The sequence below is a fragment of the Gossypium hirsutum genome, chromosome D10, assembly GCF_007990345.1.
Source record: "Gossypium hirsutum isolate 1008001.06 chromosome D10, Gossypium_hirsutum_v2.1, whole genome shotgun sequence".
In the NCBI taxonomy this organism is placed as follows: Eukaryota; Viridiplantae; Streptophyta; class Magnoliopsida; order Malvales; family Malvaceae; genus Gossypium; species Gossypium hirsutum.
Window position 1 is genome coordinate 16,735,946 of NC_053446.1, and position 72,089 is coordinate 16,808,034.

The 72,089-nt window shown below is 31.8% G+C and overlaps 3 protein-coding genes, 2 long non-coding RNA genes and 2 other non-coding genes across 7 annotated transcripts in view; 5 read left to right on the top strand and 2 right to left on the bottom strand.

The window, feature by feature from the left end:
* The window catches only part of LOC107914443 (3-oxoacyl-[acyl-carrier-protein] synthase II, chloroplastic-like), a 617-nt gene extending 601 nt beyond the window's left edge, over positions 1-16 (top strand). The window contains exon 2 of the mRNA XM_016843358.2: positions 1-16. This exon is cut by the window's left edge and continues 334 nt beyond it. The gene's annotated coding sequence lies outside the window, so the exon portion shown is untranslated.
* A 564-nt stretch (positions 17-580) lies between these two features.
* On the top strand, positions 581-1,300 carry LOC107914444 (uncharacterized). The gene is made up of 2 exons (XR_001688855.2): positions 581-806; positions 957-1,300. It is a non-coding gene; the product is annotated as an uncharacterized lncRNA (long non-coding RNA).
* Positions 1,301-14,235: 12,935 nt separating this feature from the next.
* LOC121222839 (small nucleolar RNA R71) lies at positions 14,236-14,342 on the bottom strand. Its single transcript, XR_005920209.1, has one exon. It is a non-coding gene; the product is annotated as a small nucleolar RNA R71 (small nucleolar RNA).
* A 2,993-nt stretch (positions 14,343-17,335) lies between these two features.
* Positions 17,336-20,241, top strand: LOC107915357 (uncharacterized). The gene is made up of 5 exons (XM_016844519.1): positions 17,336-17,733; positions 17,793-18,467; positions 18,592-18,797; positions 18,947-19,571; positions 19,713-20,241. The coding sequence occupies exons 1-5, from the start codon at positions 17,336-17,338 to the stop codon at positions 20,239-20,241; spliced, it is 2,433 nt and encodes an 810-aa protein (XP_016700008.1).
* Positions 20,242-21,021: 780 nt separating this feature from the next.
* On the top strand, positions 21,022-21,128 carry LOC121222725 (small nucleolar RNA R71). Its single transcript, XR_005920093.1, has one exon. It is a non-coding gene; the product is annotated as a small nucleolar RNA R71 (small nucleolar RNA).
* A 12,779-nt stretch (positions 21,129-33,907) lies between these two features.
* On the top strand, positions 33,908-34,919 carry LOC121222158 (uncharacterized). Its single transcript, XR_005919188.1, has 2 exons — positions 33,908-34,274; positions 34,590-34,919. It is a non-coding gene; the product is annotated as an uncharacterized lncRNA (long non-coding RNA).
* A 7,681-nt stretch (positions 34,920-42,600) lies between these two features.
* On the bottom strand, positions 42,601-43,798 carry LOC121222036 (uncharacterized). The gene is made up of 3 exons (XM_041101920.1): positions 43,648-43,798; positions 43,432-43,502; positions 42,601-43,356 (listed from the first exon to the last, which is right to left on the bottom strand). The coding sequence occupies exons 1-3, from the start codon at positions 43,796-43,798 to the stop codon at positions 42,760-42,762; spliced, it is 819 nt and encodes a 272-aa protein (XP_040957854.1). The 3' UTR covers positions 42,601-42,759.
* Between the last annotated feature and the right edge of the window lie 28,291 nt (positions 43,799-72,089).

The window sequence follows — 72,089 nt, forward strand, 5'->3', positions numbered from 1 at the left end:
GTCCTAATTGCAATGACCTCTATATGCCTTAAGAGTATGATTTTTCATTTGAGAAAATGGTTATGCTGTGTTTATTTTACTTCATTCTATCTTTTAATGAGAAAGAAGGGGCCCTTGTTTTCAATGTTGAGTGTTGAAATATAAGTCCAATTAGCATGGTTTTAAGTCCTAAGGTAGTCAGCATTGAGTTATTCTTAATGTTTAGCATGATCTTCATGTTTTGGCATCTGTTGGGGTATGCTTGATTGATTTCCCTTGATATATGATATTGATTGACTTTACATTGGGTTTTATTATGAATTAGGGATACACTAGTTTACATGTAGAGAATGCTGTCTTTGCTTTGTGTGACTGTTTTATCTGTCACGTTTTTACTGTTAGTGCATCTAGTTTCCAAGCATATAATAACTTAAAGCATTATTTAGTATTTAGTTATTTATAAGCTGTCTTTAATTATCTGTTAGTGAAGTAAGTACTCACTTTTTGCTTCATTGACCAAGCTTTAACTGACCTATATCAAGTTGCGTTATGTTTCTTGAGGATTACTTCTTAGCTGTCTTTCCCGGTAGAACTTGCTAAATGATTGGCAATAGAGATTTCCTTTAACCGTCCAACCATTTTTTGATCGGCCAGTTGTTGTAATTACAACTTTCTTTTGGATTTTACAAGTTCCCTACTATCTTGATGAAGCTACAGGATGGGGTTTGGAAGTATCTGAGCTTAAGAAACAACTGCAGGAAGCCAAGTCTAATGGCATCAATGTTAGGGCCTTGGTTGTAATAAATCCAGGCAACCCAACAGGACAGGTATCAATGAAATGCTTTCAGAAAAGTATATTATAAATGAAAAAGGTTCATGCAATTTCAATTTTCTATTATTTCATTTACGGAATGTGAATGAGCTTATACAAAGTTTGGAATTTTGACACAGAATATAAACTCTTTTACTGTCTCCAGGGTATTATGGAGAGTGTGGAAAAAGGGGAGGTTACATGGAGGTTACTGGGTTTGGTGCTGATGTGAGGGAGCATATATACAAATTAGCATCTGTGAATGTGTGTTCTAACATCACTGGTCAAATTCTTGCTAGTCTTGTAATGAGTCCACCTAAGGTTATATCTTTTGCCATTTAAAGCCAGTTATCTGTTTGTATTCAAATGACATTGGATGTATGACATAGGACTAAATAGATTTTGAGCTTTGACAAGCTGCTTATAAGCATTGTTTCTTATAGAAGAAACACATTATTGGAGAAAGCTTTTGAATCTCCCAACTATTGGATTTGTGTTTCTTTTTGACAATTTGTTTATTGTGCTTTTGTTTAGATGATGAGAAAGAAAAGTCAAGAATTATATTTACTCGTTAAGTTAAATGAAGATATTTGTAATTTAAAAAAATAAAAATTCAATATAAATTTAAAATAAGAGTTTAACTAAAAAATAAGAGTTAGTGGCAAAAATTAATAAAATTTAAATTTTAGTGGTAAAATTCAATAACATAAAAATTAAGTTACAAATTTACTCATATTTTTTTAAAAAATAACGGTAAATATAAATAAAAATAAAGTACAGTGACAAATTTCAATATTTATCTATAGTATGATGATAATTTCGCACTTTAATATTTTTTAAGAAAACAATATTTGAATTTTTTAGAATGGTACGGTAAAAAAAAATTTAAAACATAATTATTGTGCCAGCTATTTTAAAATTTTTACCAAACACAATTTTTAAAATTTTTAGATAATTTGGTAAGAAATTAACTGTATTCCAATTATTAAATAATATGGTAATTTAAAATAATTTTAGTACAAGATCATATATATCTAATATAATTAATCGTCATTAATTTGAATTTATATTAAATAAGTAATTGAAAATATATATTTTATTAAATTATATTTAATAATAATTATGTTAAATTATATTTCATAGTATTATATATTATGATTTTAGAAAATTCATATAAGAATATTTAATATTAAGAATTTTATTAAATTATATATTTTAATTAAAATATATTTAATAGTAATTATGTTAATTTATATTTTACAGTATCATATATTATGATTTCAGTAAATTAATATAAGAATATTAATTATTAAGAATTTTATTAAATTATATATTTTAATTAAAATATATTTAATAAAAATTATGTTTAAATATGATTAAATTATTTATTATTGATAATAATAATCTTATTATAATTTAAATAACAATAACAATAATCATTTACCAAAACAAATTTATGCTAAGGGTATTCTAGTCATTTTAGTTTTTTCCATTATGCTATTACACCTCTATTACATTCAACCAAACACAAGATTACTATTACGCCTCTATTCCATTACATTCAACCAAACAGTTAATTTGCTATTACACCTCTAATCCAATACACCTTTAATCCAATACACCTCTAATCCAATACACCTCTAATCCAATACAGCGAACCAAACGCACCCTAAATGTTTTTTTATAAAAACGCCACTATTGCTTTTTATTATACAGTTTTGTGATTAAATTTTTTTAATTTAAACATCTAATTTTGCGGTTAAAATTTTGAGATATTAAAATTTTTATTTTTTAATTTAAACATTTAATTTTGCGGTTAAAATTATCAATGTAGCAATTAAAAAATGATAAAATAATTTCGTAGTCTTTAGTGTTTGTAATTTTTATTAATTTGGTCTTTTCTTTAAAAGTATATAAATATTATAAAAATAAAAGTTTAAAATCTTTTTAAAATCTTAAAAAAAATTAAAATCTTTTAAAATTCATTTTAAAATTTTAAATCACGAAAAATATAAAACCTTTCAAAATTTAGAAAAATATATGTTATTTACTCTTTAAATGATAATTAGAAATGTTCACTACCCATACAACACACCTAGTCCAAAATATGGTTAGGCTTAGATTTATATTTTTTATTGTTTTTAAACAATGAAATGGGTGGTTAGGGTAAAATGAGCTTGAAGTTGAAAAAGTTTTTAAAATTGGACATTGGTAACACCTAATCCATAAACCTTAAAATGGTAACACCTAAACCTTAAACTCTAAACCATGCATTGTAACAATCAAATCATTAACGCTAAACCGTAAACCATAAACATCAAGCCCTAAAATAGTAAATTTGATCATTATCTTATAAGCTGTAAACACTAACCTCATATTAACACTAAAATATAAACTCTAAACCTTAAACCCCAATCCCTAAGCCTTAAACGTAAACCCTAAACCCTGAACTCAAAATTGTATTCCTAAAATAATAAACATTATGATGATATTTATTCATCATTATCCACTAACCCGACCCAAATCCAAATGCAAACCCTGCTCTGCTTTGCTCATTTTGTTTTCCAACCCTGGACCTCAACACTCGCCATTCACCCACCCTAACGAAGTACCCAACGTAATTCGATTATTGATTGCAAATATAAGATATTTGCTTTCTTTTGCAATTGGGCTATTCAGATAAATTAGACCTACCTGTCCACTACTACCACTATACTGCCTGAAGTAACATTCGGCTCTAGACTCGAGACTCAGCTAACACTTTTTGTCATCAAGAAAAAACAAACAGCTTTTTCTTTTCGGGAGCAAATCGTCCAACTAACCCCACCGACTCTACTAGCTAAATTGAATCCCAACTTCACTTAATTATTTTCTAAAATTCAATATTTAATAATTTTTATTCGAATTTCAAATTTATAATATTTTCCTATGACCCTTTCTCAGCCTAAAAAACCTAGTATTAATTTCTAGTGGGTATTAGACCAAGTAATAACCTCATTAATTTGTCCCTTTTCATTCATTTTCAGTTCTTACTCTTGAGTACGTACTATTAGGTCATTGTTGTGTTCATGTATCACCTTACTCTTTCATTAATTCATTATTTATCACGATATTTGGTGTTTTATATTACTTTCTTTGATTTATTTAGTCGAACTATCAAAATATATTATTCTTATAAAATTTATTCTATTTTTTATTCTTTACAACACAACAATTTAAGTTTTATGATATTTTATTTTACTCATAATTTAATATATTTTTCTAGTAAAGTAGTTTAAATAAATTGTGATTGAAAAACAATAATAAATAGTTAGGAGTTAGGACTTCTCTTTAGTAAAAACATTTTGGATTAAACAATATTATTTGTTATCATTTTAATGTAAATTTGACCAATATATAATAAATACAACGAAATATTAATTTTTTTCAACTTATAATAAAAAAATATAATTGAAACATTACTTGAGAATATATTAAAGAATGAGAAAATTGAAATGGTATTAGATTTTATTATTAGCGACGTTTTTTCAAAAACGCCGCTAAAGGCACGAGCATAAGCGGCGCTTTCTCAAAAACGCCGCTAAAGCCCCGAGCATTAGCGGCGCTTTCTCAAAAATGCCGCTAAAGCCCCGAGCATTAGTGGCATTTTTGGCGTTTTCTCAAAAACGCCGCTAAAGGCCCGAGCATTAGCGGCGCTTTCTCAAAAAACGCCGCTAAAGCCCCGAGCATTAGCGGCACTTTCTCAAAAACGCTGCTAAATGCATCAAAAACTCTGAAAACGGCGTCGTTCGGCTTTCTTTTTTTTGCGGCGCTTCTTGGAAAACGCCGCTAATACTTATTTTTAGCGGCGTTTTTCAGAATGCGCCGCTAATGCTCGATCTTTAGCGGCGTTTTACGTAAAGGGCTGCTAATGCTCAATTTCTAGTGGCGTTTTTTGTCCAAACGCCGCTAAAAACGCCGCTAAAATCCTATTTTGGTGTAGTGTCATATCTATTCTAAGAAGCAGATTAATTTGTGGATCACTCAAAATATCTTGTACAAATTTGAATTATAGTTTCAATCAAGGTGTTGTCGCTCTGCAATGTGGAAACAAATTATGGGAATCTACGCCTTGAATAACGTATACTTCTTATAAATTGTCCTAGGTATAATGGCAAACAATGTGTTGTTTAAGTATGACATCCACATAAATTGTAAATATATACAACAAATATAGTTATATTCATTAACATAATAACAAATTACATTGGATGCAAACACAACTTCAGCATACCTTATCGACTCGTTGATTGATTTCTCATCACATCTAATGTCCCTTGTATAAGATGTAGCGACCCTTAATTTCATTCAAATATTCAATGCAATAGGAAATTATAAGTATTGGAAATTAAATATATTTAAGATATATATGGTTAAATTTTTTTCTTTTATTAAAAGTGAACTCCTATTACTAGGAAGGGGTGAGTGTGACCGCTATGTTGTGTGCGTAGAAAATAATTAAAATATTTAATAATTTGAAAAGCGATTTTAACTGTAAGCATACAGTGCTAAGTTGTAATATAGAAATTTTTACAAGGAAATAAAAAAAATATTTAGAGAATCAATCCCAAGGGATTGTCAATTGGTAAATGAGTCTATCAAATTAATTACAAGCAATTATTAATCTAATCGAGTTGAAAATTATTAGTGCAAACTAAATAAGAAGATATATTAAAGCTAAATTCTAAATTAACAAATAAAAATACAAAACTTTCTTCCTTTTTACTAAAAAGAATGTAAATGGATTGAAACAATGGTCGAATGATTCATTAATCACTAATTAAGCTAATAAACCTATTATATTGTTTGCCACACTTAGCTAGGAATCTCCTCTCCATCTCATCCTAAACTAAAAGATATTACCTAAGCTCTCCTCTCGGTTTCATTTAGGCATATAGATCTCCTCTCGGTTTCACTATTCGACACAAATGTATCAAAGTCCTACACTGTAGAGTTGATGCAGTCGTAAACCATCTAAAAATTTGACAAAGGCAACTGCACCTATCAATTAATAATATAGCTACGGTGAGCACAGATATCGTTCCCACCAAGACTAAAAGTACTAATAATTACTGTCTTTCTATTATTTAACCAACCAATTGGAGTGATTTATTTAAAACTAAAATTAACTAATTAAATTAATTAAAAACACAATAAAGAACAAATCAAGAAAATAATCGAGTCAACAACCAAGAAGCGAAACAATACCCAGGAAAGAATTCACTTAGATTTCATCTGTCACTATTAATCTAAATTACACAATTTCTTCACTTAGTATCTTGATCCATAGAAATCCCTAAATTATGCTAATATCTCTCTTTAAGATAAAGAGCAATTGACTCTAGGTTGATTAATTGAAACTTCTTTCTAATTAAAACCCTTATTGTCGCATTAACTCGATCTATGGATCCTCTATTTGATTTGACTCTAATCCGGTAGATTTAAGTCGTCCTATTTCTAGGATTGCATGCAACTCCACTCACTTATGCACATCAAACAAGGATTAATAGTCTAGAAATATTAAACCAAGAATTAAGTACACATAATTGAGAACAAGATCCAAGTATATATTGCGTAAAAACATAAATCAAATAATAGAATCCATGTTAGGGTTCATCTCCCTGGGTATTTAGAAAATTAGTTCATAATCGCAAATAAAAACATCTTAAAGACAGTATAACCACAAGAAACAAGAAAAGCCATAATAAATTTCAAAGAAATCAAAAGGAGATCTTTAATCTTGACAGAAATCTACTCTAGAGTTGGTTTTAGTGGTGTTTTTCGAGTTGTTTTCTTCAATAATCTCATACGGCTTACTCCCCTATACTTATATTTGGTATATATAGGTCTTAGAATGCTCGAAAAACCTAAAAATTACGTTTTTTCGTGTTTTCGGAGTGCAATTCACAAAATTCACACGATCTGGCACATGACTGTGTGGTAGCCCGTGTGGCTCACACGGTCGTGTGTCCAACCCGTCTGGAATATCTGAGCCCATGTGGCTCCTAAAACTTGCTCCGATTTTTTTATTTTTACTTATTTTTCACTTTTTTTGTTCCCAAATGCTCTCCTAAGTATAGAAACATGAATTTAAAGGATTAGGAGTATAAAATTCACCATTTTAAATCAAATAATAATCAAAAAACGCATTACGAATGAAGATAAAACATGTTACTTTTGGCATATATCAAATATCCCCACACTTAAGCGTTTACTTGTCCTCAAGTAAAATCCTCAATTGAAATTCAAGTTAATTTTCTCAAATTTTCATTTTCATCAATAATGCTTAAGATAATTCACAAATAATCATGCATTGGAAATTCAACCAAAAGGGCACTAAAGATTCAAGTAGTCTAAGCCGAAAAGTTTTTTTAAAGCACAAAAATGTAGATGTCTCCCCTTATCTAAATAATTACCTTAAATTCAAAACAAACAAAAGTTGACATCCTCACTAAATATTCACTCAAAGCACTCACAGTGTTTAAGGTTAATGTAATATAGACGCAATAGTTGAATAAGAAATGCCATTACCATAGGCTTGCTTGAAAATAAAATCTACACCACTATAAAATGAGATGACACACTAATCAAGAGGTCTTTAAAATGTTGTAATAGGGCTTAGGTGAAGGGTATGAAAAAGGCCAGAAAAGTTGGTTATAATTGAGATCGAATTAATAAGTTACCAAACTAGAAAAACAATTAGTTGCTGAATCAAGGGAAACTATAAACTAACTATTCAAGCTCAATCAATTTTTTTATTTTCATTTTGTTTTTCTTTCTTTTTTTTAGAACAAAAATAAAATTCAGCAATTCAAAAAAAAGGAAACATAGTTAGGCAACTAACCAAATCAAATCTCGACAAAAAGGGAGTCAATAACAAGGATAATTTTACAACATATATATGGGTTACGGGTTAATAAAAACGGGTTACACAAAGAATGTATCAGAATCAAAAGGTTTACTAGGGGTGAATTTAAAAGGTAAGCTTTTTACAAGTTAAATGGGTTAAATCTTAAGTGTCTCTATCATCTTAATATATCAAACCAATAATGTGGTCTCGACATGCATAATCGAAGCAAGTTCTAGAATAACACATCAAGTCGACATACTCTCAACCAAAAATAAAATGAGCACGGAATAAAATATATGCTTTATGGGCTCAAAAGTTCACAAAAAATTATGGTATTGATGTCAAACTTGCAATTTTAGAATTTCAAGGTAACTATTCAATTTAGGGAGACAACCTAAAATGATAAATTCTGAAAAACAACTTATCATGCTTGACTCTTTCGTGACTTAAAGCATAAATCAACCAAGGCACAAACATCCACAAATAAATTCAAAACATCAATAAGAATTCCAAATAAAAAAATTTACTTTAATGGAGGGTATGAGAAAATTACTTAAACACAACAAATAATTCAAGGATTTTATCACGACTATACAAACAACCTCCCCACACTTAAGATGTACATTGTCTCCAATGTACAAACATATATAAGCACAAAATAAACATAATATCAAAAGAGAGGGAGAGAACTAAAACTACCCTGAATTTGGATGAAATCGCCAGAATAATGAAAATCGGCGTTGTGGGAAAATCTAAATGAAGTGCATGTTTTCGAGCAAACTAATAAGAAGATAAACACAAATAAATAAGAAGATAAAAAGATTACACACACGAATAAAAACAACAATCAAAATAATAAAAATAACATCATAGTTTAAAAGAAAAACAAAAACAAAGAAGTCTTACAAATAAAAAAAACTAAACATAAAAACAAAAGTACAACAAAAAAATATAAATAAAGCAAATAAAATGAAACATATTAGTGATCGTCGTCGTGAGAGGCGTCGATATCGTGCGATGCATAATCAAAATAGGAGATATGAAGATGCTGGCAAATCTGATGCAAAGTCGCGTCAATGCTATCAAACTACTCAAAGCATCACTACTTAAATAGATCGAACCGTTCAGAGAGGTCCTCAAATGTAACAGTAAGACCAGCAGTAGGGTGGCTCAGTGGTAGAGAATGAAGTGGGTTCGCATGGTGAGGATGATCATTATCGGGAAACTCCTCATGATCGTCGGGAAACTCCTTATACTCATAGTGAGGGTCAAAATGAGATAATATGTATCGACGTAGACCCACTCCATGCTGTCGCTCAATCATCCTCATGTGACTCATAATTGATAATCCCTACAAGATTATCTGTCCAACTAGTGTAAAGAAGGAAGTCTGCCTTAGAGTATCAAGGAGACCAAAATACCTTGCTACACGAGTCACATAAGGACCCAAAAAGATAGGACCCTTCCTACTGTAGTCGGATTGGTGGCGAAAAGATAAGGCAATGAAGTATGCAAGATCAAAGGGGCGTCGCATCGCCATACTCCAAAGAAAATAAGCATCTTATGTACCAACGATCTCAGTGCTCTCTTTCTGATCGGTCAGGGTGTATGCCAAAATGGCATGGATGTAGTGTAATACCGGAGGTAGAGAAGTCGCCTTTGACAGACTTAGGTTATATAGTGTTGCGGTAGCAGTAATGTCAGTCCAACATAGAGAAGGTGACTGATGGATGTGTCAATATAAAGCAGGGAATCTCTCGATATTCATGAACTCATCAGAATAGAGTCCAAGTGTGGCTCAGAAAATTAGGACACTCATATAACGCATCACACCATCAGTCTGAAGGAAACAATGCGTGGCTCATCCTACTGCGACATAACTTGCTGTAGAGAGAATGTCGGACAGAACTCTTATGTGAGCTCTGAATAAGTAGGCTCGATGATGGTAAAAAATCGGTCCCATGGAGCTATATTAATTAATGCCCGCACTCTATCAGTTAAGTGGACCGTCTGCAACGCCTCTCAGTCTATGAATCGACCTAAACCCTAGGGTCACTATCATAAATGCTAATAGCGGTCCTTGTGTTGACCTAAAAATGATTAGAGACATGGATGACTCACAACTGGAGGAGCCAAGGATGAAGTCGTCCCAGGTGTCTTTTGCTTTTTAGAAGCGAGGATCGAGACCTTAGATCTTCCTCTAGTGTTTGTCATAGTGTACCTGAAAGAATAGATATAAAACAACTATTTCAATATCCAAACAGAGTAAGAAAGCATATGTAGGAAGAAAATTATCAACACAAGAAACCAATTACAATACATCTCACAACAAACTGATTCACTAACATAATTTTAACTAACAGGAAAGCATTAATAAATAAATAGATAAAAGATAATAGTCTAAACTATAATAATCCAAGCATGCAGAACAATGAAAAGTAAAACATTATACTTACTACTATCTTTAAAGCTAATAACAATAAATTAATAACTAAATCTAATAGAAATACTAAGAAAATAAAATAATATCAATAAGAAAACAATTAAAATAATAATAAAATAATAACAAAAGAAAAGAAAGGAAAAAATAGAATAGAATAAAAATAAAAACTAAAAAAATAGAAAAGACCGAATGATGGATGGGGTAGGTGTAGTCGAAGGATTTAGATATGGGCTACGACTGTGGTGACCGGAGTTGGGTTTTGACAACGATGAAATGGTCAGTGACGGTGATGTGCAGGGTAAGGGGAATAAGGGAGTAGACCGAGGTTAGTTCGGGAGAAAGGAAAAAAAAAGGAAGGGGAAGGGGAAATTGGGACTTGTCATTGACAGAGGTCACTCGAAGGTGGAGGCTTGGAGAAGAGGGACGACGATGGTTGGAGATGGATGAAAGGGGTCGACGCGAGTGGTGGTAGTCGACGGAGGGGAAAAATCGAAAGGGGTGGCATGGTTGGTGCGACGAGGGGGGACTGTTTGGGGGACAAAATGGCGAGGGGAAGGAAGAAAAATTTTTAGGGCTTGTTGTAAAAAAAGGGGAACGGTCGTTGAAAAGCTCGTGTTGAGCTACACGATCGTGACCCTTTCCCGTGTAATTCCTTTCAACATGTGTGCCCTGAAATATTTTAAAACAATTAAGCTCGAGGACTCACACGATCATGTCGCCAGGTCGTGCGGCTTATTTTAGCCCGTATTGGGCTTCGAAAAGATAATAAGCATATGCCTAGTATCCATACGGCCTAGGACAGGATCATATGTCCAAGCAGTGTGTGATGATCATTTGCTTCTCCCATGCTCGTGTAAGAGGCCGTGTGAGTCACACGGTCTACCATACGCCTGTGTGCCAGGCTGTTTGTCTCACACGACCATGTTTCCAAACCGTGTAACTCTTTGTTGCCATGTGTGTTAAAAGAAAATTGGAAAAATTAGCCCTAGTATCCACACAGATTAGGACACACCCGTGTGCTAAGGTTGTGTGTCCCACACAGTCGTGTTTCTAGGCCATGTGTCCCTTTTTTTAACATACTAAACATGCAACAAAATTAAGGAAAATAAAAATTTTAAAATTCGGGTTACCTCCCGAGAAGTGCTCATTTAAAGTCTAAGCTCGACTTTCCTTTTTAAGCTCATGATTAAGACGATCTTGGAGCCAAAGCTCCTTTCTCTCGTTATCAGTTTTACCACCAAAATAAGGTTTGAGATGTGTACTATTTACCTTAAATGTGCCAAATTCAGAATGTGTTACCTCAACTGTACTGTATGGAAAAATATTTTTTACCATTAATAGGTTTGATCCTCTTGACTTAAACTCTGAAGGAAAATTTCGTGGATTCGATTTATCTAACATTAGTTTGTCCCCAAATTTGAATTGGTTTATCATTTCACATGTACATCATGGTGATGCTTTGTTTCTTCCGTTTTCTTTCTCGGTTTCTCATCAGCCTTCGTTCGCCATTCATCTAGTTAGTTGAGTTGTAACATTTGCTCTTCACTTGTCCCTCGAGTTTTATCACTTTGAGTAAAATATGGCTCCAACATGTTGTCGGGTTTCCTACAAAGAACGTTGAGCCACATAATTACTAACATTAACAGAACAATTAGTATCATTTTGCTCATTAGGGGCTCTCACAAAATCACTTGCTTGCAGAGTAATTTTTTAATTACCTACACGAAGTAGAAATTCACTAGCACCTATATCAATAACAGTTCTAGTAGTGGCTAAAAAGGGTGGACTTAAGATCATAAGTACCTCAATTTCTTCATCCATGTCCAATACAACAAAATCAATAGGGAATATAAATTTATCGACTTTCACAAGTACATTCTCAATAATACCCCTAGGATATCTAATTGATCTATCCGCTAATTGAATACTCATCCTAATGGGTTTGGGTTCCCCAAGACCAAGTTGTTTAAACATCTTATAAGGCATAACATTTATACTAGCTCCCAAATCAGCCAAAGTGCTTTCAACATTTAAACTACTAATGAGATAAGGAATAGTAAAACTTCCTGGATCTTTAAGTTTGTTGGGTACTTTGTTTTGGAGAATGGCTAAGCAAACTGCATTCAGCTCCACAATTGACAAGTCGTCTAACTTCCTTTTCTTTGTTAGTAGCTCTTTTAAAAATTTTACATACTTTAGCATCCACGAAAGGACTTCAACAAAAGGTAAGTTAATATGTAGTTTTTTTTAAATTTCAAGCAATTTACCATATTGTTCGTTTGTGCGGTCTCTCTTCAATGGTTTTTGAAATTGAATTCGTGAGTTGTATTATCTAACCACCGGCTTCTGCTCTTTCTTGCTTTCTTCAACTTCATCACTTTTTACAACAGCTTCTAGCTTCGACTTCTTTTCCAGCTTGACTAACCCTTTCGAACAGTGATTGTGTGCATTTGCTCACTTGGGTTAGTGATAAGTGATAAAAGTAACATATTCTAACATTGTTCTTAATGTGTTTATGGATGATTGTTTATGCAAATTGGTGAATTTTATGATCTTAATCCTTTAAATTCATGTTTCTATACTTAGGAGAGAATTTGGGAGCGAAAGAAGCGAACAACGATTGAAAATCAGACAAATAGAGTTGTTTTCATGAGCCATACAGCCTGGGCCATCCCACACGGGCGGGACATACGACCATCTGTAGACCGTGTTGATTTTGTAACTTGCATCCCAAATACACAGAAAAAACACAATTTTTAGGCTTTCTGAGTATTCTAAAGTCTATAAATACCAAATAGAAGAAGAGAATAGGGAGCTAGCAGAGAATATCAAAGAAAACAACTCGAAGAGCATCATTGGAGCCAACTCTAAAGTGGATTTCCATCAAGATTGAAGACCTCCTTTTTATTTCTTTTGAAGTTATTATGAGTTTCTTTATTTCTTATGGTTATTCTGACTTTGAGATGTTTTTATTCACGATTATGAACTAATTCCTAGATACATAGAGAAGATGAACCCTATGATGAATTCTATTATTTAATTTCTATTTTATGCATTAAATACTTGATTCTTGTTCTTAGTTATGTATGCTTATCTCTTGTTTTAATATTTTCAGGATATTAATTCATATTTAATGTGCTTAATCAGAGAAGCAAAAGTCCATATTTAAAAGTAGGTTTAGTATAATTGAGTGGAGTTGCATGCAATCCTAGAAATAGGACAACATAAATCTACCGAATTAGAGTTAAATCTAATAAGGGAACCCATAGATCGATTTAATACGACAATAGGGGTTTTACTTAGAAAGAAATTTAAATTAATCAACCTAAAGTTAGTTGTTCTTACTCTCGAAAAAGATATTAGCATAATTTAGAAATTTCTACGGATCAAGATACCAAGTGAATAAATCGTTTAGTTTAGATTCATAATAATATATGAAGTCTAGGCAAATTCTTTCTTGGGTATTGTCTCTCTCATTGGTTATCTTTCGGTTATTTTCCTTATTTATTTTCTGTTGAGTTCTTAGTTAAATTAATTTAGTAAATCTTAGTTTAAAACAATCACTCCAAATTGTCTGCTAAATAATAGGAAAACGATAATTACTAATACTTTTAATCCTCGTGGATACGGTATCTTTATTCGGCATAGCTATACTATTTATTGATAGATGCACTTGCCTTTTTCGTATTTTTAGTTAGTTCTGTGACACACATCAGTTAGTTTCAGTGTTGCTAGGTAAGCTCTCTTGTGGTCTTTCTGAGATAGGTTTGGCAAGATGTCCAATTTGATTTTCAAGCCCATGAATTGATGCTTGCTGATTTTTTAGTGTTGTTTCAGTGTTTTGGAATCGAGTTTCTGACACTAAAATAAATTTAGCCAACATCTCCTCAAGGTTCAGTTTCTTTTCTTGCTAATAAGGTTGTTGAAAACCCGAAAGAGGTTGTGACATTTGATTTCCTTGACCATCCTGGAAAAATCTGGATGAGTCCTCTATCCTACATTATAAGTATTGGAAAACAATGGTTGAATTTACTTCCACGAGGTTCTATCACGACTTGGGATCAAATGATTGAAAACTTTCTGTTGAAGTACTTCCTATCGACAAAAATAGCTAAGTTGAAAAACGACATCTTTTCTTTTGTTCAATTTAATATGGAGACATTATATGGTGCATGAGAGAGATTTAAAGATCTTTTGAGAAGGTGCCCTCATCGTGGGTTACCTTTGTGGTTACAAGTTCAAACCTTCTACAACGGTTTAAATCTATCAACTAGGCAATTAATTGATGCAATAGCTGGTGGAACACTGAATAAGAAAACACTTGAGGAAGCTCAAGATTTTATTGAAGAAATAGCACATTTAAGCGATTTTTTTTGTGGTCACCGTAGTGGAAATCTTGGATGCCTTCTGTTCTTAATTTTAAGTTTGTGTGTCTACCTTATTCTTTTGAATATTATGGCAGATTAAAGGGTGGTGCGTAGTGTGTATGCTTTGGTATCAAAGTTTTTTTTTCTCTTTCGGTGTTGTACGAGGCGATTAGACTGACGTGACTGTCTCTGACGTTGTTCTCATCAAAGTTGTTGACATCGCTGCAGGGATTTTTTCGCTGTTTCTTGTGGTGATTTTTGTCTAATCTACCTTTTGCTCTTATGATTCTTTTGGTCTTTTTTATCGTTTTTTTCTTTTAAAATTTTGTATGATCTTGGATTATGTGCATGGAATTTTGACATGCTTGCTGGAGTTGTGGAACCCACGGGGGTTGCGATTCTTATTGGTCTTTTTTTTTATTTCTTTAAGTACTCTTGGCGTCAGTTTATGGATGAAAAAGGTGTTATTAAACTCTTCACGTCCTTTTGTTTGGTCGCATGCATGTAGGGGTTTTGGGATCGTTTCTTGAACTCTGGTAAGGCAGGGCATTTGATTTGCGTTCTTTTGGTTGTTTTTTAGTTTTTTTTTATCTTTTTTATCTTCTTCTTTCTTCCTTTTTCCTTGTTTTATGTTCTCTTCCTTGTGATTAATCTCCTAGACTTCCAGTTTGGGTTTTTTCCTGGTCTCATCTACTTTTTTTAGGTTTTGCTGTTCTTGTTTCTAGTTCGCGTTGTCTTTGTTTGCACTGAGTGCTTGGCGGCCTCTGACTCTGGTCTTCTTGGCGTTTGCGTTTTCTTTGGGTTGAGGGTTTCTGGGGGTACAGGTTTCTTTTGGCTTCTATTAGTGCTTTCATATTTTTGTAGGCTTTTTTCGTGGCAGTTTTCCTTTTCGGTGGTGCCTATAGAGGAAAGGCCGAAAAGTGATATGCCACCATCGACGGATGAGTTAAATGAACTCCTGGAAAGGCTAAAATTCTCAGAAGAAGAGTCTGTTTAGGTTATCAATAAAAATGAAGACAATAGTACCCAAGGAATTGAAAATTGGGCGATCAGCAAAATTATGGCATCAGATAGCCCAAACAAAGAGGTGATGTATAGGGTATTCAAGTTGATGTGATATACAAAAGAAGAGCTGGATTTTGTGGCATTAAAAGAGGGGGTGGTGATAGTTAAATTTGGTTGTTTAGAGGACCGGAGCAGAATCCTTAACCTTACACCCTGGTTGTTTGATAGTTGCTTATTTTCGATGCTGCCGTTTGAGAAAGGAAATGACATAAATTCTTATGAATTCTGGTGGTCACCCTTTTGGCTTAGAGTCTATAATTTCCCAATAGAGCTCATGGCGCGTCAAACGGCTGTGGATGTAGGGAATTTTTTAGGAGAGCTGATTGCTATTGATTGGAAGGATCGATTTGGTGGATGGATAGAGTTCATGAGGCTTCAAGTAAAAATTGACGTGTCGAAACCCTTGAGGAGGGTGGTGAAACTTGTCGATAAAGACGGGGTCGAAACAATAGGGGTGATAAAGTATGAATGGCTGTCGGATTTTTATTATGTGTGTGGTCTTATAGGACATTCTTTTAAAAAATTGTAAAAAGAAAATAGAGGGAGTAGGGTCAAACGAACAAAATCTCCAGTACAGAAGCTAGTTGAAAGCACCGACTGTCAACTTGAACCAAGAAAGGGGATTGAGAAGGAATGGAGTGGAATTAATTCAAAAAAATGATGATAAGGAGGAGAGTAAAACTAATTCAAGGGATGAAAATGGGCAGAATGAATATAAAGGGAAGGAAAGTAGCTGCGAAGAAGAGTCATTGTCCATATCTCCCATGTATAGAATGAATCAAAATAATATGGGGGATGGAATGGGAAAGTTCAAGAGTAAGAGGAAGAGACAATGGGTCAAAATGGTAAAAATATGGAGGAGAGCCTAGCTAGAATCGTTAAGAGAAGAGAATTGTTTAGAATGTTTCACCTGGTAAGGCGGTGGCTGGCGATCAGCCCTTCCAAGAGCCATGAAAATCTTTTGCTGGAACTGTCGTGGGGTTGGTAATCTTGCAACAGTTCGTGAGTTGAAGCAACTCCTCGTTGCTAATGGTCCTAATGTTGCTTTTCTGTGTGAAACAAAAATCCATTCTAATAGTTTTTCTCGTATTCATTCTATATACAGGATGAAAGGTTGTTTGCCGGTCAGTTCGGAGGGTAAGAGAGGTGGTCTAGCTTTATTGTAGAGGGAGGGGGTGAAGGTTGAAGTGTAAAATTATTCTAATTACCATATTGACTCCCTGATTACTTTGGAGGAGAGTGTTGCGATTCAGTTTACTAGCTTTTATGGTCAAACTAACCCAACCCTAAGGAACCTCTCGTGGAATATGTTAAGGAGGGTAAAGAGGACGGTTAAAGAAGGCTAGATTGTGGGGGGCGATTTTAATACTATCCTAAACAATGCGGAGAAAGAGGGGGGCCGAAGAAAGTCGAGAGCCTCCATGGATGGTTTTCGTGATATTCTGGAGGAATTGTCTCTGGTTGATGTCAAAACTGGAAATGGTTGGTTCACGTGGTCTAATAACAGGGAGGGTGCCAACCACGTTAAAGAAAGGCTGGATAGGTTCCTGGTTTCGGAGGACTTGATCGAAAATTTACCTTTCATTTCTACTAATGTGGTTCGCCAGTCCAAGTCTGACCACGAGGAGATCTTGTTAAACACTCACAGAAATAAACCGATTGATAAGGGGAGCGACTACAGAACTTGTTTTAAGTACGATGTTTGCTGGGCTAAGGATCAGGAGGCTAGGGATCTCATTAGTCGGGTTTAGAATGACAACAAAAGTGATACTCTGACTAAGATGAATAATATTCGGGAGAAGCTGGGTCCGTGGCAATACCAAAAGTATAGAAGAATGAAGTATAAGATAAATGAACTGGAAAAGAAGATTGATAAAATATTTGATGGCACTAGTAGTGATGGTTTGTTGAATCTCCTGAATCCAGCTCGAGGTCAGCTGGGGCAATTGTATGACGAGGAAGAAAGATACTGGGCTCAGAGGGCTCGTAACCAGTGGCTTAGAAAAGGTGATAGGAACACTCGCTACTTTCATGTACGGGCTACGGGCCGAAAGAAGAAAAATAGAATCGATAAGCTTAAAGACAAGCAAGGTCTGTGGCACAGTTACAAGAATGAGATTTGCCAGGTCGTATGGAATTATTTCAATGATCTTTTCAAAACCTCATGCCGGGGAAGGAGGTCGATCTACACTTCATTCTGGAATGTATCTTCGACAACACGAATTGTTTCTTAAATAGTGAATTTAAGGATGAGGAAATTATGGTTGCTTTCAAGCAAATGGATCCCCAGAAAGCCCCTGGTATTGATGGCCTGCCTGGGAGCTTCTTCAAAGAGCATTGGACGATTGTTGGAAATAATGTCTTAAAGCTATGCCAGGACATCCTTCACGGTCATAAAAGCGTGGATTGCATTAACGATACCTTAATGGTTATGATCCTTAAGATTAATAATCCTTGCGAGATGACTAACTTTCGTGCAATTAGTTTATGCAGGTTCATTTATAAGATCATCTCTAAATTTCTGGCTAACCGGCTCAAAGTGGTGCTTCCCTTCTGTATCACCCAAAATCAAAGTACGTTCATTCCTGGTCGGATGATCCACAATAATGTTCTAGTTGCTCATGAGCTCATGAACTATCTTCGTAGCCCAAAGAACAGTCCTAACAAGGGCTGTGTGATTAAGCTTGACATGAGTAAAGCTTATGATCGGGTGGAGTGGAGTTTTATTAAAAAAGTGATGCTTAAAATGGGTTTCTCCAGAGATTGGATCAAGAAAATTATGAATTGTGTTAGCACGGTTCGATATAGAGCCAAATGTAATATGAATCTTACTGATATCATTGTTCCGGAAAATGGTTTTTGCCAAGGAGATCCCCTTTCCCCTTATTTCTTTTTTGTATGGATGTTTTTCCCGTATGTTGCTTTAAGCCCAAGAGAATAATAATATCAAGAGGATTCATGCGAGTAAAGACGGCCATAGAATTAACCATCTCTTTTTTGCTAATGATGCACTTTTGTTTGTTAGGAACTAACGCAGTGAAGTGGAAGCTTTCATGGAAATTTTGGACAGATTTATGAGGATGTCGGGACAAAGCATAAATCTAGAGAAATCAATGGTGTACTTTAGCCCCAAGACTCCTGTGCCTCATCGTGCAACTTTGAGAGATTTACTGAAAATGAAAGTGGTGGACAAGATCGATGGCTACCTTGTTCTGCCCATCCTTGTTACTAAGAGGAGATCGAGTCTTTTTTAGAACACCCTGGATCGTATTGCTAACAGAATCAATAGCTGGTCAAAACGCCTTTTACCAAATGGTGGCAAGGAGATTTTCGTTAAGTTCATTATTCAATCTATCCCTACTTATGCCTTCTCTGTTATTTTGGCCCCCAAGGGTGTGCTCAAAGAGATTCAATCGATGACGAGTTGGGTTTGGTGGGGTTGTGGGGAGAGAAAAAGGGCTGGAACATGTTGTCCTGGAATCGACTGTGTTACCCGAAAGGCATGGGGGGTCTTGGTTTGAGGGAGGTGGGGTTGTTTAACATTGATCTCTTTGGTAGACAGGTGTGGCGCCTCATAAACTGCAGGGACACCTTGTGTTATAAAGTTTTAAGCGCTAAGTACTTCCTTGGCGGTGATGTTTTTCACCCCAAGAATGTGGAAAAACCTTCTTTTACGTGGTTCAGCATTGCTAAGGCAGCTAATGCCCTTTATGAGGGTTTTGGTTGGACTGTTGGGAACGGCAGAAGTATTAAAATTTGGCATGATAATTGGGGCTTTGAAGGCATATCGGGTAAATCTATTTGTGTGGATAAAAGGCTGGTCAAGGAGGAAAATATGTGTGAGTTGTTTAACGACAGGAAGGATGGTTGGGATACTAAAAGGATTCTGGAGATCTATGGTGAAAACATGAAGGATCATATATGTAATATCCCTATTATTCATGATGGCCCGGACGATCAACGTATTTGGTTCCATAACCCTCATGGTGTGTTCTCCTCCAAATCTGCTTATTCGTGGTTGATCCTCAAACAGATTGGATTTGGCCCTCATAGGATTTTCTAGAGAATCATTTGGAATCTTAAAACCCTCTCCAAAATCTGCATTTTCTGCTGGAGACTTGGCCACAATATCTTGCCTACGTATGATAAAATTTCCAGCATCCGTAATTGTGTCAACGATATCTGCAAGCGTTGTGGTAAAGGGAGGGAAACTCTTATTCTTGCTATGAAGGACTGTCCGAAGGCTCGTGCTGTGCTGGAATTCAGTGGCCTTAACAATAAGTTCTTGGGCGGGGGTTGCTCTAGGTGCATTGACTGGATTGAAGACATTGCGCGTGAGCTGGATAATAAGGCGATCTCTGACTTTATCACTGTTCTCTGGAATATCTGGAATAGCAGAAACAATTGTATTTTCAGGAGGGTTGAGGATGATGCTAGAGTGACCTGGAAGAGAGCTGTGGCTTTGAGTAGGGACTTTCAGATTTTTAACCTGGTGGAAGACCCGTTGTTGCCGAGAAAGACTGTGACTAAAACTTGGCAGAAACCACACCAAGGGGTGTTGAAGATTAATTTTGACGCCTCTGTTCAGGGAGAGAAAGTGTTCTACGGTTTGGTTGTTAGGGACACTGATGGGTTTGTTCATGGGGGTCGGATGGGTTTTATGGATAAAGTGTTGCCAATAGAGTAGGCTAAGCTGCTGGCTATGGAAGAAAGCTTAAAAATCGCCCGGTTAAATAATTGGAAAAACCTGGAGCTTGGGTCAGATTGCGCCAGTCTTGTCAACTGCTTCAATAACAGGAACAATGACTTGACTTTGTTGGGCTATCGCTTGCGGGAAATCCATAGGTAGTCCCTTTATTTTAGCTTTTTTAATTTCAGATGGGTCCCTCGGTGTTGTAATAAAGTTGCCAATTTTATTTGTAATTGGGCCAAAGTTAACAATTGTAATATGGATTTCAACATGGACTATCCTTCGGAGATCCATGATATTGTTTTAAATGATGTTATTAATTGAGTTTTGACCATCGGGTCTTTTTATCAAAAAAAAAGTATTGCTATAAGGGTTATTTTGATGTCTAGAATTATTACCTAAAAAAGCTGACTTGCTCATGCTCCATGATAGACTTGAAGGGTGAATATTCTGGATTAATCATCTTCGCTCTATTCACATCACATTGCATCACTGGATTTACCTACTTAGAAAAATTCAAACTATCAAATTTTTTATTCAGTGCTCCACTTGGCTTGCCAACATAATAATTGCATCTATATTAAAACACTGGTTGCTTTCATCGGTTTTGTTCTCATGACTTTCTACTGATAGTTATTTAGTGCTAATTCTTCAATAAAATCTTGAGCTTCCTCAGGTGTTTTCTTATTCAGTGTTCCACCAACTATTGCATCAATTAATTGCCTAGTTGATAGATTCAAACCGTTGTAGAAGGTTTGAACTTGTAACGAAAAAGGTAACCCATGATGAGGGCACCTTCTCAAAAGATCTTTAAATCTCTCTCATGCACCATATAATGTCTCCATATTAAATTGAACAAAAGAAGAGATGTCGTTTCTCAACTTAGCTATTTTTGTCGATAGGAAGTACTTCAACAGAAAGTTTTCAGTCATTTGATCCCAAGTCGTGATAGATCCTCGTGGAAGTGAATTGAATCATTATTTTGCCTTACTCCTTAAAGAGAATAGGAATAACCGTAAGCATATGACATCATCAGAATTGCCAATGATTTTGAATGTGTTACAAATCTCTAGAAAGTTAGCCAAATAAGTATTCGGATTTTTATCTTGCAAACCATCAAACTGAACATACTGTTGTACCATCTGAATTGTGTTCGGCTTCAATTCAAATTGTTTGCAGCAATGGTAGGTCTCATAATACTCGATTTAGTCCCAATCAGAGTAGGCTTAGCGTAATCATACATAGTCCGAGGAATAGGACCTGTAGGAGATAGTTGATTATTTTGATTACCAACCATCTCCACAACAATATCATTTTCCTCTTGATCTTCTACTATATTCTGTTGATTTTGCCTTTCTTCTCTAACCTCTCTACAATTTCTACTAGTCTTTTTATCTTACTGTCAAAAAGTAATGGATCCAACGGGTTTCCTCTAGTTATAAATCAAAAGAACTTGTCAGAAGCAAACAAACGAAAAATTAGAATGAAAAAATTAAATTAAAAACAAAAATATTAAAATTAAAATAAAAAATGGCTAAATTAATAGAAATAAAGTTTTCCTAATATTTTAGTCCCTAGTAACAGTGCCAAAAACTTAATGCAGTCGTAAACCAACTAAAAAACTGACAAACACAAGTACACCTATCAATTAATAGTATAGGTACGGTGAGCATAGATATCGTTCCCACGAAGACTAAAAGTACTAGTAATTATCCTCTTTCTATTATTTAATCGACAAATTGGAGTGATTGATTAAAAACTAAAATTAACTAATTAAATTAACTAAAAAACACAACAAAGAACAAATCTGGAAAATAATCAAGTAAACAACCAAGAAACGAAACAATACCCAGGAAAGCATTCACCTAGATTTCATCTGTCACTATTAATCTAAATTATGCAATTTCTTCACTTAGTATCTTGATCCATAGAAATCCCTAAATTATGTTAATATCTCTCTTCAAGACTAAGAACAACTGACTCTATGTTGATTAATTAAAATTTCTTTCTAATTAAAACCCTATTTTCGCATTAACTCGATCTATGGATCCCCCTATTAGATTTGACTCTAATCCGGTAGATTTATGTCGTCCTATTTCTAGGATTGCATGCAACTCCACTTAATTATATTAGACCTACTATTAAACAGTGTGTATTCCTCCTCTGATTCAAGCACATCAAATAGGGATTAATAGTCTAGAAATATTAAACCAACAATTAAGCACACATAATTGAGAACAAGATCCAAGTATATATTGCGTAAAAACATAAATCAAATAACAGAATCCATCCTAGGGTTCATCTCCCTAGGTATTTAGAAAATTAGTTCATAATCGCAAATAAAAACATCTTAAAGACAACATAACCACAAGAAACAAGAAAAGCCATAATAAACTTCAAAGAAATCAAAAGAAGACCTTCAATCTTGACAGAAATATGCTTTAGAGTTGGCTTGAATGGTATTTTCTGAGTTTTTTTCTTCGATAATATCTAACAGCTTACTCCCTTATTCTTATATTTGGTATATATAGGTCTTAGAATGCCCGAAAAACCTAAAGAATTGTGTTTTTTTTTGCGTTTCTAGAGTACAATTCATGAAATCCACACGATTTGGCACATGGCCGTGGCAGCCCGTATGGCTCACACGATCATGTGTCCAACCCGTGTGGAATGGCCCAGCCTGTGTGGCTCTTGAAACTTGCTTCGATTTTCTGATTTTCTCTCCTTTTACTCCCAAATGCTCTCCTAAGTATAGAAACATGAATTTAATGAATTAGGAGCATAAAATTCACCATTTTAAATCAAAAAATCATCCAAATGCTCTCCTCTCAGTGTCATCTATCTAAATCTTTCACTAGAGGCATCAACTTTAGTGTAATATGCAATTCAATACAATTAAGTAAACAAATAACCAAAGTATAGATAATAACTTAAGTAATTTATCATCAATCAACCAATAAAATGATTCAACAGATGATTAAACTTAAATCCCAAACAATGAATGTAACACCCCGTACCCGAGACCGTTGTCGGAGTCGGACACGAGGGGTTCACAGACTAAATTCGCTTACTATCGCAGTCCATTTTAAAATTTTCCAGGCAGTTGGCTAACTGCGACACTGTCACCTTAAAAATCATATCTTGAGTTTCACAACTCAAAAATCAGTTTTGTAATTTTTCCCTGAAACTAGACTCATATTCCCATCTACATATTTTTTTCTAGAATTTTTGGTCGGGCCAATTAGTACAGTCTATTAGTCAAAGTCTCCCATGTTACAGGGATCGACTACACTGACCTTTGCACATTACGACTTGGATATCTCCCTGCACAGAGCTTCAATACTGATACCGTTTGTTTCTATAGAAACTAGACTCATAGAGGAATCTATACATATATGGAATGACTCCTAATTATCTCTGGTTAATTTATAATGAATTTCCAAAGTCGGAACAGGGAATCCAGAAACCGTTCTGGCCCTGTCTCACGAGAACCTGAATATCTCTTAACATACTATCCATATTATCGTTTCGTTACTTTCCTATGAAAATAGATTCATCAAGGTTCGTTTACATAATTTATTCATTATTTAATTCCAATCCTACTATTTTTAGTGATTTTCCAAATCTACATCACTGCTGCTGCCAGCATCTGCCTTTAAGGTAGACTTTACCTATTTCATAGTTTCCATGATTCAACTAGCCCTTTTAGCATAAATAGCACAAATTATGATAGTGATTAACCATCCCATACCAAATGATTATAACATTATGCTCAAACATATATAAGCCATTTTCGCATGGCTATATACATTAACCAAAATATTCTTCCGCCACTAGTCTATTTTATACATGCCATAAGATAATCCAAAACATAGCAGTACCAAACAGTGGATAGTGATAGTGTGACTAGTTGCTGACGATCCCCGAGCCTGTAGCTTCGCAATGAGATCTATAAAACAGAGGAAACAGAGTAAACGGAGTAAGCATTACAATGCTTAGTAAGTTTTAAGCAGTGTCAACAGATAACAATCAAATTATAACATAGTTGTTCGTATTTTTATTTCACTCTTCCTTCGGGCATACCATCCCTTTTCCGAATATGCACATCTCATCATATACAATAGGCAGATAAACTTTCACATAAAAGTGAGCTCATGTGACATAGATATATCGTATGATTTCACATCACCTCTCACACTGATCCGATGTCACATAATCATAGGAATAGTCTCATAGATTGCTCTCGTATGCATCACATAACTACCTTATGATTTAGTGCAAATCAAGCTCACATATAAACTTGGAGTACATACCTGTTTAACATTTCGCATTGAATATATTTATAAGCAATTCTTATTACGAAGTCTTACCCGGACATAATCTCCACACGAAGTTATCGGGTCTTACCCGGACAAAATTCCCACACGTAGTCATCGGGTCTTTAGAGCTCGGATATAGTACGAGCACGAAGCTTACGGACATTAATCAGTGATAATATTCTCGCATAAAGCCTGCGGGGTTTTAACCCGGATATAGTACTGACACAAATGCCCTTCGGGACTTATCACATTTATGCACTTTCACATCCATCACGTTGGCCACTCGGCCCTGTCACATATATACACTTTCACATTCATCACATCGGCCATTAGGCCTTATCACATATATACACTTTCACATTCATCACATCGGCCATAGGCCTTATCACATATATACACTTTCACATTCATCACATCGGCCATTAGGCCTTATCACACATATACACTTTCACATTCATCACATCGGCCATTAGGCCTTATCACGGCCATTAGGCCTTATCACATATATACACTTTCACATTCATCACATCGGCCATTAGGCCTTATCACATATATACACTTTCACATTCATCACATCGGCCATTAGGCCTTATCACATATATACACTTTCACATTCATCACATCAGCCATTAGGCTTTATCACATATATATACACTTTCACATTCATCACATCGGCCATTAGGCTTTATCACATATATATACACTTTCACATTCATCACATCGGCCATTAGGCCTTATCACATATATACACTTTCACATTCATCACATCGGCTAACACTTTCACATTCATCACATCGGCCATTAGGCCTTATCACATATATACACTTTCACATTCATTACATCGGCTATTAGGCCTTATCACATATATACACTGTCTTGGCTGAATCTACATCTATCATTTTCCAATATCACAATTTAGAATTCACGTATGGGTTTAATCAATAGCTTATGAGCAACTAGAACAAGTTTATCAAGGTTTACAACACAATCTCAAATTCAGCACAAGCTGTTTTTCCTGAGCAATAGTCACTAAATCATTTATAACTGGAGCTACAAAACTCCAAATCACTTTCCGTTAATTTTTCCTGAATATAGACTCGTATATCTTCCATCCATAAAATTTCCAGAATTTTAGGTTTGGCCAATCAATACCAGATTTTTCTTAAAGTTTCCCCTGTTTCACTGTTTGACTAATCTGACCACTCTTCACTACGAATCAGATTTATCATTTTACAGAATTCAAAATGTGTTGTATTTGATTTCATTTGAAACTAGACTCATTAAGGAGTCTAAGCATATAAATTTTATCTTATAACCATTTTCTTACAATTTATAATGATTTTCTAAAAACGGAACAGAGGATTACAGTGTCATTCTGCACTGTCTCACACAACTTTAAATATCTCATTATCGGAAATAAATTTTCTTACATGGTTTCTTTTATAAGAAACTAGACTCATTAAGCTTTAATTTCATAATTTATTCAGCCTCCCATTCAACTCCAACAATTTATGGTGATTTTCTAAATTCATGTTACTGCTGCTGTCCTGAGCAGGTTTATCACAATTTTACTCTTCTGACATATCCTTTTAGCACTTCATAATATCATATCCATTTGGCAACATATCATATCAATAACTTACCTATACTTCATAATAGCCATTAGGCTATATGCATAAAAATTTACAATAGAGTTATGATTCTTTTAATATGTGCTTAACATATCATACTCAATCACATTATAGGCTTTAATACTTAAAACTTACCTCGATCGCTAATGTACGTCAATTCCGACTATTCGACCAATTTCCCTTTTTCCACGATCCGACTTTGTTTCCATAAGCTCTTGATGCTTAATCAACAATTTTTAACTTCAAATTTGCAAACAGCAATGTCATCACTTTACATAACAGAAATTAAATTTCATTACTTAAACTATCCACGACAATCACCTTCCGAGCACCTTAATTTTCTTTAAGCTAAACCACCTCATAGTATACATATACACATTCGGCTAATTATAAAACAAATCAGCACTCATAACCGAATCATTGACTAAAATCACATTCGGTAATATGCTTTTAAATAATTTCAATATTTATTAACATCTAAAACTAATTTGCTTGGGGTGCCATGAATTATTCAAATCGGCCGAATATCATTGAATCTCTAAAATCATGCTTATAACCACTTGGCCGAGTTTCACATTTCAAAGCCACATATATATATTATTCAAAGTATTTAACAACACTTAAAAATCCAAAACCATAAAACTCAATTCATATAACACCAAACTCAATGCTAAATCACCCTAGGCACATTCGGCACTAGCACAAGCACACACACATTTAACTTTTCTAAAATTCAACTTTAACAAGCTTCCTATGCTTCCATGATAAAAACCGAATGCTCATCTTACCACCAACATGCATATTTAATTATCTCAAGCCTCTCTTAATCAATTTTATTCATAATAGCATGAACTCAACAATCCATTACTCATACAAAACAACATAACCGAAAACCTTACTCATTCCAAAAATTCAAATCTCAACTTGGTCACAAAAATAACTTGATATCTCACCAACACAACATCAACACCAAGCAAGAATGATGCATCCATAGCCGAGTGTCATTTCCATCACATAGCAAGATTTAGACCATGGGCTAGGTAGAACTCAAGCTAACAACTAAAACATGCACGCATCTCATGGAACATCATCAAACATACCTTAGCCTAGTTACATGCATGGCCGAACCTCTTCAATCTTTCTTCTTCCTTCCTCCTTAAAATTTTCGGCCAAGGATGAACCAAAGGATGAACACTTTTTTTTTGTTTTTCTTTCCTTCAACTCACAGCAAGGGGGGGGGACAATCACACATATCCTTTCTTTTTTTTTGTTTCTCATCCTACTAACACTAATATTTTATTGCCCATGCTCTTTATTTTATTGTTTCCTCCCATGATGCACCAACACAACATGTCTATGACATGTTTTGCCCATCACCCTTTGTCCATCCTAATGTCATGGTCGGCCACTACTAGATGGGGGGGAAAATTGACATGCAAGTCCCCCCTTTTTCAACATGCACTAATAGGTCCTTATGTTTTGATCTATCACATTTCAAAAATGTCACACATAAGTCCTATTAACTAAATTCACATGAAATTTACTAAATCGAAGCTTAAAATTTTCACACATTTATTTTAGACAATAAATATCATGTTCAAATAATTTGGTTACTCGGTTTAGCGGTCCCGAAACCGCTTTCCGACTAGGGTCAAATTAGGGGTGTCACAATCAATTTATCAAACACACGATAGACATAAAATATAAAAGATAAGGGTTAAGAAAATGCTCATTCAATGATGTAAATCTAATGAAGTATGCGCGTTTAATGCATCTCAATTTACAAAATCTTCAACAAAATATAAGAAATAAAAAAATGAAAATAAAAATTTGTTCTAAAAAAAGAAAATGAAAAAGAAAAGAAAATCAAATATAAAAAATACACAAATTAAAAAGTCTAATTGTTTACCCTTAGCTTTTTTACCCAAAAGATCTATAAATTGATATTTATAGTCTTTTCTAATTTAACCTACAAAAGACAGGTTTGTCCTCACTTAAAATCTGAATTGAGGCTGGTTTGTCTCCAAAATACCCTTTATGCATTTTCCTCATCAAGGTTCGGTGTCGCAACATCAATACCTTGGTGTCGTGACATCTTCGATAATCTACTCAAATAGATGTTTTTAGTTTCAATGTTGTGACAACAACCCTTTGGTGTCACAACATTGTCCTCAAGAGACTTGACTTATTCATCTGCAAAGGTTGTGACAGGGGTTGTGACTAGTGCTGCCACATCATTGGCCTAATGTTGCAACCCAAGTGTTGGTATTGCAACAACAAGTCCTTGGTGTCACGGCCTCAGAGGTAGTCCACTTGATCGTGCCATTTGGTGAAGTCCAACTCCTTAGTTGATAACAAAAACATTAGTGTTACGACAACAACATCTTGGTGTTATGACTTTGACTCTAATTCAAGCTCCTCTTTTCATTTGTGCATCAATTAGGTGCCTGAAACAAGCTCAACTCAAATATTAAGTCCTTAATGGAATATACTTCGCATTTTATTCAGAAAAGCATTAAAACACGATAAAAACTAAAATTAAGTATGAAATCTATAAAGTGAAGAAATATAACAAATGACACAATAAAATAATCGAGAATAAGCTCTTTAAGTGTTTAAAGAACTTAATTTGGCGTATATGAATACACTAGATCAAAATGCTAACCACAATATTCGTATCCATGCCCATATTTGAAGAATCAGACAACAACCATTTAGTTCATCAATAGGTTCTCAAGTTTCCTTACAAAGCGCTTTATAAAGATATGTTGGAGTCACTGAATCCTAACTAAATGTATCAGTTGTATGAAAAGATTCCAATGAAGGATGATACATGGTATGAACTTTGTTGCCATACTAGTCTAGAAATAACATTTATCTTACCTTCCAAAACATCCAAACTCTAGCATATCAATCCATCTCCTCCATAGTTGCATGTGACGGAGGGGTTGATTTGAGAATCCTCTCCAATAATGTGCATTTCACTCGATTACCTCTAATTCATTCTCTTTCTTAGATGGAACAACACTCAACAACCAATCACACTCGTAATCTCATCAATGTTACTAGCTCTGATTATCGCTTGCTTGTCAATTGGAAAACATATTATTAAAGCGACATCTTCTAGCGTTATAGTCACTTCTTCACATAGAAAATGGAATGTAAGTGTTTTTGGCTCTATCTTTCCAACAAGGCGAAAAGCAATTTTAGTAATCATAAAAACTTTTTTAATCATAGATGCATCTTATAAACCAACACTCCTCAAATGGTCTATGATATATCCATTGGACTTCTAGAATTTTAAATTATATCAAGCAGAAACAACTTGTTCTTGTCATTGTTAAAAATATAAAAAAAATTATTTATTTTTTCAAAAATATTAAAAAATGTTTCCATAAAAATTAAAAAACTAAAAAATTGAGTTAAAAATTTTACCATATTGATGGTAGAATTTGCTACATGTTTTTGAAACCTTAAAGCTATCATTTTCACCTAGAAAAGTGTTAGAGTTATATGACCAAAATCCCATCACTTGTTAAAGAAATAAAATACAGTGGCAAATTGGGGTTGCGACTCTGGCCCTCGTGGTAAGGGCCATGCCACATAAGTAGAATCTATATAGAATGACACTTCTTCTATTTGACATTGATTAGAATAAAGGTTGTCAACCTTTAAATAGATGTAGTCGAAACTCTTCTTGTATCATTCGTTTTTTCAACATTAGTGAATTTTTTCTCCTTTCCCCGTGACTTTTTTCTTGAAAGGGATTCCACGTAAAATCCAAGTGTTCTTATTTTTCGACTATTCTATTGCCATTATTGACATCTATAATAACAAAAAGAAGTAGGGAACAAATTTTTCTAGAGAGTTTGAAAATATTTTCATAGGAAGTAAGAGAAATGGTGAGGGTATTTATAAGAGAAAAAGTTGACTCCTAAAGGCATCTATTATTTTGTATTAAATGAGTTGGTCGGGCCAACGAACAAATAACTTTTCTAGTTAAATTTCACAATTTTAACCTCAACTTAATCTCAACATCCATGAAAGTCGAGGCTCTATTGATTGCACTTTACAATCCTTCCCTCTTAACATATAAGACATATACTTTTATATTGATTTGTCATAACACTAAACTTAATACCTATAAATGTTGAAACAACCCTTAAAAACACATTCTAAAAAGTAGTTTTTCAGAATACATATTATAATAAATATAAAAAATTACAACATTTTAAATAAAAAAACCACTAATATTATATTAAGAATAATTATATTTTTAATTAAAAAATTATATTGGCACTCATTCAATACTTGAACGTTCCCATCCTTACATCTTAAAAAAAAAATTACTTGCTATCTCTTGATGTACTTTTGAATTTTTTTTGGATTATGTTAATTCTAAATATTCAAATTTTAATTAAATTATATTTTTAAGATAAAAAGTTGATTAAAGAATCAAAATTGTAATTACATTAACATAATAGTTTTTGTGATAATCTACTCGTACTTCATTATTAACTTAAATTTTTTTCTTAAATTTTATCAAATTTGATGAAAACTTTTGATTTTTTTATTATTTTTACTCTTTTTTAATTTTTATGAAGTACACATAGATTACTATATGAGATATTAGTCAATGCCTTTAAAATTTTAATAGTTTAATCAATTTTTTCACTTAAAAAAATAATTTAAATAAATTTTAAAATTTGAGAACAAAAGTGATAAAAAAATTAAAACTAAATTTAAAAAATGATAAGCATTCAAGGTTAAATTAACCTTTATGCCTTTAGAAAAACTACTCACTATCTATCAATATATGGCTTCATTTCATTTTCACATTTCTAAATATTGGCATTTAACTCTTTTTTTTTCATATAATCATGCTCAAAACTCATTTTACTACTAAATTTGATAAAAACTTAATTTATAGTAGTATTTATATATTTTGTAATAAAATTTAAATTAAAAAAAACCTATTTACTATTGTATAATCAGGGCGTAGTAGGCACCTTGGCTCGATGGGATAATTTTGATTGTAGTGCCTCTCAAATATCAATTATTCAATTTAATCTTTTTAACTTTTTTAATTGGAATAATCACAATTTTGGCCCTTTTCAAAAGTTGAAAATTTAATTTAAAGTATTTTAATACAATTTTTTTTTAGCTTTAACTCACATAAATTTTGGTTTCGCCCCTATGAATAATTATTTTGATTGAACTAAGATGAATTTGAAAAAATATATACACATTTAAGATACAAACCTAATGAACTAATTCGATTGTTGAACAGGTTTACATTATACTTCTCCTAAGTTAATACTTGAAATTAAATTAAGTTTTTTTTCTGCCTTTTTTGTACATAAATAAATAGATGATTTAATTGGTTACTGTTGTGACTCCATGGTTAATGGCTATCATTTGGTAGGTAAGAAGTTAATTTTATTTGATGGTGAAATTTAACATGATAGAAATGAAAAGGACGAAGGCATTGGGATTGGGGTAGGGTTGGTTTTGTTTGGTAGTGGAAGAGTCAGAGTACTGGGGGAGGGGACAGGTAATACAGAAGCCGTGGTATTCATTGCCAAAGGGACCCCCCCCCCCCCCAAAAAAAAAAAATTACCCATTTTCATTAACCCATCAAAAGTCTTCCCAATTTCATTTATTTCAACCGCAAAAAAGGGAAACCCACCCACCTCACTCCCTTGTCTTTTGCACATTTAGCCTTTGTCAATAATTTTGTACTCTTTGAGGGCCCTTCCGACAGTGAAGTAGGCTTAGAGAGGGTATTGAAGTAGTGGCTGATATTGTGAAATTCATCGTCATTCATTTTCATTTTTTGGTAGATCATCGTCTATCATCATCATTATCATTTTTTGCTTTTGTTTTATGATATTATATCTATATTCGACTTAGACATGTGATGATATAAGAAGTGATATGAGAAGCACCCTTGAATTACCTTCCATTTTACATAATTCCGATGGTTATCCATTTACTGGACACCCACTGTATTCACACTTCCATCAAGTCACCTACTAATGATGGACCCTATTAGGCCACTCGCTAATAGTATTTGAACTTAATTTCTTTTAATTTGATACTGAAGTTCCATTTTTTATTCAAATACTTAAACTTGATACATATTTTAATTTTGTATTGGTACCTAAACTTGAAGAACTTTTTCTTAATTTGGTATCTAAATTTATTAAATATTATACAAATTATCCGAATACACTAACAATAGGTTTTTCTTAATGAGGGGATAGAAATAAATAATGTATGCTTGACATGTATCAGATAACATGGAATTTAATGGAATGAGTGATTACACTTGGAGTTTTCTTTGTTTTGCTAAATATGATCAAATTTTAGTTTTCATATGAGTTGAGATTACTTTAACTGCTAATGACAAGAATGATTTAAAGGCCTAAGTGTGTTAAATAATTGTGCTTTGAGTTTATGCTTAACAAGTGGATATTGAAGAAGAAAACAAGAGTATTAAAAACCCAAAATAAAAGAAACTTGTCGAAACCATTTTTTGAAAACAAAAAATTTAGTTATCGACTTTAAAAAACAAAAATTGGAGTCGCCACCGATCCTTTATTGATGTGTGATCGGCTCACCTTAAAAATGACTCTGGTCTACGAAATTTGAGAAAACGGGTTCGGGAGTCAATTACGCACGAGGAAGGGTTAGCACCCTCGTAACGCCCAAAAATCAGTACCAAATTGATTATTTGATGTCTTAATATTGAGGGTTAAAAATATTTTTAAAATTCAAATGATGAAATCTGAAAAGGATAATCAATTATTCAAGTCATGTGAAGAAATTGAGACCCAATACGTAAGGGTACAATTTTCTCAAAATCCCTGAATTTTGAATATCACTTTTGCCTTATAAGTAAATCTTCGTTTCGAGAAAGCAATTATGTCATGCCCAATACGTTAGGACATAACAAATTAAGTTCCCAAAAATGATTTTTACTTATATATTTTAAATAACGAATATTCTCGATTATTTAGAATTAACAAAGAAAATCGGAACCCAATACGTTAGGGCTCAATTTTCCTCGAAAATCCCTAACTTTGAATATCGTTTTTATTTTGAAAACCTTTGAATCATAAAAAAATGATTTTAATGTTTAAACAAAATCAAAATGTTTATTTTTAAAAAGTATGATAAGATATTGATGCATATATATACATGTATACAAAAATAACAAAAATAACAAAATAAAAATAAAAAAAATAAAATTTATAAAATAAAAATAAAATTATAAACATAATATACTAGTAGTTTTTTTAAAAAATATGGATATATATGCATATATAAAAGAGATTTGAAAGTTATATTTATAAAAGTGTCGAATAATTGAGGTATATATATACATATTATAAAAAATATTTGGACTATAAGATAGAGGAAATATATAAGTATTATAAAATACGAATATACGCATACATATGTACATAAAGCTAAGAAAACTAAAGTAATAATAAAATATATGATATGTATATAGTATATATATTTACAACATTTAAGAAATAAAAAAAAAACGTGTGTTAATATGCATATGCGGTAAGTATAATAATAAAAATATATAATATAACAATAATAATAAACTAATAATAATTCAGTAATAATAATGTAATATATAAAAAAACCCAAAATAGCAAATTAAGGATTAAACTAAAAAACAACAAAATTTGAGAGCTGAATTTGAAAATAAAAACAAGAAAAGGAGTAATTCAAAACATGCGCAACAGGGGAAGGACTGAAGGAGTAAATTACCCAAAAAACACTGCACAGCAATATGCAACATTGGATTAAATCAAAACATTAACAATGTTTCATGGAAAAATTTGAAAATAATAAAAAAAAGAAAAAACAGTGATTTTGAAAACCATAAAAAACTAAAGGGCCTAAATTATAAATAACCCATCAACTTAAAATCAAACAAAACCCCCCTTTTTAAACCCTAAAAAGAACATTTTCTTTCTTTCTATGACATTGCGCCGTAATGTTCTCCTTCTGCCCTCCTCTGCTCCTATGGCGATGAAACAAAGGAGACGCCACACCGGTAAGTTCTCTTTACTTCCTTCCTCGTTTTGTTTATTTGTTGTTTTTTAGAAGCAAAAGAAAAGAACTAAAATAAATTTTAAAAAAAAAACAGTAAAGGAACAGAGAAAAATAAAACCAAATCCTACCTTCAAAAATATTTTTCTGTATGTTTTCTTTTTGATTTCGGTACAAAAAAAAAATTGCCCCCCGTTACAGAGTGAAATCTGGCTTTATATAGCCGAAACTCTAAAAAACTGCTCTCCTTTTCTCTTTTTCCTTTTTTCTCTTTGTATTTTCTCCTATTATTTCTATCCGTGGTCGTGGTTTGTTGCAGGTGAAAGCATGCTGGAGCGCGGGGGCAACGTGTGCGACGTGCAAGGGCGACGTGCGCGACATGCGGGAGCTGCTGCGGCGTGGGGCGATGGTGACATCGATTTGCTGCTAGGCTATTTAGAGTTTCTGCTGTTTTGTTTTTGTTATGGGCTAAATATTGGGCCAATGTTGAACTATTGTATTTTGGGCCATTTTTTGGGTTTAAAAGTATTTGGGCTGAGTGTTGTATTTGGGTTTGTATTAAGTTTGGGCCCCGGGCACCAATTGGGTATTACAAAACTCATTATGTTAAATTAAAAAAATAAAAAATTAAACATTTTTAAAAAATAAATTACATGTCATCTGCCACATGTCGGTCATACATTGATTATTTTTGCTAGCTCAAAAATTAATACTATTAGTATATTAGAGTAATTTGTATAACGTTTGAGAAGTTTATGTACCAAATTGAACAAAAAAACTTAGGTACCAAATTAGGAAAAAAATCAAATTCAGGTACCAAATATTATATTAAGCCAAAACTTATTTAATATAGATAAATGAAAATTTTAATTATTTTGTTTCATATACATGATTTAATAAAATAATAATAAGTAATTTTTTATACAATGCCTACTCCTATGGTCTAGCCATAATCCTTGACTCTTAAATCAAAAGAAAATATGTATTTAAGCATGTTCAAATCCACACCCTCTTAACTGTAATAATATTAAGTATTTTGACTACTTATATTATATAAGTAAAGTATCTCACCAAACACAAACCCATTTTTTAATTAAGGGTTAATATATATTTTGCGCTGCGAACTTGTTCTATTGTATCTAGCTGGCACCTAATTTTTTGGATCTAGTTGGTACCTGAATTTGTATTCCATCAACCATGTTAATACCTCTACACTAATACCGTTATTTTGTGGTAATGTTGCACTGATAACTAATCCAACAATGACACATGGTAGCCTCTCAATATGCCATGCGATGATTATACATTAAAAAATAAAGAAAAAATCTTTAAAAATATAACTTTTTCACGAACCTAGACAACTGTTGTATTTGGACAACCATTTGGCCAAATACATTCTTGATGTGTTTTTAGTAAATTTATATATTTTTATTTTAAATAAAATATTAATTTTAGGTAATTATTTTAAAATATATAAAATATAAATTTATAAAAATATTTAAGTATATAAAAGTACTAAAAATTTATAAATTTATATAAATATGTAAAAGAACTAAAAAGCGTATCAAGAATGAATATGGACAAAGTTGTCCAAATACATTTGAATTTCTACATATGGTTGTTCAGATACATTTATGTAACACCTCTTACCCAATCCGGTCACCGGACCCAAGTTACAGGATGCTACAGTAAAATACAAGAACATTCACATGCAAAGTTTAACAAGAGATTTGTTTTAAAATCTTTAAAACTATTCTAAACACATTTAAAAGCAATAATCAATAAATTCAAGTATGTTTAAGATTGAATTGGAAGAATTTTAAAACATAACGTGCCAAGGGTTATCCGTTAAAATAGGTTTTGCCAAATGACTATCTGCCGAATGACTAACCGCCAAAGATGATACACAAATCAGTTCACCAAATTTCTCGCATTTACTTCACAAGCCATGACCACTTGCTTCTAGATGTGTCCACCATGTTGGTTCGCCTCTGGACAATATGCCATATCAACTTGATTTCACATAGTCTGCATATTAAGTCATGCTTGGATCATCTACCATGAATGCTCATGCAATTACTACCCACGACTTTGAACATACTTGTAATATCCATTTAACAACTTGTATTTATAAAGTCCGCCATGAAACCAAAAATAACTTTACACATTTAAGGCATGCATTCATTTCCATTCAAGCAACTAATTATCAAAGTCATACACAAGAACAAGCATTATCAACATATATATATAAATACCTATAAATTTATATCATCAAGTATTCACATCCAATTTCTCAAAATAGACTTGTATACAATTTAAACTTATATACATTCCATTTGACTGAGTGTAGGATTAAAAGTAAAATCTATCGAAACAAGAGCTAGATAGTGTGAGTTGCGGATTGATCCGACTGCCGAGTTCAACAAAATATAAGTACATGGAACAGAGAGTTAAATAGAGTAAGCATTAAACCTGTTTAGTAAGTTCATATGTTTAAAACATTAAGACTCACCTCATAAAACATTAATACATAAAACTTAACTAATGTGCACTATCCCGCCAACACATCTCAAATACATATAAGGTGAGCTTATTACATTTAGTCACTTAACATATTCTAATTATTTTATACCCTTTAGTCCCAAGTCATTCCAATAAACATTCATATCTTATCCCAATATATACAAACATTATCATCAATATTTCCATTACAGAAACCATTTAGCCCGTTGAACGATTATGAACAAAAATGGATACGCGGGTAACCAACCGAAACACGCTAGTTTGCTCATAAAAGCTATTCCATCCAATAACATGCCAATTTGCTCATAAGAGCTATTCCATCCGATAACATGCTAGTTTGATCATAAGAGCTATTCCATCCGATAACATGCCAATTTGCTCATAAGAGTTATTCCATCCGTTAATATGTCAATTTGCTTATAAGAGCTATAATTGAAAATCTGCAACAAATGCTTGATTCCAATAACATCGGTGAACTTTCTTCATCTTCTTCACAACTTTTTTACAACCCGTACAATGCGCAATAGCCCTATTGGCATGCCAATTATATCCTTTATTCATTTGGGCTCTATACACATATTTGAACATTCCTTTTTACCATTCAATGCCTTCCTCACCTTATGTACAATTTGCTAACATTTTCTATATACATTCAAATTTAAACATTTCATAATTAAACACAACAGTTACCATATGAACTTACTCGGTACAACAAAAGTAGAATATCAAAGATTAATCCGTGACATTTCCTTTTCCTCTGTTATCTACTGGTTGATTTGGTTCTTGATCTATACGTTAACACATTCAATTTATTAATGACAACTTTTCAAACTTTAACAATTTTGAAATCAGACATACATGTTGGCTAAATCAAGATAAAACGATATCAAAAACATAAATTTCAAGAAGAATAGGATTTAAAAACACTTACATGCAAAATTGATTGTTCAAGACTACCTAGAGCTTTTCTTTCTTCTCTAATGGAGATGGTTTCGGTGGAGGAAGATGAGAATAAGATTTTCTCTCCATCCACTAAAGATTTCTACTTATATATCTAAACACTAATCGATATTTACTAGGCAAATGTGGTTAATTGCCGCATAAAACCTTTAACAATTCTTATTAATCCATTTAACTAGCTAACCAATAATGTGTAGCTTTTACCATTCTTACGATTTAGTCCTTACATCTACATTACTAAGCTATCAACCAAATTACCAAATCAAGGATCGATATAACACTATAATAGACTTGTAAATATTAATAATTAATATTTACTGTCTCACTTGTCGGAATCGTGGTCCCAAAATCATTTTTTTGACACTATTGAAAACTAGACTATTACAATTTGAACTTGGACAACTATCTGTCTATGTTCATTCATGATGCATTTTTTTATTAATTTATATATTTTAAAATATCTTAAAATATTATATATTTTTATTTTCAAAATAATAATATAAATAACCTTATATTTTATAAAAAAATTAAAATATATAAATTTGCTAAAAATACTTCAGGAATGAACCTAAACAAATATGTCCAGATTCAAATGTATTTGGACACCTTTTTGTCTAGGTTCATTATTGATGTGAAAATTTATATATTTTTTTATTAATTTATATATATTAAAGATAATTTTAGTTTTTATTTATTTATTTATGTTTATCACATGACATGTCGAGAGGCTGTCACGTGGTATCACTGGATTGGCTATCAGTGTCACTCACAAACTAATGGTGTTAGTGAGGAGGTATAAATCTGATTGCCAGAATACAAGTTCAGATATCAACTAGATAAAAATCAAAAGATTATAACTAAGTACAAATGGATAAATTTAAGGACAAAATATATATTAACCCTTTAATTAATGATTTATGACTTTTGACCCTACACATGTAAGTTTAATTACAATACCTTAACTGTTTTCCGAAAAGATGGTGGCAAATTTTTTTCTTCATTTTCACCCTTTTTACTTAATTTTAAATTTGTTTATGATCTTTAAAAAATATTATTTACTAAATTTTAAAAAAAATATTTATAAAATAAATAAATTTAATATTTTATTTTAAAATATAAAATTAGATGCAAGTGTAAAATTAAAGTAGTTTTACAATTTTTTTGTATATTTTTGTAATATTAATATTTTAACGTTACAAATATTGGATTTAATATTTGATTCATATAGATCATGCATGTCAAATTTGATGAAAATTAAAAAAAAATTTAACTATTGGTTTTATGTAAAAAAATATTCAATTGTTGAATATATATTAATATACAAAGTATTTTAGATCAATATGATAGAAATATCGGATCAATTCCAAAATCTACGTACATGACAAGTACAACTATATCAATAAATTCAACAATTGAATCATACAAAAAGATACCCTATATATGTGCGCAAAGAAAAAGATACTTACGATAACTAACTTCAACCATAGTTAATTTTGCTTTTTGCATATTTGTGGTAACAAAAATCGTAGGTATAATGACAAATTTAGCCATTTACATTCACATCTTTTGGTTTGTTTGGCCATTATTCTTTCTTTGAGCTAAATTTAGATATTAATCTTTCAAAAAGAGTCAAATTATTTTTCTTTTTTAACTAAAATGCTGACTAAATCATTAATTTTATAATAATGTTGGTGTGATAACCCACATGATAGTCCACTTGTACTTTCTGTTGATATGTCACGATTTTTCTTATATGTCACATCAACAAATAATATAAAATACTCATAAAAATTAATATAAAGTAGACGGAAATTACCATCTGAGCCGTCATGTCTAAAATTTTAACATTTTAATTAATATTTCTATTAAAAAATAACATAATGTTACAGATGAAATTTAACTCAAAAAAAAAAAAAACTCAAATTAACAAAATATAAAAACATTAAAAACTAAATTTATCTTTATTTCAAAACTATACTAATGAGAATGTTAGGAAATGGACAAGTTTTTCTTTAATGGAAAACATTAGAAATGTTTAGTTGAGAAAAGTATCAACGTTTTTCACATTTTTTAATTTAATCAACATGTTGTTGAATTATTCAAAAATATTTTTTTTTTCAAATCAAATGGAATCTTAACATCTTCAGCTAGCAACTTAATCTTTATAAAAAAAAAAAACAAAGTTGAAAAAAATGCATACCTACCATAATATATCAAAACATAATTCGCATCTAAGAATAATAATGTTGGAAGTTAAGACAACTTGTATATAGCCTATTATTAATTAGATTAAAACTTTACCTTTTAATTAGTTTTAATTATTTATTGTATGTTATATACAAACACATATTTATATTTTAAATACATAATTTTTACAATATTTACACGTGTCATAAGTATATTAACATGTATATATACGTATACTAAAATACATTATCTATCAATCCACGGATTTTAAAACTCTTCTAACTCTATATTTCAAAAAAAAAAAATAAATAAAACTCTTATGACTATTCTTGTTATTTACTTGAAGACCTTAAATTGAGGAGTTATTTTTGCATGAATTATTAGTTAGTTCTATTAAGAGTAAATTAGTGGTTAAATTTTTTGTCAGGCATTCTTTTGTCAGACACTAGTATACTTATCACACATATAAGTGTAGAAATCATGTATTTAAAATATAGATGTGCATTTAAATATTTATGGAGTGGTAAAACTAGACTCAGGATTAGGTGCTGTCGAGGGAGTGGTGTGTAATGGAGCAGGGGAATAAATTCTCGGGTGTAGCAGGCATGTGGGGAAATGTTCGGTCATTAATGCTGAATTATGGGGTATCTTGGATGACTTGGTTCTTCTTCAACGACAAGGTTAAAGCAAGATAGTGATTCATTCTAATAGTTTTGCAGGTAATTAAAGGTATCCAATATAGTTCATTGGTAGATTCACACTTTGCTTTGATTAGACGAATTCATCAAATTTTGTCACATGTAGAGCATTGGAGTCTAAGACATGTCTCTAGAAAGAATAACCAAGTTGTTGATTGCCTAGTCAAAATGTCTCTTAACAGGAAGGAAGGCTTACAGATTTATGACAGTACACCAAGAGAGGTTTTAGAAGTCATACATTTCGATACAATAGATGATATTTGTGATCAGTTTAATTTAGTGTAATCCTTATTTCTTTTTTCTAAAAAAATTATATATATAGATGTGTGATTGAATATAATATTTAATAAATAATTAAAAGGTAAAGGTTGAAACTAATTAATAATAGGTTTTATTCACAATTTGGCCATTGAACTATACTCAAATTTTTTATATTGGTATCTAAATTTTTTTTGTCCCATTTTGGAACTTGAACTATTGCTCCGTTACACATTTTGGCCTGTGCCCTAAACAGTGTTAAAAAAATGAGTAACCAATCAAAACAAGCCACGTGTTCTTGTTGACCGATGACGTGGAAATTGATTGGGTGTTGACTAGTCGTAGAATGTGTTGACCAAGCGTTGAATGGACCAAAAAAATTTAAAAATATAAATTTTTTATTAAAATCATAAAAAATATTTAAAAATATAAAAATTGTAAAAAAATATTTAAAAATATAAATTATCGAAAATCATAATTTCATCATTTTAATAACCTGTGTCTTTATAGCTTTTAAATGATTAAATTAAGTTTTTATCATTTTTAGAAGACCAAAGTGCAATTTTATCATTACTAATTTAAAATTTTATAAATTATAAAGAGGTCTAAATAAAAAATTTTCCGGCTACAGGCACTCGCCGGCCCCTTGATTCGCCATTGATATTTAGTTACATATTTAATGTAACATCCTTTGATTTATTTGAACACATTTTGAATTTTATACACAACTTAAAATGTTTAAATGTAGTACAATTAATTACATAAATAAATCTTAACGCCACGTTTGGTTCGCTGTAATGGAATAGAGGCGTAATGGAATAAATGCGTAATGGAATAGAGGCGTAATAGGTAATTCTTTTGTTTGGTTGAATGTAATGGAATAGAGGCGTAATTGTATTCTTGTGTTTGGTTGAATGGAATAGAGGTGTAATAACATAAGGGAAAAAGCTAAAATGACTAGAATACCCTTAGCAGAATTTTTTTAAGTTAGATGATTATTGTTATTGTTATTAAATTTTAATAAGATTATTAATATAAATAATAAATAATTTAATCATATTTTAACATAATTGTTATAAAATATAATTTAATAAAATATATAATTTAATAAAATTTTTAATAAATATTCTTATATGAATTTACTAATAAAATCATAATATATGATACTAAAATATAATTTAAAATAATTATTATTAAATATAATTTAATAAATATATAATTTAATAAAATTGTTAATAAATATTCTTATATGAATTTACTAATAAAATCATAATATATAATACTAAAATATAATTTAACATAATTGTTATAAAATATAATTTAATAAAATATATAATTTAATAAAATTGTTAATAAATATTCTTATATGAATTTACTAATAAAATCATAATATATAATACTAAAATATAATTTAAAATAATTATTATTAAATATAATTTAATAATAATATATAATTTAATAAAATTCTTATTCTTATATGAATTTACTAAAATCATAATATATAATACTATAAAATATAATTTAAATAATTATTATTAAATATAATTTATAATCTACTTTGTTATTATTAAACTGCAATACATATTTAATGTGCTAAAATATCATTTGTGGAACAAATAATTTAAATATTCTACAATAAAAAATTATTAGCAGTAATAAATAACTTTAGAATTATATTTTGCATAAACATAATAACAATGAATATTAACAAAAGGTTAAATGAGATTCATGAAATTCTATGTCACAATCTATATGTTATACAGTTTTGCCACATCAAAAAGTTAGAACATTGTATATGACATACCATCCCAAATATTACAAACAAAAAAAGTTACGAAAATGTCATCAACAAAACCATAAATTTTAATGGTCAGCAAGAAATCTTCTAACCCATTCCAACCGTACATCAGAAGGTAAACTAAAGAAAACTACCATTTGAGTTGGATGATCCGGAATTTTACTCAATGCTTGAAACCGTTCATCTATAGTTAAACCTTCTATTTCACATAAGGTTGGATATAAATTTGCCGCTTTCTGTTGGATGCCCTGGTGAACTACCACATCGGAGGCAATACTCCTATTGATTTGTTCGCCAATTGCCCGCATGTTTTCAGCCAATAAAGTGGCAGCATCATTAACTGAAGAAGAAAAATGACCAGTTGTATCAGAATTCTTTTTTTTCCTCTTTGAAGATGAGGAACCCCCTTGGTTTTTGTCTGTTTGCGGCTCCGTGGCAGAAACATCCATGTCATCGAAAGAGACATTAGCATCGCAATCATAGTATTCGTTTCTGTCTTCATTAATATCTGCAGAAGGTACATCCTCAGCATTTATTTCTTCAAGAACGTCAACGGCTGTTTGAGCGTCTTTCCTAGTCGCTCGATCTTTTGCGTATATGGCAGTAAGTTGGTCGTAGTAAGGGAAACTACGATGTTTGAACTGACCGGCTTCTTTATGACTCTACAAAAACGAGGAAATCATATTAGTTATAAGTTTGGTAAGAATAGGATAATAAAGAGTTGAACTCATTCTTACCTTTAAATAAGAGTCCCAGACCGCATCTTCAGCAACAATGACCTGCCCTATGGTCGTCCCAACCAAAACCGCTATTGTTTTGGCCATTAAGCATGTCATACACTATTGACCAATCTCTTTTCAGTAACCTAATCCTTGACTCGATATTAGGTCTTGCCTTCAACATCGCATTAGGTAAAGCCTTCTCTAACATTTTTTCTAACTCGTTTAAGTAACCGGCTTTGAACCCCGTATCAGCGTTAAATGTCCCAATATTGTGCAAGTCCACCATGCAGGAAACCAGTGCTGCATCTTCTTCTGGAACCCATTTCCTTTTGGTTCCTCGAGATGATTGTAAAGGAACAATTGATTCTGGAACACCTGACATAATTATCTTAAGAAAAAAACAAATTAAAATTAACTTTAATATCACACTACCAAATAAAAATGAACAATACAAATTTAGAATCTTAACGAGTACATTGCAACAAACAATAACTTCAACAACACAGATGTGTATAAAAACAAGGTTATTCAATAGAATAGGGTACCATAAAAGAGACCAACAGGCAATGATTAAATCAAAAACTTACAGATACTTGAACAACTAATGATGACTAACTAATGAGTGTGATAAGTTAATTACTAGTTGTGGCTCTCCTTAAAATATACAAAGTGATTATATATATAAATATACAAAGTGATTATGGTCAAGTTGAATAAAGTTGGAATACTGCTTTATGACAAAGGTGACAAATAGGTAACTGTGGTTTTTATTACTTTTATTTAATTTTCTGGGAAATTTTCATTCAAAAAAACCACAAAATTAAGTAATTTCTTAAAGAAACTGATTTTCTTTTGTTTAAAAAAAAGGGAATTGGTTGTTTTCAAGTATAAAAAATATGTATAGAAATATATTTGACGTTTTGATTTAAATTTATATAAAATTTCATCTTTTTATTTCCAGTTCAATTCACTATTAACTATTACAAAAATCTTTTTTATTTTCAGTGTCCATCTTTTTATTTATTTATTTAGTATTAATACTTATCTCTCAAAATAAATAAAGCAATTTAATATTTGTATTGTTTAAAAGTAAGAAACAAATACAATTAAAATAATGTTAACAGTTAATATATAATACCCATTGGTCAAATTTAAGAAAAAAAGGGAAAAATTATGTAATATTAAAAAATTAAAATATTTCAACAATTTAGAATAAATTAAAAAATAAATTACTAATAAAATAATAAATAATTTCCTATGTTTAAAAAAAATAAAAAAAATTCCTATTTTTAAAATAAAAATAAACATGCTATAATAATAGAAAAACATTCCTAAAAAATAAAAAAAGTAAACAAATATTAAAAATGCTCAAAATTTCTGCAAAATAAAAAATGAGATATAATTAGAAAAGAAACAAGTCTGGTTTCATTTTCATTTTACACGCAGACAGATAGACAAATTGTGTTTAACAGTCAAAAAAAGGGAGATCACTTTCGCTAGTTTCTATTACTGCACATGGCCAAATTAGTGGCTATATGTGCATGGCAGCCAAAATCTCGTCATCTTCCATTAAGTTTAGGGTAGGATTTATTGTGGCATAATCTAAAGAGTCATTGTCTAGGTTGAAAGTTATATGTACATTGGATTTAAGAGAATCTAAACTCTATACGAGTACATTGCAACAAAGAGTAACTTCAACAACACAGATGTGTATAAAAACAAGGCTATTCAATAGAATAGGGTACCATAAAAGAGACTAACAGGCATTGATTAAATAAAAAACTTACACATACTTGAACAACTAATGATGTAGTTTAACCAAAATAAATTGGGAGTAAAAAAGTACATGGATACAGCCATGGGTAATGTCAAAACTCAAAACAACACACCATATTCCTTTCTTTCCCTTCTTCCAAAACATCACAAAATTACATCTCTTCAAATCATTCCAATTAATAAACAACAATACAAATTCAATCATTGAATGAGGAACAAAATGAGCACCATCATTAAGCAACAAAATGCAGAAGGTAAACAAAATGAGGAGCAAAACGAGCACCAAAGTTTGCATCGTACGGAACAAAATGAGGAGCAACAAAACAGAGAAACATTGGATTCCCAATATGCAAATCTAGAAGGTAAAAGAGCATCATCATTTAAGGATGTATAATAGAAGTAAGAAATTTCAAGCATATACCATCTAGATCATATGATAAGCCCACATAGTAATACAAACACAACTTTTTATGAAGTTCAATTTGGAACTTAACAATGGGTCTAATTTTGTTTCTTTATAAAGGTGTTGGCTTCAGCTATTGCAAATAGGAAAGCATCACTACCAGAGGCAGAGAATACCCAAATTTATGGTGAAAAGAGAAACCATGATAAGTTCATGTATGCAATTAGTTTAACAGAAAAGGCAGTTCTAGAAATGTTGAATCTGTCGTCATAAAAAAACATAAAAGGGAAAACATGTTGAAAGAATGTTAGGACAGACAATTTTTACCTTGATTGAATTGGAAAGCTTTTCTTGAGGGTTTATTTGGAGATAATTGGGATTGATCTCTCTACTCACTGCATTTGAAGAACACAAGTCTGTTATGGTCGACAAAACTGTACATATATAATATACCTAAATGAAATTGAAATAGGCTGAAATAATATATAATTTAATAAAACGGCAACATTGTTTAAGATACAGACCCAAATGCTCTTCAATCCTCCGTCAACATTAACAAGTTCAAAGAAGAAAGATGATTAAAGCCTAAACTAGCACAACTAGAACATACGATACATTAAACAGGTGGAAAACATCACAACTTCAGACAAGCCTTCAGCAAATTTAAACCGATTTGATATTAACTTAAAAGTTCCTTGAAATCTTCAAGCTTCGTTTAACTTCCACTATCTTGTTTATAAAGGGAGCTTTCCAATTGGTTGCTTAGAAATACAATAATAATTTAAATAATCTATTTTTTTAATGAGCAGTTCTAAAGAATTGCTAGAATTAGATACTTTTCTTTCCATATTTCTCTATTTTCTCAGAACACAAACAAGTATCAAGCCTAAGAACCACAAAATCTTGCAAATCTGAAACGATCCAAGCAAGAAAAAAATAGCAAACTAGAAAGAGGAAAAAAGAAAAAGAAGCAGATATACCAAAACTTTCTATACTTGCCTAAATAAAATATTTTTTTTAAAAGGAACTACTTCAAAATCCAAGTGAGTAATTGAAAGCTTCAATCGATCTCAAAACCGTAGAACAGCTCGAGAGTCCAAATAATTAAGACTAGTGCAGAAGTAGCAGATGAAAATGCTGGAAAAAGCCAAATTTTCTCTTCTTTAAGTTAAAACCTTCAAAGAAGCCAAGTGTGTATACTCATTCAAAAGAGTAAAATAATTGTGTAAGGATGTGTTTGGTTGCTGAGAAAGCGCAGAGAAAAAATAAATAAATAAAATACAAAATTCAGAGGCGTGAGGAAAAGGATACAGCTTTTTTGCTTGCCTCTCCTTTTTTTTCCTGCTTAACACAAAAATGAAATTCCTTTTATTTGGGTTTCAAAGAAAAGAAGAGGAGGATTATACAAAATTAGCTACCATTGTTCGCATGCAATGGCGCCGAAGATCCTTATGTAATAGCTTGTAATGAGCCTTTCTGATTTTTCAAGATTTGGAAATATTTGTCGTCAGGATTTGGATTTCACAAAAATACAAATAAAATTAGCACAGAGAAACAGAGAAATACCATTCAATTTCCATGAAAATCAATCAAGAAACCAATGCAGTTGGTAATTTCCATGAAAAGCAAACATTGTTTTTTACAAGTTTCAAACAAAAAAAAGAATTCAAAACATACCCAGAAAGGATGGAGATCAACGCAACCTTGTCGGAATGTGGAGATCAATAACCTTGACAGAGCCCTAGTTCTTGCTCAAAAACGATGAGGCCGGAAGAAATCAGGAGGGAGAGGGTGGAGGTGGAGGTGGCTTTCGGGTTGGGAGGGTAAAACAGGGAAGAAGGATTCGAGACAACCTAAAACGCAACTAAACAGACCTTTCCATCCGGAATGGAAACCATCAAATATGACGAATAAGGGCGTAATGTAATCAGCCCGTAATAGGGCATTACGTCCAACCAAACGTCCGAATAGGTAGGGCCCACCGAATCGGGCTGTAATGGTATTCCCATTACATCCAACCAAACGGGCTCTAAGGCTTTGTTTGGTTGGGTGTAATGGATTAGCCATTACACCCCGAATCGGTGGCCCCACAGAATACAGCGTTTGGTTCTCTGTTTTCTCTAATACCGGCCTAATCCGTTGCGGACGGATTCCGCATTTTGGCTGTTTCACCACCGATTTCTAATCCCTTGCAAAAGCAAAGATTAGCTAATCGGTGTCTTATTTACCCTCCCCTTGCCGAAATCAACTCCAGCCGACCCTCTCCCTCCCAACATAAACAGAACGTGCCAGCGAACCAAACCTCTACCCGCTCCCGATTTCAGCTTTGCATCCTTCTCCGACTCGACAGTGTCAGATCTCCGGACGGCTTGAATCAGTAATCTCCGCCTCTGAGTAACCTATTTCTTTCCTCTCTGCATGCGATTGTTTCAGTTCTTGGTAAATCGGCGTTTCGTTTCTTGCCGGTTATGGTTTTAACCTTCTTTTTTTGTTTGTTTGTCCTGAATTACAGGTTCTTTGCTCCAACAGTTTTCATATTCTGTCTGCTTTATGTTTCTTTATTTTGCTTACTGTCTTGGATGAATTTTCTTGACAGTCTTGTTAATATCATTTTATTTTGCTGCTGACTGTCTGCTTTATGTTTCTTTCCATAGGTTTAGAGATTTATTGTTTGATGAAAGTACTGGGGTTAACTGATGCATAATCAAATTTAGACGTTGCTTAAATCAAAAATTTTATTTATTTGTTTGGTTTTCTTTCTTGAAATTCAATTCTTTTACTTGGTAACAAATATTGCAGCTTAGAAAGGAATATGAACACATAAATTTCTGTTTCTGTAGTGGTTTTTTGTTTCTCTATTTTCTGTTTCTGTACCATGTTTTGTTCCTCTAGCCATTTTTGCTTGTGTAGCTTAATTTATTATCAAGGAACAGCATGTTCTCTTGTGTAGCCATTTTATTTAGCATGTTTTGTTTCTCTATCATTTACACACTGCTGTTACTGAAAATTAAATCTAAATTCAACCGAATGACATGGAATTATACAACAACTAACTTCAAATAAAAACATGATTTTAATCCATTGTTTTAAATAAAATCAGAAATGAGTTTTAAAAAGAAGATAGAGACATGAATATTGATTGTTAAATCAGAAATAAACATAAATCTGTTATTTATTCAGACCGAACATAAATCGGTTATGGTTTTTTTTTCATTGTTTGTTTGTTTGTCTTGAATTACAGGTTCTTTGCTCCAGCAGTTCTTCATCGGTCTCCTCTCCGATTTCCTCATTACAGGTTAGTTTCCCCCCATTGCATGTGGCTATACAATTGTTTGCAGTGGCTATATAATTTATTTGCAGTGGCTCCATCTGCTTGATCAATCAGAAATGAAAACAAAGGACTATGAATGCTCATGTCCTGTTTGGATTTGTATGCTTTTTGAGATTTTTGTTGAATAGAAACACTCTGATATTCTGTCATGGCTACTGCAATTTAACATGCATATAATGAGCTCTAGAATGACATGCATAGTCTTGGTGCTGTTAATTTGGTACTGTTAATTTTGAATGCTTTGAAATGTTTGAAATGGTGTTATTAATTTGGTACTGTTAACTTTGAATGCTTTGAAATGTTTGAAATGGTGCTGTTACTACTTTAACTTTGAATGCTTTGAAATGTTTGCTCACTGATAAATGTTTGAAATGGTGCTGTTAATTTGGTACTGTTAACTTTGAATGCTTTGAAATGGTGCTATTACTACTTCAACTTTGAATGCTTTGAAATGTTTGCTCACTGATAAATGTTTGAAATGGTGCTGTTAATTTGGTACTGTTAACTTTGAATGCTTTGAAATGTTTGAAATGAGTTAACACCCAAGTACATTTACTGCTAATTTGATCTCCAAGTTGGTGTGGAATTATGAAACTAAGAGAGTATTTTCCTATATGTTGCTTTTACGTTTCACTCTTTCTGAAATATTTAGCTGATAAGGTCTCCTTCCACTGTATCTGCTTCTGGCCATATATGAGAAACCAAGAAAACCCTTTCTTATTCGGCTATATATATATATATTGAAGTGAAAATGAAGCCATGACCTGTACCTCCAGTTGATGCCACCCAAGGAACATAAATTACCCAAAGCTTTCTTCATTACCAAATCTATCATCTTACTTTTAAAAGTTTTAAATTATCTGTCGAACTTATAATCTGTCAATATATCAAACATTAACCCATTTTTCAGTTGTGGATGTACTTCCTTTCTTTCCAAACAATCATGAAAAAGTTATCACGTGGTTGCTGCTTTCACTTGCTCTCTCTCCTCCACCTTCCATTGTCCAACTTTCAAGCAAATCGTTGGAATTCTAGGATCTTTTGAAGATTAACATGCAACTGTCGAATATTTATGGTTATATGTCTACCTTAAAAGATGTTTTATAATTTGTTTTCATTCATTAAAAAAACCAGGTTATGCTTATGATTGCAAATTGCATGTGAGCACACATCTGATTTGTACTTGGATATCATATTTTGTATTCCTTTGTCCCCAAAACCATTAATGAGTACTATATAATTTAAAAAGGACATCAAACTTTAGTACCAATTCTTGTATTAAAGAGGAAATTCATGGACAGAATGTTGTTATAAAAAGGAGCAATATATAATTTGGTACTTGTGTTTTTTCTTTTTTTAATCTATTATTTGTATTTGATAAATATTTTGATACTTAAAGATAATGGTGTACCAATTGTTATAATTTAAAAAGGACATCAAACTTGTGTACCAATTCTTGTATTAATATCAATTATGATAAAAATATAACGATTTTGATACTTTCAAAGATCTCGTCCAAATTTAAACATTATTAAAATAAATTGTGCTAACTTTAAGCTGAAATAAAAATTTCATAGTTGTTATTTAAGGTATATTAAAATATAATTAAAATCATTTTGATTATATAATATTTTTGATTGAAATATTATTAAAATGATTTTGATTATATAATATTAATATAAAACTATACATTTAAATTGAAAATATAAATAAAACATGGCATAACAATTAAAATTTAATATTAATAGAAAAACATATTTAATATTATATTTATTATTTAAATTTTTTTTCCATAATATTTTTTACCTGTGTGTTATAAATTATTTATTACTTATGGAGTGTTTACCTCTTTATTATTATTTGATTACAAAATATTATCATTTTCTATATGTTAAACACAATATATTATTAATTTATAATTATTTATCTTTAAAATATTAAATTTGTTAATAGCTATCAATCATTTATGCAAATTTTTACTAATAATTTGAGTAATTAAAAATAAACACGTGCCATCTTGATTCTTTTAGATTCAATGTTCCTTCCTGTAATTTCTTATAAGCATTTTTGTTTGAGAAGCAACTTGTCAAGTTATCCCCCATATAATCCTATCAACTCCTCCAAAATTAATAACCTAGTTGCTCTCATTTTTAATTTGTTTGTCTCTCAATTATTTTTATAAAATTTAATTTGCATCTTCAATTCTTTGATAGTGTGTTCTAAATTAATATTGTTTATTTTTTTATAATGTGTAATTGCAACTTCAATTCTTTGATAGTGTGTTCCAATTTTAATATGTTGCAGTAATGGCTCGTCTGCCTTTAATTGCACAAAGTGTGAGGCGTAAAAGAATTGGTATTGCATTGACATTATGGTTGGAACGCTATAGAATTGCGATTTGGTTCTTATTTAGAATGGGTGCCAGCCTTAGCCTACATACTTATAGACCAAGGATTAGGTCCTATACCTTAGATTTTTATGCAAAACGGGATTATGTGAAAAGGCTTGTATATGCTAGTGACGAGACCTGTGTTTCACAAGTTAGGATGAATAGAACTGCCTTTTTTAAATTATGTGTGATGTTAGAATCGATAGGGAGATTGAAGTCGTCAAGAAACATGCTGGTTGATGAGCAAGTAGTAATGTTTTTACATATCATCTCCCATCACCTGAAAAATCGAGTTATCAAGCATCACTTTAGAAGGTCCGGGGAAACTGTTAGCAGAGCATTTCATAGTGTTTTAAATGCTGTCATACGCTTACAAGATGTCTTATTTAAAAAGCCGGAGCCAATTACAGCCGATTCTTTTGACACAAGGTGGAAATGGTTTAAGGTATTGGACTGAGTTTTATATATAGCTTGTACAACATTTAGTTGACTTAGATTTAAATTGGTATTCTAACTCAAGGTTTTATATCATGTGATATAGAATTGCTTAGGTGCTCTTGATGGAACCCACATCAAGATTAGGGTGCCAATAGTTGATAAACCTAGATATCGAACCCGAAAAGGTGACATAGCAACAAATATGCTAGGTGTTTGTACACCTGAGATGCAATTTGTTTATGTTCTTCCTGGTTGGGAAGGTTCTGTTACCGATGGACGGGTGCTTCGAGATGCCATTAGTAGAAGACATGGACTAAAAGTTCCTCATGGTACAGTGTATAGTTAGAGGAATTTGAATCGAGTTATTAAGATCAAACTTTGTGTGCTGAATTAATCATTTTTAAAAAAAATTATTTTATAGGTTGTTATTATCTAGTTGATGCTGGATACACAAATTCTGAGGGATTTCTTGCACCATTTAGAGGACAGCGATATCATCTGAACGAGTGGCGTCAGGGTTATCAGCCAAGTTCTCCGCAAGAGTTTTTTAATATGAAACATGCCTCAGCACGTAATGTCATTGAAAGATGCTTTGGCTTATTAAAACTTAGATGGGGAATACTTAGGAGTCCATCGTTTTATCCTGTACGGGTGCACAATAGAATTATTATAGCATGTTGTTTGCTCCATAATTTTATTCGAACCCATATGAGTATTGATCCCATTGAAGCGGAGGTGGGAGAAGGATTACCAACTAATGTGGTGGATGACGATGAACCGAATATCACAAATATTCATCCATCGGATGCTTGGGCTACTTGGAGGATGGAACTAGCCACCCAAATGTTCGATGAATGGCAAGCATCTAGAAATTAGTTAGGTTTAGGGACAAATTGAGTTTGAATTGATTTGTTGATGTTATTTTATGTATCTAGTTTATGAAACTTTGGTGGTCTTTGATTAAAATTTTGTATTGTGCTAAACTTTGTTGAATCATAATTTAATTATCTTTTCATTCAGCATGTGTTATAAATTTAAATTCTTGTATTGAACTACCGATATAATATTATAAACTGTTCACCTTTTGATTCATGATATTCAAAATAGTAAATAATGTTAATTTTTTTTCTTAAGAACAATATGTCAGGTGTTCCACCAACGGGTGCTTCTTCTCAAGCTTCTCGAGGAAGCAAAAGAAAATGGGTTCCAGAAGAGGATGCAGCCTTGGTTTCTTGCATGGTGGATTTGCACAATATAGGAACATTTAATGCTGATACCGGGTTCAAAGCCGGTTATTTGAACGAGCTAGAGAAAATGCTAGAGAAGGCTTTACCAAGAGCAATGTTGAAGGCGAAACCAAATATTGAATCTCGGATTAGGTGCCTAAAAAGGGAATGGTCAGTCGTCTACGACATGCTTAATGGCCAAAACAACAGTGGTTTTGGTTGGGACGAGCATAGGCAGCTCGTTGTTGCTGAAGATGCAGTTTGGGAATCCTATGTAAAGGTAAAATGTCTTTCAAGTATTTATTTGTTTTTTTACAAAAATTATAACTAATATGATTTCCTCATTTTTTTTAGAGTCACAAAGAAGCCTCTCAGTTCAGACATCGTACTTTCCCGTACTACAACCAGCTTACTGCGATATACGCAAGAGATCGGGCGACTGGGAAAGACGCTCAAACAGCTGCTGATGTTCTTGAAGAAATACATGCTGAGGATGAACGTACTACAGATATGAATGAAGAGAGAAATACATTCTATGACTGCGAAGCTGACGTCTCTTTAGACGACATGGATGTTTCTAGTACAAATCTGCGAGGAGATAGAGACCAAGGGGGTTCCTCATCTTCAAACAAGAGAAAGAAGAAATCTGATGCTCGTGATAATATGTATTCTTCATTTGAAGAGGCTGCCACTTTGTTGGGGGAAAAAATCCAGTCCGTTGGCGATCAAATTAGTAGGAGTATTGCCTCCGAGGTGGTAGTTCAGCAGAAGTCAGAAGAAAAGATGGAAGAGAAAGCTTCAAATTTATATTCAGCCTTATGGTCAATTGAATGTTTAACCGACAATCAGCGGTATGATGCTTTGAGTAAAATTCCTGATCATCCAACTCAAATGATCGTTTTCTTTAGTTTACCTTCTGTTGCCCGATTGGAATGGGTCAGAAGATTTCTTTCTCACCATTAAATATCAATGTTCAAACTTTTTGATGTTGTAAAACTATATAACATATGGATTATGATGTACAATTTCATTTTCATCTAACCTTTTCTTAATATAAGTTAATTATGTTTATGTAGAATATAATTATCAAGTTATATATTAATTTTAGTAAATTCATATAAGAACATTTTATTATTAAGAATTTTATGAATATATATCACTATTAAATTATATTTAATATTAATTATTTTAAATTGTATAAATTCATATAAGAAAATTTATTATCAAGAATTTTATGAAATTTAATATTAATTATTAAATTATATGTAATAATTATTATTTTAAATTATACAAATTCATAAAATATAATTAATTAGTTATAATTATTTTAAATCTTATTAAATCATATATTTTAAATAAAATATATTTAATATTAATTATTTCAAATTTTCATTTATAGTATCATATATTATGATTTGAGTAAATTCATATAAGAATATTAATTATTAAAAGAAATTTATTAAATTATATATTTTAATTAAAATATATTTAATAAAAATTATGTTTAAATATGTTTAAATTATTTATTATTGATAATAATAATCTTATTAAAATTTAAATAACAATAACAATAATCATTTACCAAAACAAATTTATGCTAAGGGTATTCTAGTCATTTTAGTTTTTTCCATTATGCTATTACACCTCTATTCCATTCAACCAAACACAAGATTACTATTACGCCTCTATTCCATTACATTCAACCAAACAGTTGATTTACTATTACACCTCTAATCCAATACACCTCTAATCCAATACAGCGAACCAAACGCACCCTAAGAGTAAAAGAAAAACCGATTACTTAAAAGTAAAAAGTTAATATATGCAGTAAAAAGACTTTGAGCTACGAAGACTCGTATTGTTCCATTTTAATAATTGACCTTTCTTTTTGGAATTCTTTTTTAAGATTAGTGAAGCTACGGATATTCTTTAGCAGCCATAAATGTATTTATATGCTTAAATCACACATTGTCATCTAAATTATATAATTTCTTTTAAGTTGATATATATTTTTTATCTTGTTAGAAGTGATAGTTAAACCAAATTTTTATAATTTAAATTAACTCAACATATTACATTCGTTAAAACAATTTCTAATCAATAATAAGTTACCACTATTATATCTTTATTTGTAAGTTGTGAAATAAAAAAGAAATTAAAAGAAAACTTATGATTAATCTATAAAATAAAGTAAAAGCAGAAAAATGTTTAATATAATTTATCTTTTATATATATTTTACTCCCAGCTTCTTTCTTTTCTTCCTTTCAAATCCCTCAAACGCATCTTATGTTTTTATAGTCACGCCCAATACCAATACCAATACCAATACCAATACCAATACCAAATCCATTTTTTATTATCATTTATTTATTTATTTAAAAACCTTAAATCCCTCAAATCCATCTTAATTTTGAGCTCTCTTGTCCAATACTCTCCTAAAAATTTAACGTAAAGAGATCACTACAAATCGAGCATGGCTTTCATTGCCGGTATTCGCTTCCTTTCTTTTCACATTAACTTTTACCTCTAGTAAATCCCTCTCTTTTCAAAACCCCAAATTTTCCTTCTCTAAATGGGATTATAGTCAATTACCCAAGTTACCTAGATTTGCTTATTTGATATATGTGTCATGTAATCGAAGCTTTCTCTTGTAGATGATTCGAGGAATTATTTTTGCTCCACTTTCATCTCAAAGCTTCGAATTTGGAACTAAAAAATTTGGCTAAGTACTTGAAACCGAAGGATGTGGATAGTATTTCTGGATAAGATGGATTAGATGGTAAGAATGTTCGGTTCACCTCGTTTAGTACAAGGTGAAGAGTCACCGAGAAAGGTGGACGAAAATAGGGGAGGAAAGGATAGCTGGAGTGAGAGTCGGTGAAGGTAGAAGGGGGGGAGGGTAGAGTCTTGGTTCCTCAGGTCGTCGACTTTATATACTCTTAGTGCCAGCCTCGAGGTACCACACGTTAAATCTTTATAGGGGGTCAAAGGCAAGTTGCCAAGTGGTATGCCATTTTAGGTCTACGTAAAGTGGCGCTATGATGTGCTCTCAATCACTTTTGATGGGATGTGTGTTAGGATTTAGTGCTCTAAGTGTAGTGTATTCGTTACTTTGTACTTGTAATTTGTTCGAACATATTGGTTTAAATAAAATTCCATTTTACATTAATATCATTTGTATTTGTCCTTAATGATTTTCACAAGCAAAACAAAAATGTAAGCAAATATTGACTCATTTATTATCTAATGTTTAACTAATATTAAGTTGCATTATATGATCGGATCATAATGCAAGAAGACAACTTATATTAGTAGATAATCTAAATAGTCTATAGTCTAATTGAAATTAAGTAATTCGATATGTTGTCTATTAAGTCCAATTAGGGAAATGTCTTGTCTTGGATATCAGAGCGAATAACTCTCAAAAGATATAGAGATAAATGTCATTTCCTGGACTAACAATACATCAGACATAACCCAAGTTAAATTTGTCCTAAATCCGTTTAATCATTTATTCACTTGTGACTTTCATAGTTTGGTATACCTTAATCCTAAGTGGATGACGGACTATGTATGCGTGACTCATATATTTTGATATATTGAAAGCCCGAAGGTCACATTAGCCACCAAAATGGCCAAGTAAAAATGTTCTGTATAAAAATCACTATTTTGATCGATTTTCAAAAAACTTAGCGCGGTTGCATTAGGTTTTTTAAAACACCAGTTCTTTTGGTCATCTATAATTTACGTTCAATTTATTAGAAGGTCGTGTCGTTTGAAATACAACTCAATTGGTTCCGTTAGTAAACCTTTTAAAACTTCGTATCACCGTTACACGATAGAAAAAATGTTGCATTTGATTTTTATAAAAAAAATCCATATTTTAAGTCATGTTAGGCCAATTATTAAGTTTTGTTCAGTTTCTATTAAAATATCTTAGGCATGCAAAATCCCAATTAAAAATAACCCATACCACAATCCATACTTAAATAAAAATTAGAATCCCAAAATAATACCAAAATAAATAAAGTAAATTTTAAAATACTTTATTATGGGAAATTTCGAGGTGAGACATTTGTACGCCAAATCCAACCTTAGTCCTAAGGGTTATCTGTAAAGAGTAAACTAGGGGGTGAGCTTAAAAAGCTCAGTGTGAGTCTAAGCAAAAATAAGCATACAATTAGTCAATGAGGCATACAATAAATATTCAATTCATACAATTTATCATGGCATATCAACATATATATATGTGACATGATCAATGATACAGTGCAATAGTCCTACCCATCCATCTGCTGCACACCACGAGTTCCCTAGAACCCGTTATCCAAACACCAAAACAATAAGAGCTGAAGCTTGATGTGGTTAAACCACCAGTACCAATATGTAGTTAAAACTGTCAGTAAAATGCAGACAAGCTGCCAGTAAGATGTGATAAGTCCCTAGTACTCCGCAATACGTCGGGGTGAAGTTATACTGTTAAATAATAATTTTACGGATCAACCGCCAATACTCCACGGAACTCTTCTGTCACCTAATCTATACCCAAAATCATGCAATGCAATATGACATATAAATCATGTAGCATATCATGCTAATCGGTAACAATAACAATATTAGTGGCACGGTTAACATGCATTCGGTTTAACAATTTCAGAGGTATGCTCTGTATGCGTCCAATAAACACAGTGATATATAGAGGCATGCTTAATCATGCATTCATTAACAATGTAATATTATACAAATCAACAAACATATTATCAGTAATTACAATCGACACCCACACAACCGTTTAATCACAATCAAGGCCTTTCAACATTCGACAACTACCCTTTTTAGTACTTACCTCAATCGGCAATCCCTATTCCAACTCAAGGCTATTTGGCCAAGCACAAATCAACATGTAATAATTAGTTATCATGTGTAATTCATAATGTTTAACTAACAGAAACACCAAAAGGTAAGTCCCACACTTGATTTACACGAATTCGATAAATTAAAGTGAAACCGCAAGTTATACAACTTAGATCTTGACAAATCTCGCTTAGATCTATAAACTTGAATAAACAAGAGTTAGGACTAGCTTAAAACAACCTTATAGGATTTAGTCAAAATAGGGAAAAAGAAACAGCATCCACCTAGATTCGATTTTTAGGATCCTTACTTACACTATTTTGGCTAACAATAGAGATTCGAACAACTTCCGATGTCATTACTGATGCGAGGTGTTCAAATTTGTTCCTTCAACCAAAATAATATACAAAATCAACATGATATGATCGGCTATGGCATTAGACACAATCAACCAAAATAGAAAAATAAAAAGGAGGAAACGACGCTAGATCTCGCTAGAATTGACACTTACACTTCACTCATTTTAGCTGTAACACGTAAGATAGATGAATAATGATCTATATGGCCACTACAAGGGCCAATAAAGTTCTAAAAAAGGGTAAAAAATGCAAAAAACAACAACAAAAATGCGAAAAGAAAATGAGGAAAGAAAGGAAATCAAAGGAGCGACAATGGAATGCAAAAGAGAGATCAAACAAGAGAGCAATGAGGTGCGACTATGGTGAGAATTGGGCAGGAATGGTGCGATAATGATGCTGAAAATGACAACATGAAAAATTGAAATAAAAGAAGAGAAAACAGTGGTGAAAACAAAAGTCACAAACAATTGGAGGAGGAAAGAGAAGGGCGACACAAAAATAGGAAGAAGAAACTAGGTTTAGGGGTGGAAAAAATGGTGTCAAGGAAGGAAAATTTGAGGGAAGAGAGGGTGGAAGAGGAGCAGATGGAAAAGTAGAAGGAAAAATAAAGGAGGAAACTGACAGAATGAAAAGAAAATAACATTTATACCTAGGGTTTCTAGGTAGGGACAATACAACTAGGGTTTCTGGGCAAAATTCAATAAATAAAATTTATACAGGAGTGGAGAATCAAACTTGGGTCTCAAGGACATCTTCACTAACTTTTAACCATTAGGCCAATTATTTATTCTTACTATAAATTTACACTATTATGAATTAGAAATTTGGGATGTGACAACAATAGTGGAATCGTAATCCTATAAAAGTAAGATATCTTGTCATTGATATTACATGATTGATGAAAAAGGAACGCGAGCATAGGTCTTTTGTCATAAGATAAATATTTTATTATTACATGTTAGTAATTGAATTTTTCATATAAAAAATGTAATTGATAACATGCGATAAAATATGATCATATTAGAACACATTTTATCTCGATGAGATTAATGATATTGTATGAGGTAATACACTTATGACAATGTCATTGGATGAACACTTACTGAGTAGCTTTCATAATGATATATAATAAAGGAGAGTTAAATTATGGTCCTATAGTGAAATGACTCCATGATTAAAATATTGTTTTAATTAATAGGTGAAAGTCGAAACTTAATTACAATTTATTTGAGCCCTAATTATATATGTCCAATTGATCCCTCCACTAGCTCGAGATAAACCGCAACGAATTGCATATAGAACTAGTAATATGGAATGAGTGAAAACGAAAACTAAGAGAAATGGATCGCATGTATCACTATCTGCAGTAGTGTGTTTTCTTGCTAAGTACAAATTGTGACTTAGAAATTAATTTAATTTCTTTGAATTATTATTTAAATAAATGGAGTTTGAATAGAGAATTAAATTAGTTAGTCATCATTGATTTTTTCAATGATGCAATTAAATTTATTTCCTCATAAATTTTAATACAATAAAGTTTCCATGACTTTAATGGAATAAGAATTGGGTTGAGAAAATAATTTTATTGAAAATTTAATTAATAATTAATTAATTAATTAATTAATATGCTGAGAAATAAAAAATAACTATTGGGTTAGATATATTATAACTGTTGGATAAAATTTTGGATAATACATATAATTGTACTCAAAACATGAGAGGAATCGAAAGCTCAATTCGATGTGAAGGAGGAGTCAAACCCTAGTCCTAGTAAGGGTGTGTCGCCGCCTGCATACTTGTAGTAGAATATTGTATTTTTTATTAAAATATTATATAATTAACCCTTGTTCAAGCAAAACTCTTGTACCAATGCTCTATAAATAGGAACTATGAACTAGACTTAATTACATAAGTTTTGCATAAGTTATTGAGTGTTGTTATTTTATTGAAAAATAGTGTAAATTCTAATTTTCGAAAATGCTCATAGTTTCCGGTTCTATAAAGAGAATTAAATTTTCCACTGAAGTTAAGAAAATTTTTCATTCTATGCACTTGGTTTGTTTTGTTTGAGCTAACACTAAAAGCTATTCAATGTTCGAGGATAGAGGATAAGGTCATTCGGTAGAAAGCCGGGAAACAACTTTGATTACCTCACACAAAGTGAAACTACTAATTCGGTTAAAGGCTTATTACTATAGGTATCACAAGACTCAATTTTAAGAAAAAAATAAACTTTCGTTGTGCCTAAAAACAATATTTTCTAGATCGATTTATCTAACAATTGGTATCAGATACAAGTTGTGTTATATTTATAGTATAAATCGATACCAAATATTCTCTTTTTCTCTTATTGTTTGGTTAAATAAGATTAGAAGTGACATTCTTAAATGATATGTGTGTTTTGGGTTATTATGTATGTGTATGAATGTATGTTTTATTTTATAATAATTATAAAGTAATTTTGTCAAAGGTTGTAGTTCCCAGCATTATGTGTAACGCCCCAAAATTTTTAATTTCGTTATTGTGAAAATATGACACAAATACTTGTTAGCTTTAGTGGTTATATGTTCTGAGAGTGTTTGGGAGATCCCAAGTTCAAGCTTTCGCTTGGGAAATTTTTGGTATTTTGAATGAATTAAGCCTTACTCTTGTTCAGTAGGCTTTTATTTGATTGTTAGGTAAATTACATCAGAATGAGTCTGCTAGTCTGGTGGTTAAATGGTGTGATATCATGGTGGAGGTCATGTGTTTGAATCCCTATGTAGGTAAGGGTATTATTTTTTTGCTTAGATTTTGGGATAGAGTTGTGTAATATGGAGATTCTGAGTAATGGATGTGTAGTGGGAATTAGGGGAGAAGATTAAGGGATTTTGAGGGTTATTGAGATTTTATTTTATTTTTTTCTCATAACTAAATTTTGACTCTATTTTCCAAAAAAAATTATGCCGTCTATTCTTCTCCCTCTCCTCTTGCTGAAATTCTTTGAGTTTTTCATCTTTCACTTTTTTTCTTCTTCTTGATTTTTCCCCAATCCATTTATTTTCCTTCATTTTCTCACACGGTTGTGCTCGCTTAGTTTCGATAAGTGTTTCTCTTTATTTCTGTCATGAATTTCTCAACGACTGAAGTGGTAATGTTTTTTTCTCTGCGATTTGGGCGTAGGGGGAGGCTCAGACTGGTGAATTCGGTGTTCTCGCCTTAACAATAGTTAAACGGAGGGTTATTGTTGGTGGTAAGTTGAGTTTCTGTTTATTCTTGGTTGTCAATTCGCTTGTAAATCCATTAAATTTATGTTGAGTATCTTGATTATAGGTTTTGGAGTGCTCGGGGATTGTTTTACCATCAAACAAAACTAGGTGTGTACCCGAAACACAAAAAAAGGGATTCGGCGAAAAGCCAAAATTGCTTGCTATTTGGACAGCAGCAGTAGGCTAACTTTGAAAAATTGCCATAAATTGTGGAAATATAAATAGAGGATGACTAAAATATGGAATTAAAGATTATTAAGTTTAGTTTCTCATAGAAGAAACGATGTAAGTAATGGAATTGTAAATCATGAGGTATAGCAAACTTTGTGAGACAAGGTCAAAATGAATTCGGGTTCCCCTATTCTAACTTTGGAAAATCATCAAAAATTGGAGAAAAATAATTAAGGGTTAAAATTTACATGTTTAAATTATTAATGAGTCTATTTTCAATATGAACAAATGGAAACATCATCCAAATTTTTTTACTAAAAGATAATTAGTTTTTAGTAAAGAAGGGACGAAGCAGTCAGATAGCAGAACAGAGGTATGTTTGAATATTTTATTGTACTTATTGGCTAAACCAAAAATTGTGAAAATTTTATGGTAGAAAGGTATTTGAGTCTAGTTTCAAAGAAATCAAGCGGATCTTAATTCAAAATTCTGTAGCTCAAGATATAAATAATTTAGTAACAATAATTCAAGTAGACAACTTTGAAGGAACATATAAGTAAATAGTGAAAATATATATGAATACTTAAGGAGCACGGGTTACATTAAAAATGGATCATGTGGCCAAGGGCAATTTGGGCCGAGTGGGCCACATGGGTGTCTGAGCCCATTTTTTTGAAAAATTCTGTAAGGTTGCACGAGTCGCCCAAGTCGACTGTGGACCTACTGTAGGGTCGATAAGCTTTACTTAGACCCCTATATATGTGATCTGTCTATCTGATTTCTATACCGAGCATGACTTATGATATCTGAATGTATGTACTATTAATTGTATAATGACATGACATATTTTGCATGTTGCATTGCATCGAGGTGGGTTGATGATATTTGGAGGAAGTGTCTGAAAGGCTATTATGCCTGTTATCTGGCAGCTCAGCTGCAACCTTCTAATTATGTGTCACATTTCGGTTCAGCATGGTGTGTAGGGATGGGTGGGTTGATTTAATCTCCACATGGTGTGTAGGGTTGGACAGAGATGGTGGGTAGAGGCTGGTGTGTAGGATTCTGATTTACTGTATCTGCATTCTGTATCTGATATGGGCCAAGACCCTAATGTATTTCTCAGACTTTATCTAAATGGGCTAAGGCCCAAACTGATTTTGTGATGGGCACAGGCCCTAGACTGTATCTAACTGAATTCTGTTGATTATCTTTATGCATGTTTTCTATGGGGATTACACACTGAGTTTGGAAAACTCACACTTTCTTTGTTTAATCTGTACAGGTAATCCTTAAGCTTGACGGGTCGGTGCAACGGAGGACTCGATGGTGGCCACTCGTAAATTTTAGATTGTTTTCCGTTAATGCCTAGAATTTATTACTTATTTGGGGTTTTTGATGTATTTTCTGGACTATGGATTGGTTGACTTTAAAATTGGGACTTTATACTATTTTTTAGGGATTTTTTTTAAAACTGCAACTGCACAAAACACAGTTTTTTTTCTAAAAACTAAAGTTTTTCGTAAATAGAAACGATTTCCCCTAAATTAATTGGTTACAAAAGCTTCCGCTAAGAGACAAGTTTTAAAGCAAATCAACTAGTTTTTTTTCGAATTAAATAAAAGCTAACTTACTGTAATGGTTTTCTAAACTCGACAATCTTGTCTTCAAATCCATTTCCTTGTGACATCGCCAGATTCGACCATAACGTCTAGGTCGGGTTTGGGGTGTTACATTATGCTGGTTGTAATTTAGGTTTTTCATAATTTTTGGGCTTGTAATTAGATTGTGGACTATCATCTCCACTTAGAAATTTTGATTTTAATTTTTTTAAAATTATAAAATTCATGTGAGTCGGAAATGGACTAGGTACTTTTGTAACCTAAAATTTTCAACGGAACTTAGAAAAGTGAGGTGATTGATGTTAAAACTAAAATTGAAATTGAAATTAACAATGAAGTTCCAGCCTGACAAGATGGCTGACTAGTGGTGGTTGGCAGCGGTCGGCGGCAGTCAAGGATGGTCAATGGTGTGTTGATGGTGTATGTTTGGTCGGTAGCAGTGATGGTGGCTCGATTGATCGAGGCAACCACTTTCAGTTTTTTGTTCGAGTTTTCAGGTTTTGGTATTTTTTTGGTGAACATGTTCTTTTTTAGATTTGGGATCTTTTTGGCAGAACGCACAAAATAATTGACTTTACCCAAAAGACCCAAAAATAGCTTTAGAGACGATATTGTAATTTTAATTACTTTATTTTTCCTTGGGATGGGACAATAGAAACCTTTGGTAGGTTAGAGTCAATTTGATTTTGCAATTTTATAGTATACTATATGCCATTATAAGAAATTAAATTGACATGTATGTTCATGGATATATAATATAAACATACCATATAGTTTAGGAAAATAATGGCACTTGCATTTGTCATTGCATATTTTACCATTCGTGATTGAAATCATAATAAAAATCTTTGCATAAATTTTTAAAATATTGAGTGGTAAAAGGTCCTAAACAAGACTTACGACCTCCATAAATGGTCTTTCTGTGATGAAATGATAATATTTCAAGTCGGTTTTACTCTAGCCACACCCCACGGTAAGTATTATCATATGGATTTCACTGGGGAGATTTCCTTTAAGAGGACAACTAGTCATATATGATACTTATTAACATGGTCCCACGATGACTCAAATAAGAGTAGATAGTTATAATGAATGTTGAGTTAATGGTTATACATTCAAGATTGTTCTAGTTAAGTAACTTCCCACAAAGCACTATTTAAGTTAGAATAATGGTCAAACATGGAACAATTATTAATATGTGTGAAGGCCTAAGGAATTAGGTTCATATATTAATTGAATGGAAATACATGTTCTTACTAGTTAGTTAAGATTACCCCATGGTAACTTAATTCAATGGGTGTAGGAATTATCGTTGTAATGGCTTACAAATATTTTCAAGGTTTAATGCAAGATGCATGCATCATCTAAATGCATATCATTTGTAGCAAAACTTTTTTTTAGAATATTTGCTTAACAAAAAGATAACTAATGAATGAAATTTTATTTTTACAATTCAAAAAATAGCACCAACTCCATTAATTAACATCCTTACTGGTAATAAGTTGAATGGGAACAAATATAAAGAATGAAAGAGGAACCTTCACATTGTTCTCTGTTATGAGAAACACAAAATAATCTTTGATATTAAATGTCCTAGTATAAACCAAATCAAAACTAGAACTTGATGGAAGGATTCTAATGAGATAACTCATTACTACATACTAGCAAGCGTGACCAGTGTTTTACAAAAACAATTGTAGAGTTATAGAACCACTGTGAATATGATATGCAAGTTGTGCAAGTATACAAGTCAAGTCAAGTAATAAAATGATAAGTGAGATCGTTTCCACAGGGATCAGATTAGGTATACAAATGGTCAATTTATTATAATAAAATTAGATTAATGTTATAGCAAAATAATGATAAGAATGCAATGGTAAACAAAAGGAATATTAATGTGAACAAAATGTGTGACTGATGAATAATTGAAAATTCTATGGCAATGCAAGAGTAAAAATGCAATAGCAATTACGAAAATGATTATATGAATAATATGTATCTGAACAAATAAACAACTAAGGATGCGATGGAAAAGATACTACGACAAGGAATAAGGGATATATGATGTTGATATGGAAGGTTGGAGTTACTAAGAATCTACCCTTACTGTTAGAAATGCCTCGAAAAAATCGTAATCAGTTTACTGCTCAGAAGAGTTCTAAAGTGGTCTGCTTCTTTTGAGAGCAAAAACCTCAAGTTACCTTGCCTATGTCTATAGGCCTTTAATATGGTACCATGTTTCCTTCTGTATGAACGATGCTCTATGTCTAGATTCTACTACAAGTATTTGTCGAGTACTTACTCATTACATTCAATTTTTGTCCAAATAATCCAACCTTTTCAAAATTAAATTAGCTTATGGACATGTTGCACAGTCGTCTATGTCTAGGGATTGCATGCATACAATTTAGAAATAAAAACAATTGAATGAAATAGTAAATTAATTCAGATCTATGCTTCAACCATTAAAGAAAATAAATGTTTCATCATGTAATCTCGACCCTATGTGATTTAGTTCATGGGTTGATAAATAAAATTCAAAACCAAAATATCATTCAACATCGTTTTCATCAAATCAATTCACGGAGAAATAGTTAAGAAATAACGAAAGAATGATAGGAAGACAGCTTTTGCATGTCCAGTTCACACTTCAGCGGCACAATGTCCTGTGGTGGCTGAGAGGGACTACTTTCGCCTTCGTATTTCCATCTCTACTCAACCACTACCCTCTAGTTTCGCCTATGGATCTCTACCCTTGTTCACCCCGTTTAGGGATTCCTCCTTCTTATTGTTCTTTTTCGTTAGGGTAAACAACCTAAGATATCTTTTCCTCTTTTTTAGATTTTCTTTTTGGTTTTAAATCCCTTCCTTTATGGTAGGTGGTTTCAGCCCATGATCTCATGATCTTTTTTCCTCTTTTTTAGGTAGATTTTTTGGTACAAGTAGAGTTGGGCTAAAACTGTTATGCGTTGAGTGTTGACTCGGTCTTCTTGGAATTGCCACGACATTCGTGTTGACAAATTGTCCAACCTTTTTCTACGACAAACCTTCATTCATTATTTCTTTCTCCGCATCCCGCACTTGCCAATTACTACCAAACAAATCCTTTTAGCAAACAAGTAAAAGTAACATATAGTAACATTTAAGCACTGTCCAATCTTCTTAATGTAATGCAATAAAAATTACGAATGGAATATCCTAAAATGCAACTAAATTTACTTAAGTACAGGCCATTAGCTAGGTCTAAAGGCATGAAATATAACTATTTTCAAGAGTTATCATCCACTAGAGAGATGACAAACAAGCTAGAAGATATATTTAGAGGCCAAGCTACCTTGACTCGACAATTAGCTATTACTAGCTTGGTGAACTCTCAACAAAATCCCGATACTCCAATTAAAGACTACAATGCTTTCACTTTTAGGGTACTTTACAGAGGCCGAGGACAATGGGGTTGGACAAAACACAAACACTCAAATTGAGGTAATGTTTAAAAGTTTTTCTAAGACTTTTTTGGCTTTAGGGTCGCTTACAACTTAGGAAACAAATAATTGTCTCTTACACAACTCATAAGGTAACTCTAAGCCTATGAGTTAATGTTGAATTGAGGTTAACAAGTCTGAAAAGAAAAAGCAAACTTAGTGGTTGCTTCTTCCTTTTGAGGGAAAGGAAATCAAGTTAAAAAGAAAGGTAAGACTTCAAGTCTGCCAAAAACGAAAAAAAAAGGAAGCCTAGGAAGCCTGAGGACTTATCTAAGTCCAAATATTTCTTCTAGGGAAAGAAAAGACATTTCAAGGTGAACTATAAAGAGTGGAAGGACTATCAAGCCTTTAAGGGCAACGATATGAAACTCCTTATTATAGAAACTTATTTAGTGGAAGATTCAGTAAACCATTGAGCCATTGATTCTGAAGGATGAATGATTCGAAAAAACTAAAAAACCTGACTGAACTGAACCCATATCACCCATACAATCATTATAGGATACCTAATATAAAATTATGAACTATTACTATATAACATGTAAAAATAATAAAAATGTAAGATACACAAAAATAGCATACACATAATACAACTAGACGGATGTGTTAAAATCACATAAAAATAATTATTAATTTGTAAACTTTTATACAAGTATATAATACCTTGAATACATTTATGACAGAAAATGTGATGATACATGACTAAAAATTAAAATTATTTATGATATCTCTACTATAATAAAGCTCCAAATCCAATTTAGTTGAGAAATTATTAAAAAAATAATTATTTTTATAAAATAATTTATATTATTACGAGTGTTTTTATCTTTTTATATTTTATAAATCAATAAAAATTTACCCATAATGATATTTAAACAAAAAACACTATATATATATTAAAATTTTAATTTTTTCATTACATCTAAACATCATTTAATTTTTACATAAATTGTTAATAAATATATTTAAAATAAAACGCCACACACAAAATCTAAACATATTCACAAATGATAACGTGTCAAAATCTATGTAAAATAAATTATTAACTTGTCAAAATTTATTAAATATATAATATCTTAAATATGATTATTACATAAAAGTAATACCAACATAATACAAATACACATATCTCTCTCTTCTTTTCTTTTTCTAATTTTATCTTTCTCAAAAAAAAAAAAAGAAAGAAGAAGTTAAATTTCCTTCCAATTATATTTTATATCTAGACTTGAGCTAACATTATGAAAGTTGAATTCAAATGACGTAATTCTATTGTTTGGGATAACTTCAATAAATAGTTATAGATTTGAAAGGACGATGCCATAGAAAATAAAATCACGAGAAAATTAACACTTCAAGATGGGTAGAAATAATATTTTTTTAAGGTGTTATTTGTCCGATGAAATATTATTTTGATACGTAAAAGACTTATTAACATATAAGATACGAATATACAATGGAACTTAATAATTGATTTGTATTTTGCCTAACAAGCCGATGTTTTCTTCAGCTTCTCATGTGAATGTCACTCTTATAATAGAAATGTTACACTTTAATAATTATATAATGGATTAAAATAGGAATTTCCTTTTAACTTAGAAATATCGTTATGTTTTGTATATTTAGGTTTTAATTTTTAAAAACATATATTGATTTTTCAATTTCATTTGTAAAGTTAAAAAGAAAATTCACTATCAAATTGTCAAACATGTGTCATTAATGTTACAAACGAAACATACGAAGATACAAGAATAATTATCTATCTTGATAAGGATTAATTCTGAATCTCACATCCTTCAAATAGGTTTAGAAGTAATATGAATAAAATTTAGAAATTTTATCTTTTAAAAGTATAGGGTAAGAGAATTGGAAGAACTTAAAAATTATTTGTGTTAAAATAAAATAAAAAAGAACCTGTTGATTCAGTGATAAAGCTTTAGGTAACCTTTAGGTCCTAAGTTTGAAACGCTTTGTGTGTACTCAATTAAAATATTTTATTCTCCTATTTTACCCTAGGAAAGTGCCAAATTTTCAAAATAGCCCAGTGAAAAACTATTTTTTTAATTTAATCCTTATTTTAAAAATAGTCCTAATTCTACATAAATTCCTAAAACCTATTTTAATTAGGGAAAAATAGTTTATAAATAGAAAATATTGTCAAAACCCTAGAATTTTTATCTAGCAAAATTTTCAAGAAAAATGTAACACCCTATACCCGGCCTGGTCGTTGAGCCCGAGTAATAGGACGGTACACCACCATCACATCATCAACAAAGCATAATACATCTCATTGTCATGCTATTAACATCATAATCAAATAAATATTGGAGGTTTAAGTCTAATCTACCCTAGACGAGATTAAAATTTACTGAACATACATTAATTGACCTTATGACAAGATAAAAACATGCTTAAAGACCATTTAACGCAAATTTCCAAACAAATCACGTAGGTATTGATACTCATTCGATGGTATTGATATTTCCATAAGGGGTATCAATATCGTTTAGAAAATCATTACCTTTTTCCCATTTTGTTTCTCTGCAAAATTTTAAACCAAACATTTTATCGATACAATATCAAAAGTATCTATATTTTCTCCTCGAGTATCGATACTTGGGATTTGGTATCGATACCAAATTGAGCTACTGACTTCATGCACTTACAAAATATATGGAGGTATCGATACTAAATACTCGATTATCGATACCTCTACACAAAACACCAAAAATCACAGCAAAACAAGGCATTTATTACAACCATACCTATACCAGTTCAATATGCATTTATAAATTCAAATTTTAACATCAAAATTATCTGAAATCACAACTCAAATCATCATTCATAGTTTAAGCTAAACAAACCAATAAACTAACGTCAAACATCCATAAACTCTATGAGAAATAAAATCAAGCAATTGTTTAAAACATCATAGCAATAAATAACCAACAAATCTACCATATTGTCTTATTCCCACAAGTCAAAACAATAGCTATAGAATCACATACTCAATTACTATGTCTAACTTGGATCACTTTCTTGGTATTTCCGCACCACTCATACCGCAACGCTAACTGTCTACAAGGTTTAAAAGGAGTGGGTGAGCTTAAATAAGCTCAGCGAATGTTTGAAATTACCACAAACATACACAATGTCACATGTTAAGCAAGAGCAACTAGATACATGCACATCCCTAAGAACTATGAGTCCAAATAATAAATTCATGCTTCCTTAATTCATAAAGACAGTATATAATCAATCATACAATTACATACTACTCATATATATAAATCATTAATCGATAATTCATCAAGACAAAATAACATCTTTATGCTTTAATGTCCCACAAGTCTAGCTTATATATTCACATGCATTTACACATAACATTTTCATGTATTAATCAATTAATGATAATTTGCAACTTGGAAACATGAAACATAAAAGTGGATTTTATCACCACACATTGGATAAACGGATCTCCATCACACCAATGACTCAGAGAGTCTAATGTATCCCACAAGTGTAGCATAAAGCTAAAAACTCTCCAACACACCAACATATCCTATTCAATGGAGCTTAGCTCGACATTCCCTTATCCCTCCAATCTGTCTCGGGGCCTTAATGCTTAAATTACACAACAAAAGGGTGAGTACTCACAATCTTATGCCATGAAAACTATATCCAATGGTTTCACAAGATCACAAGGCCAAAGTATCCACAAAGACACACATTTAATTACTGTTCTTATGCACTTAATCTCTACTCATAAACATCAGTTCACATCACAATTTGTATACATTACACACTTATCGGATTCACATTCAATTGCACTCTAAGTGCCACAACTATGCTCATTAAACCATCACATATCTGTTCACATATGAATGCTTTAAAAATTAGATTATCACATACCACTTACCAATATTCACTTACTTTACATGTCATATCAGCATCACATTCCTCAATTCAACACATACGTACTTACCATTTTTTGCACAATTTCACTGCACATTTATATCGCTAACACAACATCATCACTGTCATTCGACATGTATAACATACCCACAATTAACATATTCACAATAGCCATTAAAAATATACATATGACATGAATCATCATCATATCTTAATACTCAATCCACATCACACAATCACATATTTTGCAAATTAAACGGGGGTATAAGAAAGCTTACACTCAGAACTTAGAGCAGGGATTTTGGCTACTCCTAAGCTCCTAATTAACACTATGAATTGTGTCTACAAGCAATGATTCCAAACACTCACCGTTCGTACTTTCACCTAATCGCCGAAAGCTTAAACTAACTTTTCCTTCCCTTTTTCCTTGCTCGTCGAAGGCTCAACCGATTCCAATTCTTCACCCAAAAAAAATCACATAGCAAAAATAATTATCATTTAACCACATACTCACCTAAACAAACCAAAAGCACAAGCCTAAGCTAGATTTTTTTGAAATTGAAATTTTGACTAGCTTAGCCGAAACACAAAAATCTCAACACCTTCTCGTTCCCATCGCATAAAACTGATTCAAATTGTCTAATTATATATATATATATATATATATAAGATCAATTCCCAACCTTTAAACTACATAAAACTACCTAGATTCATGGTTCCAAAATTTTGACATACAATGGTAATTTTTACAAAAACTCAATAAAATATTAGGATTCTTTAATGAAAATTTAGGGAAAGTTTGGAAACCTTCTAATCGCATCAAAACAATTTGTAAAACACTTTGACACATCTTTTTCATTCAAAATCTCAAATTTCAGCATCAACACAATTTTCGGTATTTAATCAAAACTCTTGATTTAATAGAAAAAAATCAATTTAAAAGGCTAGATATCATAAAAAAACTAATAGGAAAATGATTCATTACCTTCAATGAGAGAAAAATAAATGTTTGATTTGAAACTACAGAAAACCCATAAGTTTGAGAGATGACAAAATAAATGGTGTTTTTGGTGTTTCTCTTTGAATTTGGGAGGGATTAGTGTTTGTAATTTGATAGAAATCAAAATATTAGGGTTTGGAAAATCAAAATAGATGAATGAGATTTAGGTTTTCAAGGGACAACACAAATAGGTGAGAATGCTCTCTATCTTTTTTTTTTATGGTCAAAATATGATGAGAAAGGGGGAAGAATTGGCTTGATTTAAAACTTGGTACATTTGCTTTAAAACTACTCTTAAGTTAATCCCTTTTACAAAACAGTCATCTTTTCAAAATTGAAGGCCTTTTCTACATTATTTTTAAAAATTGATTTTACTATAAAAAGCCATAGACGAAGACATTTTTGATTTACCATGCTTCGAATTTCTGAACATATTTTGAGCTAAAATCCTAAAATTACCCTCG

Excerpts from the sequence above, each read along its gene's own strand:
- LOC107915357 (XM_016844519.1), top strand. The coding sequence starts at position 17,336 with ATGAATAATATTCGGGAGAAGCTGGGTCCGTGGCAATACCAAAAGTAT. Across the intron at positions 17,734-17,792 it reads ACCTCATGCCGGGGAAGGAG|TGAATTTAAGGATGAGGAAA; the intron begins GTCGATCTACAC and ends TTTCTTAAATAG. Across the intron at positions 18,798-18,946 it reads TGTTACTAAGAGGAGATCGA|GGTGTGCTCAAAGAGATTCA; the intron begins GTCTTTTTTAGA and ends TTGGCCCCCAAG.
- LOC121222036 (XM_041101920.1), bottom strand. The coding sequence starts at position 43,798 with ATGTCAGGTGTTCCAGAATCAATTGTTCCTTTACAATCATCTCGAGGA. Across the intron at positions 43,503-43,647 it reads TGATACGGGGTTCAAAGCCG|CGGTTTTGGTTGGGACGACC; the intron begins GTTACTTAAACG and ends CCAAAACAATAG. Across the intron at positions 43,357-43,431 it reads TCTGGGACTCTTATTTAAAG|AGTCATAAAGAAGCCGGTCA; the intron begins GTAAGAATGAGT and ends TCGTTTTTGTAG.